Source organism: Pseudophryne corroboree, unplaced genomic scaffold (assembly GCF_028390025.1).
Source record: "Pseudophryne corroboree isolate aPseCor3 unplaced genomic scaffold, aPseCor3.hap2 scaffold_581, whole genome shotgun sequence".
Classification (NCBI taxonomy): Eukaryota; Metazoa; Chordata; class Amphibia; order Anura; family Myobatrachidae; genus Pseudophryne; species Pseudophryne corroboree.
This window is the reverse complement of record NW_026970180.1, coordinates 153,452-223,618: the sequence shown is the minus strand read 5'-3', so window position 1 is coordinate 223,618 and position 70,167 is coordinate 153,452. Positions and strand designations below refer to the sequence as shown.

At 42.2% G+C, this 70,167-nt stretch overlaps 6 non-coding genes across 6 annotated transcripts; all 6 read left to right on the top strand.

Moving 5' to 3' along the window:
* The first annotated feature begins 18,949 nt into the window (after positions 1 to 18,949).
* On the top strand, positions 18,950 to 19,023 carry TRNAS-ACU (transfer RNA serine (anticodon ACU)). The gene has a single exon. It is a non-coding gene; the product is annotated as a tRNA-Ser (tRNA).
* Positions 19,024 to 20,117: 1,094 nt separating this feature from the next.
* Positions 20,118 to 20,191, top strand: TRNAS-ACU (transfer RNA serine (anticodon ACU)). Its single transcript has one exon. It is a non-coding gene; the product is annotated as a tRNA-Ser (tRNA).
* Positions 20,192 to 23,602: 3,411 nt separating this feature from the next.
* On the top strand, positions 23,603 to 23,676 carry TRNAS-ACU (transfer RNA serine (anticodon ACU)). Its single transcript has one exon. It is a non-coding gene; the product is annotated as a tRNA-Ser (tRNA).
* Positions 23,677 to 32,954: 9,278 nt separating this feature from the next.
* Positions 32,955 to 33,028, top strand: TRNAS-ACU (transfer RNA serine (anticodon ACU)). The gene has a single exon. It is a non-coding gene; the product is annotated as a tRNA-Ser (tRNA).
* A 6,938-nt stretch (positions 33,029 to 39,966) lies between these two features.
* Positions 39,967 to 40,040, top strand: TRNAS-ACU (transfer RNA serine (anticodon ACU)). Its single transcript has one exon. It is a non-coding gene; the product is annotated as a tRNA-Ser (tRNA).
* Positions 40,041 to 42,299: 2,259 nt separating this feature from the next.
* TRNAS-ACU (transfer RNA serine (anticodon ACU)) lies at positions 42,300 to 42,373 on the top strand. Its single transcript has one exon. It is a non-coding gene; the product is annotated as a tRNA-Ser (tRNA).
* The last annotated feature ends 27,794 nt before the right edge of the window (positions 42,374 to 70,167 follow it).

The window sequence follows — 70,167 nt, the reverse complement described above, 5'->3', positions numbered from 1 at the left end:
ATTATCAATACTGAGAACAGATTGGTGGAAATGATCAGCTGACAGAATCCAAGATGGCTGCGCCCATGCAGACACTTGGAGGGAAGTTTGGTTTGTAATCCATGTGGTAATGAAAACAGTAATGGAGGCGCCGGCCACCGGAGACAGGAGGCGCCAGGCTGACAGATGCACATCCAACCACGCGGACACAGCGGAGGCCGCGGCTGACGTAATCGCCACTCAGACACTCTGCATGCAGAAGTTCAGGGACGGCGGCGGAGGCCGCGGGAGACGCCATGCCAGGTGTAATATGGCGTTTACTGTGACAGCGTCCCAGAGTGACAGGAGAGGATACAGGAATGTACACATCAGGATAACAGATGGGATCCGGTCCTGGAGCGCTGAGCCAGCCTTAGGAGGCATCTGATGGGTAAGAAATGGCGTCCAGATACCCGGATCGTGACAGCACCCCCCCCTTTAGGAGTGGCCCCAGGACACTTCTTTGGCTTTTGAGGAAACTTGGAATGGAATCTCCGGACCAAGGCAGGAGCATGGACATCAGAAGCATTGGTCCATGAACGTTCCTCAGGACCATAACCCTTCCAGTCAATAAGATATTGTAGTTGACCGTAACGGTGACGTGAGTCCAGGATCTTGGCCACTTCATACTCAACGCCTCGTTGAGTTTGGACTTTCGGAGTTGGAGGAAGTGAGGAATGAAACCGATTCAAGATCAGCGGTTTCAACAGGGAAACATGGAATGTCCTGGGTATTTTTAAGAAGGGAGGCAACTGGAGTCTGTAAGCAACAGGATTGATGACTTGTTCAATCTTGAAAGGACCGATATAGCGAGGTGCAAACTTCATACTGGGAACTCTTAACCTCAAATTCTTCGTGGATAACCATACCCGATCACCCACCTTGAGAGCAGGAACTGCTCGACGCTTCTTATCCGCAAACTTCTTGTACCTGAACGATGCCTTGAGCAGAGCTGATCGTACGCTCTTCCAGATATTGGCAAACTGATGCAAGGTGATATCCACTGCGGGAACAGAAGTTGCTGGAAGCGGTTGGAACTCAGGGACTTTAGGGTGGAATCCAAAGTTAGTGAAGAATGGTGTTGAAGCAGATGAAGAATGATACTGGTTGTTATGACAGAACTCGGCCCAGGGAAGTAATTGAACCCAGTCATCTTGAGAGGAGGACACATAGATGCGGAGGAAGGCCTCCAAGTCCTGATTCACCCTCTCGGTTTGACCATTGGTCTGAGGATGGTAAGCCGTGGAAAACTTTAGCTTGACTTGGAGGACTTGACATAAACTTCGCCAAAATTTGGCTGTGAATTGAACTCCTCGATCTGAGATAATTTCTTCAGGAAGACCGTGGAGTCGGAAGATCTCTTGTATGAATACTTGAGCCAACTTGGAAGCTGACGGAAGACCGGTGAGAGGAATGAAGTGTGCCATCTTGGTGAACCGGTCAACTACCACCCAGATGGTATTGAACTTGTTGCACATGGGTAAGTCTGTAATGAAATCCATCGACAAGTGGGTCCATGGTCGACGGGGAACGGATAGTGGAACCAGTTGCCCCGCAGGCGACTGGCGGGATACTTTATGTTGGGCACACTTTGGGCAAGATGCAATAAACTCCAAGACGTCCTTTTTCAGAGTTGGCCACCAATAGGACCTAGAGATAAACTCCAGGGTTTTTTGGATACCTGTATGTCCGGCAAAACGGGAAGCATGGGCCCAATGCATGAGCTTCTTCCTTAGCATCGGCTTCACAAAACTTTTCCCTGATGGGGGCGTAGAGTCCATCCCTACCGTGGAGAATGCCAACGGATTTATAATAGGATGCTTGTCTGAAGACTCTGACTCATTTTCTTTCTCCCATGAGCGGGAAAGGGCATCGGCCTTGCGATTCTGAGAGCCCGGACAGAACTGGAGTTTAAAGTCGAACCTGGAAAAGAAAAGTGCCCATCTGGCCTGACGAGGGTTGAGACATTGTGCGCCCTTCAGGTATAAAAGGTTCTTGTGGTCTGTAAGTATGGTGATTGAATGAGAAGCTCCCTCCAACAGATACCTCCACTCTTCTAGAGCGAGCTTGATGGCTAGCAACTCCTGGTCGCCAATGGCATAGTTGCGCTCAGCTGGGGAGAACTTCCGGGAGAAGAAACTGCAAGGGTGTAAATGGCCATCTTTAGCCCTCTGAGATAACACCGCTCCTACTCCAACGGAGGAGGCATCCACCTCTAAGATGAAAGGAGAGTCGATGTCAGGCTGTTTCAGAACAGGCGCAGAGATGAACCTTTGTTTTAAAAGATGAAATGCTTGCATGGCTTCTTCAGACCACTTGGACGGGTTAGCACCCTTCTTAGTGAAAGCAGTAATAGGCGCCACAATGGTGGAAAAGTCTCGTATAAACTTTCGGTAATAGTTGGCGAACCCTAAGAACCTCTGGACCCCTTTGAGGGTTAAGGGTACCGGCCAATTTTGGATTGCTTGTAGTTTCTCAGGATCCATCTCTAGTCCGGAACCGGACACAATGTACCCTAGAAACGGAATGGACTTGACTTCAAAGACGCATTTTTCTAATTTGCAATAGAGATGATTGACACGGAGACGGGACAGAACCTCTTTAACCCAAAAACGATGTTCCTCTAAATCGTTGGCAAAAATGAGGATATCGTCTAGATAGACCACGACATGACGGTATAGAATGTCTCTGAAGATCTCATTGACAAAATGCTGGAAGACAGCTGGAGCATTGCTCAATCCGAAGGGCATGACGAGGTACTCATAATGTCCGTCACGGGTGTTAAAGGCGGTCTTCCACTCGTCACCCTCACGGATCCGGATGAGATTGTATGCACCTCGCAAGTCCAGCTTTGTAAAGATGGTAGCTCCGCTAACTCTGTCAAAGAGCTCAGTAATCAGGGGTAAAGGATAACGGTTCTTGATGGTAATGTCGTTCAAACCTCTGTAGTCGATGCACGGCCGCAGACCACCATCTTTCTTTTTTACAAAAAAGAAGCCTGCGCCGGCTGGAGAAGAAGAAGGTCGAATGAACCCCTTTGCTAGGTTCTCTTTAATATATTCCTCCATAGAATGCGTCTCAGGCAGAGACAACGGATAAGTTCGGCCTCGAGGTGGAACCTTCCCTGGAACGAGATCAATCGGACAGTCCCATTCTCTATGAGGAGGAAGGATATCAGCAGAAGCTTTACTGAACACATCCGTGAAATCTTGATATGGAGGAGGTGGAACATCAGACGACCTGGGGGAGGAAGAACAGACAGGCAATACTTTAAACAAACATGTCTCAGCACAGGAGGAACCCCATGCCAGGATTTGCGTAGTCGTCCAATCAATTGTAGGATTGTGAAGACGGAGCCATGGAAGGCCCAGGACCACAGGATGTGTGGCTCTTGGAATCACTAAAAAAGAAATAAGTTCGGAATGAAGAACTCCCACTCTCAGACGAACTGGTAGAGTCCTTAAAGAAATAACTGCATCAAAAATTTTGCTGCCATCCACGGCAGTTAAAGAAATGGATGAAGGAAGTCTCTCGGTGGGTAGGGACCACCGTTTAACATAGGCTTCGGTAATAAAGTTCCCAGCTGCACCGGAATCAAGGAGGGCAATGACGTTCCGATAACGTTGAGCAACTTGAAGCGAGACTGGGAGATTACAATCTTGAGGAGATGGAGAGGAGATCATTACTCCTAGCCGGCCCTCTCCTTGGCGAGCTAGGATTTGGAGTTTCCCGGACATTTGGGACAGGCATTAATGGTGTGAGACGGAGCTGCACAATAGAGACAGAGAAACTCGGAGAGACGTCTTCGGCGCTCAGCAGGAGTTAAACGGGAACGGCCAAGTTGCATGGGCTCATCTTTAGATGGTGACAGGTGACGAGGAGGAGGAGCAGAAGATTTTGGAGCAGATGATCTTCCACGCTCAGTTGCTCTCTCTCTGAAACGTAAATCAACTTTCGTGCAGAGTGAGATTAGCTCATCTAACTTAGAAGGTAAGTCTCTGGTAGCTAACTCATCTTTAATACGCTCAGATAAGCCATGCCAGAATGCATCATACAGGGCCTCGTCGTTCCATGCCAGTTCGGATGCCAGGATCTGGAACTGTATCAGATATTGTCCTACAGTACGTGACCCCTGGCGTAAACGGAGAATCTCGGATGAAGCTGAGGTTACCCGGCCTGGCTCGTCGAAGATGCGCCTGAATGTTGACACGAAGGCAGTGTAGGAAGATAGCAGGGTGTCGGACCTCTCCCATAACGGTGATGCCCAATCAAGGGCTGAGCCACTGAGAAGAGAAATAATGTAGGCAATTTTTGTACGGTCACTGGGAAAATTGCCAGGTTGTAGCTCAAACTGAATCTCACACTGGTTGAGAAATCCCCTGCAAAATCTTGGAGATCCGTCAAATTTTGCTGGCGTTGGAAGATGAAGACGTGGAGCAGAAATGGGTAAGGTGGGTGGGGTTATAGCTGGAGTCACTGTGGTTGACGCACCAGACGCGCCTGATCCACGGAGAGTTGTCTGAATCCCATCCAGCCGAGTAGAGAGATCCTGGAGACAGCGGATGATGTGGCCCTGTGCAGCCTCCTGATGTTCTAGTCGGGCTGCCAGTTCTTGCATCGGCCTGGCCGCTTGATCCTGGTCTCCGGCTGGATTCATTAGGTCAGTGCTTACTGTCACAACTGAGGGCCTGAGCTGACGGGAGGCAGCCTCAGTTGTAGGGGCTGAGATGTACCGGAACCTGGGAGGTTGTATCAGACCCCTGGACATGTAAGTAACATGAATAATAACTGCCCGAAGGCGTGACCACGACAACTTGGATAAAAGTCAATGATGTTTATTATGACAACTCCGCAACACAGCAGCAGTAAAAGAAAACGTAAAAGTCAGCAAATAATAAATACAGTTCCTGGGTACTACAGGATGGCAGGAGCCACAGGGCACTGGTAGTGTGAGATAGTTCTTATGATCTTCTAGATGGAAAGTCCTTACCAGGCCCGACTGTAGCAATGGAGATAACCCAGGATTGTGCCAGCTGGTGTTCCAGGAAAAGCTGGGTTGCTGAAGGTAAAACAGCTGCTGTGGATACTGGCTGGAACCAGACTGTTGTTAGCACGGAGTGGATACTGGCTGGAACCAGTTAAATAATAAATGAACTTGGGAGCGATGAAATATGAACTGAAATGTAGAACTTGAGAGCGGAGAAATAATAATACCGGTGGAGAGTGGTAAAGTGTAGAAAGGACACCGGCCCTTTAAGGGAAGCTGTACTCTGCATGGAAGCTGAGCTGGAAGCAGGTAATGTTGTAGCTGGAAACAGATGAATCCACAATGGATTGGAGAGTCAGGCTACACCGCAGGTGGAATGCTGGTGCGGGTCTCTATGGTGGAAGTCTTGAGACAGGAGCTGGAACCTGGAAGACAATCACAGGAGAGAGACAAACAGGAACTAGGTTTGACAACCAAAGCACTGACGTCTTCCTTGCTCAGGCACAGTGTATTTATACCTGCAGCAAGGAAGGGATTGGCTAGGCAATTATGCAGATTATCAATACTGAGAACAGATTGGTGGAAATGATCAGCTGACAGAATCCAAGAAGGCTGCGCCCATGCAGACACTTGGAGGGAAGTTTGGTTTGTAATCCATGTGGTAATGAAAACAGTAATGGAGGCGCCGGCCACCGGAGACAGGAGGCGCCAGGCTGACAGATGCACATCCAACCACGCGGACACAGCGGAGGCCGCGGCTGACGTAATCGCCACTCAGACACTCTGCATGCAGAAGTTCAGGGACGGCGGCGGAGGCCGCGGGAGACGCCATGCCAGGTGTAATATGGCGTTTACTGTGACAGCGTCCCAGAGTGACAGGAGAGGATACAGGAATGTACACATCAGGATAACAGATGGGATCCGGTCCTGGAGCGCTGAGCCAGCCTTAGGAGGCATCTGATGGGTAAGAAATGGCGTCCAGATACCCGGATCGTGACAACATGTATCTGCTCAGCCACAATGCTGATTATTTCTTCACAAAGTACAAGGTGAGCTCCAAACAGAATTCTCTAGCTTAGAATTATGCCAAACCTAGAAGTCGGGCCCCCCACCCTGGGATCCCCCAGAGGGAGGCCTGCACCGTCATGCGGCAGGCTTGTCCGTTTTGGAAGCAGGCTGATGGGCAGCCCAGGCTTGCTTCAGTCTGGGCTTGGCAGGTCTGGAAGCATGAGCTTGCTTTGGGTATGCCTGACCTTGGGTACGCTTTACCTTGAGGATGAAAGGGCCAAGGGAAAGTACTTTTAGCCTTCTGCGTGGTAGGAGTCATACTAGGTAGGCAAGCTGTTTTAGCAGTAGCCAGATCAGCTACAATCTTATTGAGGTCTTCTCCAAAGAGAGTGTCTCCCTTGAAAGGAAGCACCTCCAGGGTTTTCTTGGAATCCATATCCACCGACCAGGATCTCAACCAGCTGTATAAAGTATTACCTTGGAACTGGCTCTCCACTCCCCATTATCTGGTTATCATGGCTTCCTCCGCCAGTGTCCAGACTCGCTTGCTGAAGCTCTGCCACTTCTTCCTAGCAGCAGGCTCCTGGATCACTGGGCAGCAGAGGTGCTTTGGAGCCGGAAGGGGGCGGAGCAATCAGGCAGGCAGTTGCAGTGCTGCCCAGCTATCTGTGGTGTGAGAAGAAGCAGGGGCACCCCACCGCTGGCAGTGCTGCAGCTAGCGGTGGTGGCAGCGGCGAGGCTGCTGGGCTGGGTCTTGAAAAAGGTGGAAAGAAGGGTGTTACGGCATGGAATGTACAAACTGCGAGACCCTGCTGGTAGCGCCTTTGTCTATTTAGTAGGAAGGGCACGTAACAGCCGGAGGGCAATGGAGGAAGCCCCTTTAGGGCTGGAGCCCGGCGGCAACTGACTCCGTTGTCTCTGGCAGTTCCACCCCTGGACTAGAGGAATGGTCAAGAACATGGCAACATTTAATGCCAAAAAATGCAAAATCATACACGTCTCAAAAATACAAAGGCTAACTATAATATTAAGGGCATTATAATGGCAAGAGGAAAGCTATCTAAGTATTACTATTTCAGGTAGCAATGTAACAAAGCAATAGGAAAGGCAAGTCAGATGCTTGTTTGCATAGGTAAAGAACCAGTAGCAGAAAAAAGTAATACAGGTTGAGTATCCCATATCCAAATATTCCGAAATACGGAATATTCCGAAATACGGACTTTTTTGAGTGAGACTGAGATAGTGAAACCTTTGTTTTTTGATGGCTCAGTGTACACAAACTTTGTTTAATACTCAAAGTTATTAAAAATATTGTATTAAATGAACTTCAGACTGTGTGTATAAGGGCCCTCATTCCGAGTTGTTCGCTCGGTATTTTTCATCGCATCGCAGTGAAAATCCGCTTAGTACGCATGCGCAATGTTCGCACTGCGACTGCGCCAAGTAACTTTACTATGAAGAAAGTAATTTTACTCACGGCTTTTTCTTCGCTCCGGCGATCGTAATGTGATTGACAGGAAATGGGTGTTACTGGGCGGAAACACGGCGTTTCAGGGGCGTGTGGCTGAAAACGCTACCGTTTCCGGAAAAAACGCAGGAGTGGCCGGGGAAACGGTGGGAGTGCCTGGGCGAACGCTGGGTGTGTTTGTGACGTCAACCAGGAACGACAAGCACTGAAATGATCGCACAGGCAGAGTAAGTCTGGAGCTACTCTGAAACTGCTAAGTAGTTAGTAATCGCAATATTGCGAATACATCGGTCGCAATTTTAAGAAGCTAAGATTCACTCCCAGTAGGCGGCGGCTTAGCGTGAGCAACTCTGCTAAATTCGCCTTGCGACCGATCAACTCGGAATGAGGGCCAAGGTGTATATGACACATAAATGAATTCTGTGAATGTACACACACTTTGTTTAATGCACAAAGTTATAAAAAATATTGGCTAAAATGACCTTCAGGCTGTGTGTATATGGTATATATGAAACATAAATGCATTCTGTGCTTAGATTTAGGTCCCATCACCATAATATCTCGTTATGGTATGCAATTATTCCAAAATACAGAAAAATACGATATCCAAAATTCCTCTGGTCCCAAGCATTTTGGATAAGGGATACTCAACCTGTAATGCCACTGTATAGGTCCTTGGTACAGCCACATTTAGAATCCTGTGTTCAGTTCCAGAAGCCATATCTCAAGCGCCTTGAGTCCTGTTGGAGAAAGAGCACTATATAAATAAATAGTATCAAAATTTGTTTCACGGCACCCCTAGGCCAAAGTTTTTTTTATTGAGAAATTCAGAAAAAAATATAAAATTAAGTAAATTGTGTTTATAGCATGTCATCCTCAGGTTCAGTTATGTTGTGAGGGAATGGTTTTGCCAATTTAATAAAGTATAAATAATTTTAATTGGTCCTGGACCACCAAACTATGCTACCAGTGCAAGAACCCCAGTTTGGAAACTACTGCCATAAAATAAACCTTTTTTGTTTTTTTTAAACTACATGTAATACACCTTAGATCTCAGTTCCTAAAAGGTTTTAAACCCTTGCATACAGTAAACTACACATATTTAAAAATCCTACACCGGGCACAAGTGCTCACGGGCCAATTTCATGGCAGTCTCGGATAGGAGGGCATTGTGGATTCACCAAGGGAATGCTGATGCTGACTCCAAGAAGCCTCTTCAAGATCGCAGGAGCAGAGTCCTCTGCTACTGCCAAATCCACTGCATGACGCTGGGGCTCTCTTGCAGGAGCCCACACCAGTGGGGGGCACCAGGGGCGGAACTACTGGCAGGGCAGGCAGTGCATTGCACTGGGGCCCCGCCGCACTCAAGGGCCCACAGCCGCCGGCATTACAATGAGTCACAATGACTCATTGTATCATGCCGCAGCCGCACACCAGCGCTCCCGTCGGGTCTGCGTCCTGCGACTCCCGCCGCCCGCCCGTCGTAACGAACAGATCAGGCCAGGGCACTACGGGCAGCAGCCGCAGCACCAGACACGCTGCCGCCTCTGTAACACAGGAAGAGGGAGGAGGGTCGCTTGGAGATGAGAGGAGCAGCGGCACGGGGGGGAGGAGGAGGAGGAGGGAGGTGAAGGAAGGAGCCGCAGCAGCGCTTTGTTACTGGTGGAGGCGCTGCTGCTGCTGCCCCTCTGCTTCACTATAGGCTGTCTTCCGAGAACAGCCTATAGTGAAGCAGAGGGGCAGCAGCAGCAGCACCTCCACCAATAACACAGCGCTGCTGCGGCTCCCTCCTCTACCTCCCTCCTCCTCCTTCTCTACTGCCCGGGAATCGTCAAGCTGCACGAGGAGCCTGAGCCAGCGGAGAGGGTAAGTATAATTCTTCTTTCTTTCTTTCTTTCTTTCTTTCTTTCTTTCTTTCTTTCTTTCTTTCTTTCTTTCTTTCTTTCTTTCTTTCTTTCTTTCTTTCTTTCTTCTCTTTCTTTCTTGGGACTGCCTGCCGCTATGTGTAAAAAGGGGGAATCTGCCTGCCGCTATGTGTAAAAAGGGGGAATCTGCCTGCCGCTATGTGTAAAAAGGGGGAATCTGCCTGCCGCTATGTGTAAAAAGGGGGAATCTGCCTGCAGCTATGTGTAAAAGGGGGGAATCTGCCTGCAGCTATGTGTTAAAAGGGGGAATCTGCCTGCAGCTATGTGTAAAAAGGGGGACTGCCTGCCGCAATGTGTAAAAAGGGGGAATCTGCCTGCCGCTATGTGTAAAAAGGGGGAATCTGCCTGCAGCTATGTGTAAAAAGGGGGACTGCCTGCCGCAATGTGTAAAAAGGGGGAATCTGCCTGCCGCAATGTGTAAAAAGGGGGAAGCTGCTTGCCGCAATGTGTAAAAAGGGGGAATCTGCTTGCCGCAATGTGTAACAAGGGGGAATCTGCCTGCCATAATGTGTAACAAGGGGGATGCTGTCTGCCGTAATGTGTAACAAGGGCACGCTGTCTGCCAAAATGTGTAACAAGGGCAAGCTGTCTGCTGTAATGTGTAACAAGGGCAAGCTGTCTGCTGTAATGTGTAAAAAGTGTACGATGTCTGCCATTATGTGTAACAAGGGCAGGCTGACTGCTGTTATGTGAAAAAAGTGTACGCTGTCTGCCGCTATGTTTAACAAGGGCAGGCTGTCTGCCGTTATGTGTAAAAAGTGTACGCTGTCTGCCGCTATGTTTAACAAGGGCAGGCTGTCTGCCGTTATGTGAAAAAAATGTACGCTGTCTGCCGCTATGTGTAACAAGGGCACGCTGTCTGCCGTTGTGTAAAAAAGGGGGATGCTGTCTGCCGTAATGTGTAAAAAGGGGACGCTGTCTGCTGTAATGTGTAAAAAGAGGACACTGTCTGCTGTAATGTGTAAAAAGAGGAATCTGTCCGCCGTAAGGTGTAAAAGGGTCTCTACCTGGTGTAGTGGTGCTACTGTGGGGCGTAATTTGAATAATGGAGACTACTGTGCACCGTTTTATGAATTGGTATTATTTTGTGGCCACACCCCTTAACCACGAAGCCACGCCACTATGTTTTTTTGCACGCGCCTACGGCGCGCACTGCCCCTGTTTTGCATGCAGGGGTGGGGCTCCAATGCCGTTTCTTGCACACACTGCTAAAATGTCTAGTTACGGCACTGTTGCTAGGTATCCACTTCCCTGAGCAGGCCCCCCTCACCAGATCCTCTCCTGGGGCTAGGGGGTGGACTTGGATGGGATGGGATGGGGGGGGGGCCCAAGCCATTTTGTCGCACATGGGCCCACTGCTCGCTAGTTCCGCCACTGGGGGGCACGTCTAAAACTCTTCAGTCAGTTCTGGATTCATTCGGACCTCGACTCGTGGGTTTTACAAATAGTGTCCCAAGGGTACAAACTGGGGTTTCAAGAAGTTCCCCCTCACCGATTGTTCAAATCAGCCTTAGTCAGCAGGGAGAAGGTTTTTATTCAAGCCTCTTCGTGGTCCCGAAGCCGGACGGCTCAGTCAGACCAATCTTAAATCTGAAATCCCTTAATTTCTACCTAAAGAAATTCAATTTCAAGATGGAATCTCTCAGGGTAGTGATCTCCAGTCCGGGGGATAAAGGAGATTTCATGGTTTTGGTAGACATAAAGGATGCCTACTTACATGTTCCCATTTAGCCACTGCATCAAGCTACCTGAGGTTTGCAATTCAGGATTGTCATTACCAATTTCAGACGTTGCCGTTTGGTCTGTCCACGGCTCCGAGGATTTTCACCAGGGTGATGGCGGAAATGATGGTTCTCCTTCGCAAGCAAGGAGTCACAATTATCCCGTACTTGGATGATCTCCTGATAAAGGCGAGATCCAGGTACCAGTTGGTGCAAAACATCTACTCTCCCTGACAGTTCTTTAACAACATGGTTGGCTCCTAAACTTGCCAAAATCGCAGTTGGTCCTAATGACGCGGTTGTTGTTTTTGGGAGTGATACTGGACACAGAAGAGGTTTTCTTCTAGTGGAATGGCTCTGGAGATCCAGAGTCTGGTCAAACAAATTCTGAAACCAGCAAGAGTGTTAATCCATCAATGCATTCGGTTGCTGGGGAAGATGGTTGCGGCCTACGAGGCCATTCAGTTTGGCAGGCTCCATGCCAGAGTGTTCCAGTGGGACCTGTTGGACAAGTGGTCCGGATCCCACCTACACATGCACCGGAGGATAATCCTGTCTTCCAAGACCAGAATCTCACTCCATTGGTGGCTGCACAGTTCTCACCACCTAGAGGGGCGATGGTTTGGGATCCAGGACGGGATCCTAGGGACCACGGATGCAACCCTCCGAGGCTGGGGAGCAGTCACACAGGGGGAAAACATCCAAGGAAGATGGTCAAGTCAGGAAAGTTGTCTCCACATAAATGTTCTGGAGTTAAGGGCCATTTAATAACTGCAGACACAGTACGCACTGGGACGGGTGCCCAGCATCCGTCTACGGACTAAGAGAAAAGGATTTACCAGTAGGTATTAAAATCCTATTTTCTCTAAAGTCCTAGAGGATGCTGGGGACTCCGTAAGGACCATGGGGATAGACGGGCTCCGCAGGAGACATGGGCACTTTAAGAAAGACTTTAGTTCTGGGTGTGCACTGGCTCCTCCCTCTATGCCCCTCCTCCAGATCTCAGTTTGATACTGTGCCCAGTGGAGACTGGGTGCTTTTCAGGAGCTCTCCTGAGCTTTCTGACAGAAAGTATTTTGTTAGGTTTTTAATTTTCAGGGAGCACTGCTGGCAACAGACTCCCTCATCGAGGGACTGAGGGGAGAGAAGCAGCCCTACTCTCTGAGTTGCAAGGTCCTGCTTCTTAGGCTACTGGACACCATTAGCTCCAGAGGGATTGGTACGCAGGATCTCACCCTCGCCGTCCGTCCCAGAGCCGCGCCTCCGTCCCCCTCGCAGAGCCGGAAGATAGAAGCCGGGTGAGTATGAGAAGAAAAGAAGACTTCAGAGGCGGCAGAAGACTTCATGATCTTCACTGAGGAAACGCACAGCACTGCAGCTGTGTGCCTTTGCTCCCATACACCTCACATACTCCGGTCACTGTAAGGGTGCAGGGCGCAGGGGGGGCGCCCTGGGCAGCAATATAAACCTCTTTCGCAAAAATATAACATATATACAGCTGGGCACTGTATATATGTATGAGCCCCCACCAATTTTACAGTTTAAGCGGGACAGAAGCCCGCCTCCGAGGGGGCGGGGCTTCTCCCTCAGCACTCACCAGCGCCATTTTTTCTCCACAGCACCGCTGAGAGGAAGCTCCCCGGACTCTACCCTGCTTATACCACGTTAGACAAGAGGGTTTAAAAGAGGGGGGGGGCACATAATTCGCAAATTACATACAGCAGCACTACTGGGCAAACATTAAGTTACTGTTTTATTCCTGGGTTATATAGCGCTGGGGTGTGTGCTGGCATACTCCCTCTCTGTCTCTCCAAAGGGCCTTGTGGGGAAACTGTCTTCAGAAAAAGCATTCCCTGTGTGTGTGGTGTGTCGGTACACGTGTGTCGACATGTCTGAGGAAGAAGGCTATATTAGAGAGGAGCGGGAGCAAATGAATGTGGTGTCTCCGCCGACAGCTGATTGGATGGATATGTGGAATGTTTTAAATGCTAGTGTAAACTCATTGCACAAAAGATTAGACAAGGCAGAAGCTTTGGGACAGTCAGGGTCTCAACCCATGCCTGATCCTATGTTGCAGGGACTGTCAGGGTCTCATAAGCGCCCACTATACCAGTTTGTTGACACAGATACCGACACGGATTCTGACTCCAGTGTCGATTACGATGATGCAAAGTTACAGCCAAAATTGGCAAAATCCATTCGATTTATGATTATGGCAATAAAAGATGTTTTGCACATCACAGAGTAACCCCCTGTCGCTGACAAGAGGGTACATATGTACAAGGGAAAGAAGCCTGAGGTAACCTTTCCCCCCTCACACGAGCTGAACGAGTTATGTGAAAAAGCTTGGAAATCTCCAGATAAAAGACTGCAGATTTCCAAAAGGATTCTTATGGCGTATCCTTTCCCATCAACGGATAGGTTACGATGGGAATCCTCCTGTGGATAACACGCTTATCCAAGAAGGTAGCCCTCCCGTCCCAGGATACGGCTACCCTCAAAGAGTGTGCTGACCGCAAACAGGAGATTACCCTAATGTGAAAACAAGGTGATATCTAATTAGCACACAGGTAAGGAATTAAGAAAATCTTTATTTAAGGGTGAAGATGTTTCTCACAAAATCGTTGCCCCAATGCATCATTGAAATTCAAGCTGGAAAGATGATTTTAATATATCACTTGTACATTTTGTATTGCTCTTCTGGTGACAATGTAGTTTGTTTTTGTCAATTACCATTTTAATAATAGGGTAAAGAAAATTAAGTGGATTTTTTAAAGAAAACAATACTGTCAATATACTATTAAAACAAATTAAAATGGTAAAAGTTATTGTACTTTAAGTAAAAATAAAAGAGCTAAAATATCAATCCCAGTTTTGGATTACTTTAATTAACAAAAAAAAATGCATATAGCATAGGATAGTTTCAATCTGCCTACCGCTGGGTTATGGGCCCCGCATGCTTCCATTGCAGTACTCTGCTGCACATGTAAGTGCAAGAGATCCTGAAGCACTCACTCATCATGGGAAAGTACCAATGTGTTTCTTCGTTGGTTGATGGAAGAAACATCTTACAAAAACTCTCCAGATTATTGACTTTTTAAAGTTTTTCTAGGAAACGTTTTAGATGAATGCTTATTAGCCTTTGTCAGTATGGACTTTTGCAAAGTGTCTCTGTGGCGCAATCAGTTAGTGTGCACGGCTATTAACCAAAAGGTTGGTGGTTCAATCCCACCCAGGGACGTAATTGACCTTGTTATCAGATTTTGGTGATCTTTAAGTAGACAAGTCAAAATTTCAAACCCCCTGTTCTGGTGTAGGGTACCTGGCCTTCTCTGATGTAATCAGAGTTAGATTTGATTCAGTGATTTTATAAAAACAGCTAGGAAGCACAATTTAGCAAGTGGGTTGCAGAGAAAAAGAAATATGCTGGCAAAAAAAAATCCAATTGAGTGATTAAACAGCTCTTAATTTTCTGGCTTTATTTTTATGCTAACAAATTTGTTCTCTGAAAAGTGTCCACAAAGCCAAGTCTCTGATTAACACCTTTGTAAGGATGGTTTTTAACCTATTACTAAATTAAACTTGCTTAATTGGAAAGGCAGCAAGATGCATCCTCATTTCAATGTCTACTGAAATAATACAGGTTGACACCAGGAAACATTAACGCCACTGCATCCTTGCTGCTTTCTCATGTGGAAGTCTGTTTAATGTGAAAACAAGGTGATATCTAATTAGCACACAGGTAAGGAATTAAGAAAATCTTTATTTAAGGGTGAAAATGTTTCTCACAAAATCGTTGCCCCAATGCATCATTGAAATTCAAGCTGGAAAGATGATTTTAATATATCACTTGTACATTTTGTATTGCTCTTCTGGTGACAATGTAGTTTGTTTTTGTCAATTACCATTTTAATAATAGGGTAAAGAAAATTAAGTGGATTTTTAAAAGAAAACAATACTTTCAATATACTATTAAAACAAATTAAAATGGTAAAAGTTATTGTACTTTAATGAAAAATAAAAGAGTAAAAATATCAATCCCAGTTTTGGATTTCTTTAATTAACAAAAATAAAGCATATAGCAGAGGATATTTTTAATCTGCCTACCTCTGGGTTATGGGCCCAGCATGCTTCCATTGCAGTACTCTGCTGCACATGTAAGTGCAAGAGATCCTGAAGCACTCACTCATCATGGGAAAGTACCAATGTGTTTCTTCGTTGGTGGATGGAAGAAACATCTTACAAAAACTCTCCAGATTATTGACTTTTTAAAGTTTTTCTAGGAAACGTTTTAGATGAATGCTTATTAGCCTTTGTCAGTATGTACTTTTGCAAAGTGTCTCTGTGGCGCAATCAGTTAGTGTGTACGGCTATAAACCAAAAGGTTGGTGGTTCAATCCCACCCAGGGACGTAATTGACATTGTTATCAGATTTTGGTGATCTTTAAGTAGACAAGTCAAAATTTCAAACCCCCTCTTATGGTGTAGGGTACCTGGCCTTCTCTGATGTAATCAGAGTTAGATTTGATTCAGTGATTTTATAAAAACAGCTAGGAAGCACAATTTAGCAGTGGGTTGCAGAGAAAAAGAAATATGCTGGCAAAAAAATCCAATTGAGTGATTAAACAGCTCTTAATTTTCTGGCTTTATTTTTATGCTAACAAATATGTTCTCTGAAAAGTGTCCACAAAGCCAAGTCTCTGATTAACACCTTTGTAGGGATGGTTTTTCACCTATTACTAAATTAAATTTGCTTCATTGGAAAGGCAGCAAGATGCATCCTCATTTCAATGTCTACTGAAAAAATACGGGTTGACACCAGGAAACATTAACGCCACTGCATCCTTGCTGCTTTCTCATGTGGAAGTCTGTTTAATGTGAAAACAAGGTGATATCTAATTAGCACACAGGTAAGGAATTAAGAAAATCTTTATTTAAGGGTGAAGATGTTTCTCACAAAATCGTTGCCCCAATGCATCATTGAAATTCAAGCTGGAAAGATGATTTTAATATATCACTTGTACATTTTGTATTGCTCTTCTGGTGACAATGTAGTTTGTTTTTGTCAATTACCCTTTTAATAATAGGGTAAAGAAAATTAAGTGGATTTTTTAAAGAAAACTATACTGTCAATATACTATTAAAACAAATTAAAATGGTAAAAGTTATTGTACTTTAAGTAAAAATAAAAGAGCAAAAATATCAATACCAGTTTTGATTACTTAAGTTAACAAAAAAAATGCATATAGCAAAGGATAGTTTCAATCTGCCTACCTCTGGGTTATGGGCCCAGCATGCTTCCATTGCAGTACTCTGCTGCACATGTAAGTGCAAGAGATCCTGAAGCACTCACTCATCATGGGAAAGTACCAATGTGTTTCTTCGTTGGTTGATGGAAGAAACATTTTAAAAAAACTCTCCAGATTATTGACTTTTTAAAGTTTTTCTAGGAAACGTTCTAGATGTATGCTTATTAGCCTTTGTCAGTATGTACTTTTTGTGAAGTGTCTCTGTGGCGCAATCGGTTAGTGTGTCCGGCTACTAACCAAAAGGGACGTAATTGACCTTGTTATCAGATTTTGGTGATCTTTAAGTAGACAAGTCAAAATTTCAAACCCCCTGTTATGGTGTAGGGTACCTGGCCTTTTCTGATGTAATCAGAGTTAGATTTGATTCAGTGATTTTATAAAAACAGATAGGAAGCACAATTTAGCAGTGGGTTGCAGAGAAAAAGAAATATGCTGGCAAAAAAAATCCAATTGAGTGATTAAACAGCTCTTCATTTTCTGGCTTTATTTTTATGCTAACAAATTTGTTCTCTGAAAAGTGTCCACAAAGCCAAGTCTCTGATTAACACCTTTGTAGGGATGGTTTTTCACCTATTACTAAATTAAACTTGCCTCATTGGAAAGGCAGCAAGATGCATCCTCATTTCAATTTCTACTGAAATAATACAGGTTGACACCAGGAAACATTAACGCCACTGCATCCTTGCTGCTTTCTCATGTGGAAGTCTGTTTAATGTGAAAACAAGGTGACATCTAATTAGCACACAGGTAAGGAATTAAGAAAATCTTTATTTAAGGGTGAAAATGTTTCTCACAAAATCGTTGCCCCAATGCATCATTGAAATTCAAGCTGGAAAGATGACTTTAATATATCACTTGTACATTTTGTATTGCTCTTCTGGTGACAATGTAGTTTGTTTTTGTCAATTACCCTTTTAATAATAGGGTAAAGAAAATTAAGTGGATTTTTTAAAGAAAACTATACTGTCAATATACTATTAAAACAAATTAAAATGGTAAAAGTTATTGTACTTTAAGTAAAAATAAAAGAGCCAAAATATCAATCCCAGTTTTGGATTACTTTAATTAACAAAAAAAAATGCATATAGCAGAGGATAGTTTCAATCTTCCTACCGCTGGGTTATGGGCCCAGCATGCTTTCATTGCTGTACTCTGCTGCACATGTAAGTGCAAGAGATCCTGAAGCACTCACTCATCATGGGAAAGTACCAATGTGTTTCTTCGTTGGTTGATGGAAGAAACATCTTACAAAAACTCTCCAGATTATTGACTTTTTAAAGTTTTTCTAGGAAACGTTTTAGATGAATGCTTATTAGCCTTTGTCAGTATGGTCTTTTGCAAAGTGTCTCTGTGGCGCAATCAGTTAGTGTGCACGGCTATTAACCAAAAGGTTGGTGGTTCAATCCCACCCAGGGACGTAATTGACCTTGTTATCAGATTTTGGTGATCTTTAAGTAGACAAGTCAAAATTTCAAATCCCCTCTTATGGTGTAGGGTACCTGGCCTTCTCTGATGTAATCAGAGTTAGATTTGATTCAGTGATTTTATAAAAACAGCTAGGAAACACAATTTAGCAGTGGGTTGCAGAGAAAAAGAAATATGCTGGCAAAAAAATCCAATTGAGTGATTAAACAGCTCTTCATTTTCTGGCTTTATTTTTATGCTAACAAATTTGTTCTCTGAAAAGTGTCCACAAAGCCAAGTCTCTGATGAACACCTTTGTAAGGATGGTTTTTCACCTATTACTAAATTAAACTTGCTTCATTGGAAAGGCAGCAAGATGCATCCTCATTTCAATGTCTACTGAAATAATACAGGTTGACACCAGGAAACATTAACGCCACTGCATCCTTGCTGCTTTCTCATGTGAAAGTCTGTTTGATGTGAAAACAAGGTGATATCTAATTAGCACACAGGTAAGGAATTAAGAAAATCTTTATTTAAGGGTGAAGATGTTTCTCACAAAATCGTTGCCCCAATGCATCATTGAAATTCAAGCTGGAAAGATGATTTTAATATATCACTTGTACATTTTGTATTGCTCTTCTGGTGACAATGTATTTTGTTTTTGTCAATTACCATTTTAATAATAGGGTAAAGAAAATTAAGTGGATTTTTGAAAGAAAACAATACTGTCAATATACTATTAAAACAAATTAAAATGGTAAAAGTTATTGTACTTTAAGTAAACATAAAATAGCTAACATATCAATCCCAGTTTTGGATTACTTTAATTAACAAAAAAAATGCATATAGCAGAGGATAGTTTCAATCTGCCTACCTCTGGGTAATGGGCCCAGCATGCTTCCATTGCAGTACTCTGCTGCACATGTAAGTGCAAGAGATCCTGAAGCACTTACTCATCATGTGAAAGTACCAATGTGTTTCTTCGTTGGTTGATTTAAGAAAATTCTTACAAAAACTCTCCAGATTATTGACTTTTTAAAGTTTTTCTAGGAAACGTTCTAGATGAATGCTTATTAGCCTTTGTCAGTATGTACTTTTTGCAAAGTGTCTCTGTGGCGCAATCGGTTAGTGTGTCTGGCTACTAACCAAAAGGTTGGTGGTTCAATCCCACTCAGGGACATAATTGACCTTGTGATCAGGTTTTGGTGATATTTAAGTAGACAAGTCAAAATTTCAAACCCCCTCTTATGGTGTAGGGTACCTGGCCTTCTCTGATGTAATCAGAGTTAGATTTGATTCAGTGATTTTATAAAAAACAGCTAGGAAGCACAATTTAGCAATGGGTTGCAGAGAAAAAAAATATGCTGCCAGAAAAATCCAATTGAGTGATTAAACAGCTCTTCATTTTCTGCCTTTATTTTTATGCTAACAAATTTGTTCTCTGAAAAGTGTCCACAAAGCCAAGTCTCTGATTAACACCTTTGTAGGGATGGTTTTTCACCTATTACTAAATTAAACTTGCTTCATTGGAAAGGCAGCAAGATGCATCCTCATTTCAATGTCTACTGAAATAATACAGGTTGACACCAGGAAACATTAACGCCACTGCATCCTTGCTGCTTTCTCATGTAGAAGTCTGTTTAATGTGAAAACAAGGTGATATCTAATTAGCACACAGGTAAGGAATTAGGAAAATCTTTATTTAAGGGTGAAGATGTTTCTCACAAAATCGTTGCCCCAATGCATCATTGAAATTCAAGCTGGAAAGATGATTTTAATATATCACTTGTACATTTTGTATTGCTCTTCTGGTGACAATGTAGTTTGTTTTTGTCAATTACCCTTTTAATAATAAGGTAAAGAAAATTAAGTGGATTTTTTAAAGAAAACTATACTGTCAATATACTATTAAAACAAATTAAAATGGTAAAAGTTATTGTACTTTAAGTAAAAATAAAAGAGCAAAAATATCAATCCCAGTTTTGATTACTTAAATTAAAAAAAAAAATGCATAGAGCAAAGGATAGTTTCAATCTGCCTACCTCTGGGTTATGGGCCCAGCATGCTTCCATTGCAGTACTCTGCTGCACATGTAAGTGCAAGAGATCCTGAAGCACTCAGTCATCATGGGAAAGTACCAATGTGTTTCTTCGTTGGTTGATGGAAGAAACATCTTACAAAAACTCTCCAGATTATTGACTTTTTAAAGTTTTTCTAGGAAACGTTCTAGATGTATGCTTATTAGCCTTTGTCAGTATGTACTTTTTACAAAGTGTCTCTGTGGCGCAATCGGTTAGTGTGTCTGGCTACTAACCAAAAAGTTGGTGGTTCAATCCCACCCAGGGACGTAATTGACCTTGTTATCAGATTTTGGTGATCTTTAAGTAGACAATTCAAAATTTCAAACCCCCTGTTATGGTGTAGGGTACCTGGCCTTCTCTGATGTAATCAGAGTTAGATTTGATTCATTGATTTTATAAAAACAGCTAGGAAGCACAATTTAGCAGTGGGTTGCAGAGAAAAAGAAATATGCTGGCAAAAAATCCAATTGAGTGATTAAACAGCTCTTCATTTTCTGGCTTTGTTTTTATGCTAACAAATTTGTTCTCTGAAAAGTGTCCACAAAGCCAAGTCTCTGATTAACACCTTTGTAGGGATGGTTTTTCACCTATTACTAAATTAAACTTGCTTCATTGGAAAGGCAGCAAGATGCATCCTCATTTCAATTTCTACTGAAATAATACAGGTTGACACCAGGAAACATTAACGCCACTGCATCCTTGCTGCTTTCTCATGTGGAAGTCTGTTTAATGTGAAAACAAGGTGATATCTAATTAGCACACAGGTAAGGAATTAAGAAAATCTTTAAGGGTGAAGATGTTTCTCACAAAATCGTTGCCCCAATGCATCGTTGAAATTCAAGCTGGAAAGATGATTTTAATATATCACTTGTACATTTTGTATTGCTCTTCTGGTGACAATGTAGTTTGTTTTTGTCAATTACCATTTTAATAAAAGGGTAAAGAAAATTAAGCGGATTTTTGAAAGAAAACAATACTGTCAATATACTATTAAAACAAATTAAAATGGTAAAAGTTATTGTACTTTAAGTAAAAATAAAAGAGCCAAAATATCAATCCCAGTTTTGGATTACTTTAATTAACAAAAAAAAATGCATATAGCAGAGGATAGTTTCAATCTGCCTACCGCTGGGTTATGGGCCCAGCATGCTTCCATTGCTGTACTCTGCTGCACATGTAAGTGCAAGAGATCCTGAAGCACTTACTCATCATGTGAAAGTACCAATGTGTTTCTTCGTTGGTTGATTTAAGAAAATTCTTACAAAAACTCTCCAGATTATTGACTTTTTAAAGTTTTTCTAGGAAACGTTCTAGATGAATGCTTATTAGCCTTTGTCAGTATGTACTTTTTGTAAAGTGTCTCTGTGGCGCAATCGGTTAGTGTGTCTGTCTACTAACCAAAAGGTTGGTGGTTCAATCCCACTCAGGGACATAATTGACCTTGTGATCAGGTTTTGGTGATATTTAAGTAGACAAGTCAAAATTTCAAACCCCCTCTTATGGTGTAGGGTACCTGGCCTTCTCTGATGTAATCAGAGTTAGATTTGATTCAGTGATTTTATAAAAAACAGCTAGGAAGCACAATTTAGCAATGGGTTGCAGAGAAAAAAAATATGCTGCCAGAAAAATCCAATTGAGTGATTAAACAGCTCTTCATTTTCTGCCTTTATTTTTATGCTAACAAATTTGTTCTCTAAAAAGTGTCCACAAAGCCAAGTCTCTGATTAACACCTTTGTAGGAATGGTTTTTCACCTATAACTAAATTAAACTTGCTTCATTGGAAAGGCAGCAAGATGCATCCTCATTTCAATGTCTACTGAAATAATACAGGTTGACACCAGGAAACATTAACGCCACTGCATCCTTGCTGCTTTCTCATGTAGAAGTCTGTTTAATGTGAAAACAAGGTGATATCTAATTAGCACACAGGTAAGGAATTAAGAAAATCTGAATTTAAGGGTGAAGATGTTTCTCACAAAATCGTTGCCCCAATGCATCATTGAAATTCAAGCTGGTAAGATGATTTTAATATATCACTTGTACATTTTGTATTGCTCTTCTGGTGACAATGTAGTTTTTTTTTGTCAATTACCCTTTTAATAATAGGGTAAAGAAAATTAAGTGGATTTTTTAAAGAAAACTATACTGTCAATATACTATTAAAACAAATTAAAATGGTAAAAGTTATTGTACTTTAAGTAAAAATAAAAGAGCAAAAATATCAATCCCAGTTTTGATTACTTAAATTAACAAAAAAAAATGCATATAGCAAAGGATAGTTTCAATCTGCCTACCTCTGGGTTATGGGCCCAGCATGCATCCATTGCAGTACTCTGCTGCACATGTAAGTGCAAGAGATCCTGAAGCACTCACTCATCATGGGAAAGTACCAATGTGTTTCTTCGTTGGTTAATGGAAGAAACATCTTACAAAAACTCTCCAGATTATTGACTTTTTAAAGTTTTTCTAGGAAACGTTCTAGATGTATGCTTATTAGCCTTTGTCAGTATGTACTTTTTGCAAAGTGTCTCTGTGGCGCAATCAGTTAGTGTGTCCAGCTATTAACCAAAAGGTTGGTGGTTCAATCCCACCCAGGGATGTAATTGACCTTGTTATCAGATTTTGGTGATCTTTAAGTAGACAAGTCAAAATTTCAAACCCCCTGTTATGGTGTAGGGTACCTGGCCTTCTCTGATGTAATCAGAGTTAGATTTGATTCATTGATTTTATAAAAACAGCTAGGAAGCACAATTTAGCAGTGGGTTGCAGAGAAAAAGAAATATGCTGGCAAAAAAATCAAATTGAGTGATTAAACAGCTCTTCATTTTCTGGCTTTATTTTTATGCTAACAAATTTGTTCTCTGAAAAGTGTCCACAAAGCCAAGTCTCTGATTACCACCTTTGTAGGGATGGTTTTTCACCTATTACTAAACTAAATTTGCTTCATTGGAAAGGCAGCAAGATGCATCCTCATTTCAATGTCTACTGAAATAATACGGGTTGACACCAGGAAACATTAACGCCACTGCATCCTTGCTGCGTTCTCATGTGGAAGTCTGTTTAATGTGAAAACAAGGTGATATCTAATTAGCACACAGGTAAGGAATTAAGAAAATCTTTATTTAAGGGTGAAGATGTTTCTCACAAAATCGTTGCCCCAATGCATCATTGAAATTTTAATATATCACTTGTACATTTTGTATTGCTCTTCTGGTGACAATGTAGTTTGTTTTTGTCAATTACCCTTTTAATAATAGGGTAAAGAAAATTAAGTGGATTTTTGAAAGAAAACTATACTTTCAATACACTATTAAAACAAATTAAAATGGTAAAAGTTATTGTACTTTAATGAAAAATAAAAGAGCAAAAATATCAATCCCAGTTTTGGATTACTTTAATTAACAAAAAAAATGCATATAGCAGAGGATAGTTTTAATCTGCCTACCTCTGCGTTATGGGCTCCGCATGCTTCCATTGCAGTACTTTGCTGCACATGTAAGTGCAAGAGATCCTGAAGCACTCACTCATCATGGGAAAGTACCAATGTGTTTCTTCGTTGGTTGATGGAAGAAACATCTTACAAAAACTCTCCAGATTATTGACTTTTTAAAGTTTTTCTAGGAAACGTTCTAGATGTATGCTTATTAGCCTTTGTCAGTATGTACTTTTTACAAAGTGTCTCTGTGGCGCAATCGGTTAGTGTGTCTGGCTACTAACCAAAAGGTTGGTGGTTCAATCCCACCCAGGGACGTAATTGACCTTGTTATCAGATTTTGGTGATCTTTAAGTAGACAATTCAAAATTTCAAACCCCCTGTTATGGTGTAGGGTACCTGGCCTTCTCTGATGTAATCAGAGTTAGATTTGATTCAGTGATTTTATAAAAACAGATAGGAAGCACAATTTAGCAGTGGGTTGCAGAGAAAAAGAAATATGCTGGCAAAAAAAATCCAATTGAGTGATTAAACAGCTCTTCATTTTCTGGCTTTATTTTTATGCTAACAAATTTGTTCTCTGAAAAGTGTCCACAAAGCCAAGTCTCTGATTAACACCTTTGTAGGGATGGTTTTTCACCTATTACTAAATTAAACTTGCTTCATTGGAAAGGCAGCAAGATGCATCCTCAATTCAATTTCTACTGAAATAATACAGGTTGACACCAGGAAACATTAACGCCACTGCATCCTTGCTGCTTTCTCATGTGGAAGTCTGTTTAATGTGAAAACAAGGTGATATCTAATTAGCACACAGGTAAGGAATTAAGAAAATCTTTAAGGGTGAAGATGTTTCTCACAAAATCGTTGCCCCAATGCATCATTGAAATTCAAGCTGGAAAGATGATTTTAATATATCACTTGTACATTTTGTATTGCTCTTCTGGTGACAATGTAGTTTGTTTTTGTCAATTACCATTTTAATAAAAGGGTAAAGAAAATTAAGTGGATTTTTGAAAGAAAACAATACTGTCAATATACTATTAAAACAAATTAAAATGGTAAAAGTTATTGTACTTTAAGTAAAAATAAAAGAGCCAAAATATCAATCCCAGTTTTGGCTTACTTTAATTAACAAAAAAAAATGCATATAGCAGAGGATAGTTTCAATCTGCCTACCGCTGGGTTATGGGCCCAGCATGCTTCCATTGCTGTACTCTGCTGCACATGTAAGTGCAAGAGATCCTGAAGCACTCACTCATCATGGGAAAGTACCAATGTGTTTCTTCGTTGGTTGATGGAAGAAACATCTTACAAAAACTCTCCAGATTATTGACTTTTTAAAGTTTTTCTAGGAAACGTTTTAGATGAATGCTTATTAGCCTTTGTCAGTATGGACTTTCGCAAAGTGTCTCTGTGGCGCAATCAGTTAGTGTGCACGGCTATTAACCAGAAGGTTGGTGGTTCAATCCCACCCAGGGACGTAATTGACCTTGTTATCAGATTTTGGTGATCTTTAAGTAGACAAGTCAAAATTTCAAATCCCCCTCTTATGGTGTAGGGTACCTGGCCTTCTCTGATGTAATCAGAGTTAGATTTGATTCAGTGATTTTATAAAAACAGCTAGGAAGCACAATTTAGCAGTGGGTTGCAGAGAAAAAGAAATATGCTGGCAAAAAAATCCAATTGAGTGATTAAGCAGCTCTTCATTTTCTGGCTTTATTTTTATGCTAACAAATTTGTTCTCTGAAAAGTGTCCACAAAGCCAAGTCTCTGATTAACACCTTTGTAAGGATGGTTTTTCACCTATTACTAAATTAAACTTGCTTCATTGGAAAGGCAGCAAGATGCATCCTCATTTCAATGTCTACTGAAATAATACAGGTTGACACCAGGAAACATTAACGCCACTGCATCCTTGCTGCTTTCTCATGTGGAAGTCTGTTTAATGTGAAAACAAGGTGATATCTAATTAGCACACAGGTAAGGAATTAAGAAAATCTTTATTTAAGGGTGAAGATGTTTCTCACAAAATCGTTGCCCCAATGCATCATTGAAATTCAAGCTGGAAAGATGATTTTAATATATCACTTGTACATTTTGTATTGCTCTTCTGGTGACAATGTAGTTTGTTTTTGTCAATTACCCTTTTAATAATAGGGTAAAGAAAATTAAGTGGATTTTTTAAAGAAAACTATACTGTCAATATACTATTCAAACAAATTAAAATGGTAAAAGTTATTGTACTTCATGTAAAAATAAAAGAGCAAAAATATCAATCCCAGTTTTGATTACTTAAATTAACAAAAAAAATGCATATAGCAAAGGATAGTTTCAATCTGCCTACCTCTGGGTTATGGGCCCAGCATGCTTCCATTGCAGTACTCTGCTGCACATGTAAGTGCAAGAGATCCTGAAGCACTCACTCATCATGGGAAAGTACCAATGTGTTTCTTCGTTGGTTGATGGAAGAAACATTTTACAAAAACTCTACAGATTATTGACTTTTTAAAGTTTTTCTAGGAAACGTTCTAGATGCATGCTTATTAGCCTTTGTCAGTATGTACTTTTAGCGAAGTGTCTCTGTGGCGCAATCGGTTAGTGTGTCCGGCTACTAACCAAAAGGTTGGTGGTTCAATCCCACCCAGGGACGTAATTGACCTTGTTATCAGATTTTGGTGATTTTTAAGTAGACAAGTCAAAATTTCAAACCCCCTGTTATGGTGTAGGGTACCTGGCCTTTTCTGATGTAATCAGAGTTAGATTTGATTCAGTGATTTAATAAAAACAGCTAGGAAGCACAATTTAGCAGTGGGTTGCAGAGAAAAAGAAATATGCTGGCAAAAAAAATCCAATTGAGTGATTAAACAGCTCTTCATTTTCTGGCTTTATTTTTATGCTAACAAATTTGTTCTCTGAAAAGTGTCCACAAAGCCAAGTCTCTGATTAACACCTTTGTAGGGATGGTTTTTCACCTATTACTAAATTAAACTTGCTTCATTGGAAAGGCAGCAAGATGCATCCTCATTTCAATGTCTACTGAAATAATACAGGTTGACACAAGGAAACATTAACGCCACTGCATCCTTGCTGCTTTCTCATGTAGAAGTCTGTTTAATGTGAAAACAAGGTGATATCTAATTAGCACACAGGTAAGGAATTAAGAAAATCTTTATTTAAGGGTGAAGATGTTTCTCACAAAATCGTTGCCCCAATGCATCATTGAAATTCAAGCTGGAAAGATGATTTTAATATATCACTTGTACATTTTGTATTGCTCTTCTGGTGACAATGTAGTTTGTTTTTGTCAATTACCCTTTTAATAATAGGGTAAAGAAAATTAAGTGGATTTTTTAAAGAAAACTATACTGTCAATATACTATTAAAACAAATTAAAATGGTAAAAGTTATTGTACTTTAAGTAAAAATAAAAGAGCCAAAATATCAATCCCAGTTTTGGATTACTTTAATTAACAAAAAAAAAATGCATATAGCAAAGGATAGTTTCAATCTGCCTACCGCTGGGTTATGGGCCCAGCATGCTTCCATTGCTGTACTCTGCTGCACATGTAAGTGCAAGAGATCCTGAAGCACTCACTCATCATGGGAAAGTACCAATGTGTTTCTTCGTTGGTTGATGGAAGAAACATCTTACAAAAACTCTCCAGATTATTGACTTTTTAAAGTTTTTCTAGGAAACGTTTTAGATGAATGCTTGTTAGCCTTTGTCAGTATGGACTTTCGCAAAGTGTCTCTGTGGCGCAATCAGTTAGTGTGCACGGCTATTAACCAAAAGGTTGGTGGTTCAATCCCACCCAGGGACGTAATTGACCTTGTTATCAGATTTTGGTGATCTTTAAGTAGACAAGTCAAAATTTCAAACCCCCTGTTCTGGTGTAGGGTACCTGGCCTTCTCTGATGTAATCAGAGTTAGATTTGATTCAGTGATTTTATAAAAACAGCTAGGAAGCACAATTTAGCAGTGGGTTGCAGAGAAAAAGAAATATGCTGGCAAAAAAAAATCCAATTGAGTGATTAAACAGCTCTTAATTTTCTGGCTTTATTTTTATGCTAACAAATTTGTTCTCTGAAAAGTGTCCACAAAGCCAAGTCTCTGATTAACACCTTTGTAAGGATGGTTTTTAACCTATTACTAAATTAAACTTGCTTCATTGGAAAGGCAGCAAGATGCATCCTCATTTCAATGTCTACTGAAATAATACAGGTTGACACCAGGAAACATTAACGCCACTGCATCCTTGCTGCTTTCTCATGTGGAAGTCTGTTTAATGTGAAAACAAGGTGATATCTAATTAGCACACAGGTAAGGAATTAAGAAAATCTTTATTTAAGGGTGAAAATGTTTCTCACAAAATCGTTGCCCCAATGCATCATTGAAATTCAAGCTGGAAAGATGATTTTAATATATCACTTGTACATTTTGTATTGCTCTTCTGGTGACAATGTAGTTTGTTTTTGTCAATAACCATTTTAATAATAGGGTAAAGAAAATTAAGTGGATTTTTGAAAGAAAACAATACTATCAATATACTATTAAAACAAATTAAAATGGTAGAAGTTATTGTACTGTAAGTAAAAATAAAAGAGCCAACATATCAATCCCAGTTTTGGATTACTTTAATTAACAAAAAAAAATGCATATAGCAGAGGATAGTTTCAATCTGCCTACCTCTGGGTTATGTGCCCAGCATGCTTCCATTGCTGTACTCTGCTGCACATGTAAGTGCAATAGATCCTGAAGCACTCACTCATCATGTGAAAGTACCAATGTGTTTCTTCGTTGGTTGATGGAAGAAACATCTTACAAAAACTCTCCAGATTATTGACTTTTTAAAGTTTTTCTAGGAAACGTTTTAGATGAATGCTTATTAGCCTTTGTCAGTATGTACTTTTGCAAAGTGTCTCTGTGGCGCAATCAGTTAGTGTGTGTGGCTATTATCCAAAAGGTTGGTGGTTCAATCCCACCCAGGGACGTAATTGACCTTGTTATCAGATTTTGGTGATCTTTAAGTAGACAAGTCAAAATTTCAAACCCCCTCTTATGGTGTAGGGTACCTGGCCTTCTCTGATGTAATCAGAGTTAGATTTGATTTAGTGATTTTATAAAAACAGCTAGGAAGCACAATTTAGCAGTGGGTTGCAGAGAAAAAGAAATATGCTGGCAAAAAAATCCAATTGAGTGATTAAACAGCTCTTCATTTTCTGGCTTTATTTTTATGCTAACAAATTTGTTCTCTGAAAAGTGTCCACAAAGCCAAGTCTCTGATTAACACCTTTGTAAGGATGGTTTTTCACCTATTACTAAATTAAACTTGCTTCATTGGAAAGGCAGCAAGATGCATCCTCATTTCAATGTCTACTGAAATAATACAGGTTGACACCAGGAAACATTAACGCCACTGCATCCTTGCTGCTTTCTCATGTGGAAGTCTGTTTAATGTGAAAACAAGGTGATATCTAATTAGCACACAGGTAAGGAATTAAGAAAATCTTTATTTAAGGGTGAAAATGTTTCTCACAAAATCGTTGCCCCAATGCATCATTGAAATTCAAGCTGGAAAGATGATTTTAATATATCACTTGTACATTTTGTATTGCTCTTCTGGTGACAATGTAGTTTGTTTTTGTCAATTACCATTTTAATAATAGGGTAAAGAAAATTAAGTGGATTTTTAAAAGAAAACAATACTTTCAATATACTATTAAAACAAATTAAAATGGTAAAAGTTATTGTACTTTAATGAAAAATAAAAGAGCAAAAATATCAATCCCAGTTTTGGATTACTTTAATTAACAAAAAAAATGCATATAGCAGAGGATAGTTTTAATCTGCCTACCTCTGCGTTATGGGCCCCGCATGCTTCCATTGCAGTACTTTGCTGCACATGTAAGTGCAAGAGATCCTGAAGCACTCACTCATCATGGGAAAGTACCAATGTGTTTCTTCGTTGGTTAATGGAAGAAACATCTTACAAAAACTCTCCAGATTATTGACTTTTTAAAGTTTTTCTAGGAAACGTTTTAGATGAATGCTTATTAGCCTTTGTCAGTATGTACTTTTGCAAAGTGTCTCTGTGGTGCAATCAGTTAGTGTGTACGGCTACTAACCAAAAGGTTGGTGGTTCAATCCCACCCAGGGACGTAATTGACCTTGTTATCAGATTTTGGTGATCTTTAAGTAGACAAGTCAAAATTTCAAACCCCCTCTTATGGTGTAGGGTACCTGGCCTTCTCTGATGTAATCAGAGTTAGATTTGATTCAGTGATTTTATAAAAACAGCTAGGAAGCACAATTTAGCAGTGGGTTGCAGAGAAAAAGAAATATGCTGGCAAAAAATCCAATTGAGTGATTAAACAGCTCTTCATTTTCTGGCTTTATTTTTATGCTAACAAATTTGTTCTCTGAAAAGTGTCCACAAAGCCAAGTCTCTGATTAACACCTTTGTAGGGATGGTTTTTCACCTATTACTAAACTAAATTTGCTTCATTGGAAAGGCAGCAAGATGCATCCTCATTTCAATGTCTACTGAAATAATACGGGTTGACACCAGGAAACATTAACGCCACTGCATCCTTGCTGCGTTCTCATGTGGAAGTCTGTTTAATGTGAAAACAAGGTGATATCTAATTAGCACACAGGTAAGGAATTAAGAAAATCTTTATTTAAGGGTGAAAATGTTTCTCACAAAATCGTTGCCCCAATGCATCATTGAAATTCAAGCTGGAAAGATGATTTTAATATATCACTTGTACATTTTGTATTGCTCTTCTGGTGACAATGTAGTTTGTTTTTGTCAATTACCCTTTTAATAATAGGGTAAAGAAAATTAAGTGGATTTTTTAAAGAAAACTATACTGTCAATATACTATTAAAACAAATTAAAATGGAAAAAGTTATTGTACTTTAAGTAAAAATAAAAGAGCAAAAATATCAATCCCAGTTTTGATTACTTAAATTAACAAAAAAAATGCATATAGCAAAGGATAGTTTCAATCTGCCTACCTCTGGGTTAGGGGCCCAGCATGCTTCCATTGCAGTACTCAGCTGCACATGTAAGTGCAAGAGATCCTGAAGCACTCACTCATCATGGGAAAGTACCAATGTGTTTCTTCATTGGTTGATGGAAGAAACATCTTACAAAAACTCTCCAGATTATTGACTTTTTAAAATTTTTCTAGGAAACGTTCTAGATGTATGCTTATTAGACTTTGTAAGTAGGTGATTTTTGCAAAGTGTCTCTGTGGCGCAATCGGTTAGTGTGTCCGGCTACTAACCAAAAGGTTGGTGGTTCAATCCCAACCAGGGACGTAACTGACCTTGTTATCAGATTTTGGTGATCTTTACGTAGACAAGTCAAAATTTCAAACCCCCTGTTATGGTGTAGGGTACCTGGCCTTCTCTGATGTAATCAGAGTTAGATTTGATTCAGTGATTTTATAAAAACAGCTAGGAAGCACAATTTAGCAGTGGGTTGCAGAGAAAAAGAAATATGCTGGCAAAAAAAATCTAATTGAGTGATTAAACAGCTCTTCATTTTCTGGCTTTATTTTTATGCTAACAAATTTGTTCTTTGAAAAGTGTCCACAAAGCCAAGTCTCTGATTAACACCTTTGTAGGGATGGTTTTTCACCTATTACTAAATTAAACTTGCTTCATTGGAAAGGCAGCAAGATGCATCCTCATTTCAATGTCTACTGAAATAATACAGGTTGACACCAGGAAACATTAACGCCACTGTATCCTTGCTGCTTTCTCATGTGGAAGTCTGTTTAATGTGAAAACAAGGTGATATCTAATTAGCACACAGGTAAGGAATTAAGAAAATCTTTATTTAAGGGTGAAGATGTTTCTCACAAAATCGTTGCCCCAATGCATCATTGAAATTCAAGCTGGAAAGATGATTTTAATATATCACTTGTACATTTTGTATTGCTCTTCTGGTGACAATGTAGTTTGTTTTTGTCAATTACCCTTTTAATAATAGGGTAAAGAAAATTAAGTGGATTTTTGAAAGAAAACTATACTGTCAATATACTATTAAAACAAATTAAAATGGTAAAAGTTATTGTACTTTAAGTAAAAATAAAAGAGCCAAAATATCAATCCCAGTTTTGGATTACTTTAATTAACAAAAAAAAATGCATATAGCAGAGGATAGTTTCAATCTGCCTACCGCTGGGTTATGGGCCCAGCATGCTTCCATTGCTGTACTCTGCTGCACATGTAAGTGCAAGAGATCCTGAAGCACTCACTCATCATGGGAAAGTACCAATGTGTTTCTTCGTTGGTTGATGGAAGAAACATCTTACAAAAACTCTCCAGATTATTGACTTTTTAAAGTTTTTCTAGGAAACGTTTTAGATGAATGCTTATTAGCCTTTGTCAGTATGTACTTTTGCAAAGTGTCTTTGTGGCGCAATCAGTTAGTGTGCACGGCTGTTAACCAAAAGGTTGGTGGTACAATCCCACCCAGGGACGTAATTGACCTTGTTATCAGATTTTGGTGATCTTTAAGTAGACAAGTCAAAATTTCAAATCCCCCTCTTATGGTGTAGGGTACCTGGCCTTCTCTGATGTAATCAGAGTTAGATTTGATTCAGTGATTTTATAAAAACAGCTAGGAAGCACAATTTAGCAGTGGGTTGCAGAGAAAAAGAAATATGCTGGCAAAAAAATCCAATTGAGTGATTAAACAGCTCTTCATTTTCTGGCTTTATTTTTATGCTAACAAATTTGTTCTCTGAAAAGTGTCCACAAAGCCAAGTCTCTGATTAACACCTTTGTAAGGATGGTTTTTCACCTATTACTAAATTAAACTTGCTTCATTGGAAAGGCAGCAAGATGCATCCTCATTTCAATGTCTACTGAAATAATACAGGTTGACACCAGGAAACATTAACGCCACTGCATCCTTGCTGCTTTCTCATGTGGAAGTCTGTTTAATGTGAAAACAAGGTGATATCTAATTAGCACACAGGTAAGGAATTAAGAAAATCTTTATTTAAGGGTGAAAATGTTTCTCACAAAATCGTTGCCCCAATGCATCATTGAAATTCAAGCTGGAAAGATGATTTTAATATATCACTTGTACATTTTGTATTGCTCTTCTGGTGACAATGTAGTTTGTTTTTGTCAATTACCATTTTAATAATAGGGTAAAGAAAATTAATTTATTTTTAAAAGAAAACAATACTTTCAATATGCTATTAAAACAAATTAAAATGGTAAAAGTTATTGTACTTTAAGTAAAAATAAAAGAGCAAAAATATCAATCCCAGTTTTGATTACTTAAATTAACAAAAAAAAAATGCATATAGCAAAGGATAGTTTCAATCTGCCTACCTCTGGGTTATGGGCCCAGCATGCTTCCATTGCAGTACTCTGCTGCACATGTAAGTGCAAGAGATCCTGAAGCTCTCACTCATCATGGGAAAGTACCAATGTGTTTCTTCGTTGGTTGATGGAAGAAACATCTTACAAAAACTCTCCAGATTATTGACTTTTTAAAGTTTTTCTAGGAAACGTTCTAGATGTATGCTTATTAGCCTTTGTCAGTATGTACTTTTTGCAAAGTGTCTCTGTGGCGCAATCGGTTAGTGTGTCTGGCTACTAACCAAAAGGTTGGTGGTTCAATCCCACCCAGGGATGTAATTGACCTTGTTATCAGATTTTGGTGATCTTTAAGTAGACAAGTCAAAATTTCAAACCCCCTGTTATGGTGTAGGGTACCTGGCCTTCTCTGATGTAATCAGAGTTAGATTTGATTCATTGATTTTATAAAAACAGCTAGGAAGCACAATTTAGCAGTGGGTTGCAGAGAAAAAGAAATATGCTGGCAAAAAAAATCCAATTGAGTGATTAAACAGCTCTTCATTTTCTGGCTTTATTTTTATGCTAACAAATTTGTTCTCTGAAAAGTGTCCACAAAGCCAAGTCTCTGATTAACACCTTTGTAGGGATGGTTTTTCACCTATTACTAAATTAAACTTGCTTCATTGGAAAGGCAGCAAGATGCATCCGCATTTCAATGTCTACTGAAATAATACAGGTTGACACCAGGAAACATTAACGCCACTGCATCCTTGCTGCTTTCTCATGTGGAAGTCTGTTTAATGTGAAAACAAGGTGATATCTAATTAGCACACAGGTAAGGAATTAAGAAAATCTTTATTTAAGGGTGAAAATGTTTCTTACAAAATCGTTGCCCCAATGCATCATTGAAATTCAAGCTGGAAAGATGATTTTAATATATCACTTGTACATTTTGTATTGCTCTTCTGGTGACAATGTAGTTTGTTTTTGTCAATTACCATTTTATTAATAGGGTAAAGAAAATTAATGGATTTTTAAAAGAAAACAATACTTTCAATATGCTATTAAAACAAATTAAAATGGTAAAAGTTATTGTACTTTAAGTAAAAATAAAAGAGCAAAAATATCAATCCCAGTTTTGGATTACTTTAATTAACAAAAAAAATGCATATAGCAGAGGATAGTTTTAATCTGCCTACCTCTGGGTTATGGGCCCAGCATGCTTCCATTGCAGTACTCTGCTGCACATGTAAGTGCAAGAGATCCTGAAGCACTCACTCATCATGGGAAAGTACCAATGTGTTTCTTCATTGGTGGATGGAAGAAACATCTTACAAAAACTCTCCAGATTATTGACTTTTTAAAGTTTTTCTAGGAAACGTTTTAGATGAATGCTTATTAGCCTTTGTCAGTATGTACTTTTGCAAAGTGTCTCTGTGGCGCAATCAGTTAGTGTGGACGGCTATAAACCAAAAGGTTGGTGGTTCAATCACACCCAGGGACGTAATTGACCTTGTTCTCAGATTTTGGTGATCTTTAAGTAGACAAGTCAAAATTTCAAATCCCCTCTTATGGTGTAGGGTACCTGGCCTTCTCTGATGTAATCAGAGTTAGATTTGATTCAGTGATTTTATAAAAACAGCTAGGAAGCACAATTTAGCAGTGGGTTGCAGAGAAAAAGAAATATGCTGGCAAAAAAATCCAATTGAGTGATTAAACAGCTATTCATTTTCTGGCTTTATTTTTATGCTAACAAATTTGTTCTCTGAAAAGTGTCCACAAAGCCAAGTCTCTGATGAACACCTTTGTAAGGATGGTTTTTCACCTATTACTAAATTAAACTTGCTTCATTGGAAAGGCAGCAAGATGCATCCTCATTTCAATGTCTACTGAAATAATACAGGTTGACACCAGGAAACATTAACGCCAATGCATCCTTGCTGCTTTCTCATGTGGAAGTCTGTTTAATGTGAAAACAAGGTGATATCTAATTAGCACACAGGTAAGGAATTAAGAAAATCTTTTTTTAAGGGTGAAAATGTTTCTCACAAAATCGTTGCCCCAATGCATCATTGAAATTCAAGCTGGAAAGATGATTTTAATATATCACTTGTACATTTTGTATTGCTCTTCTGGTGACAATGTAGTTTGTTTTTGTCAATTACCATTTTAATAATAGGGTAAAGAAAATTAAGTGGATTTTTAAAAGAAAACAATACTTTCAATATACTATTAAAACAAATTAAAATGGTAAAAGTTATTGTACTTTAATGAAAAATAAAAGAGCAAAAATATCAATCCCAGTTTTGGATTACTTTAATTAACAAAAAAAATGCATATAGCAGAGGATAGTTTTAATCTGCCTACCTCTGCGTTATGGGCCCCGCATGCTTCCATTGCAGTACTTTGCTGCACATGTAAGTGCAAGAGATCCTGAAGCACTCACTCATCATGGGAAAGTACCAATGTGTTTCTTCGTTGGTTAATGGAAGAAACATCTTACAAAAACTCTCCAGATTATTGACTTTTTAAAGTTTTTCTAGGAAACGTTTTAGATGAATGCTTATTAGCCTTTGTCAGTATGTACTTTTGCAAAGTGTCTCTGTGGTGCAATCAGTTAGTGTGTACGGCTACTAACCAAAAGGTTGGTGGTTCAATCCCACCCAGGGACGTAATTGACCTTGTTATCAGATTTTGGTGATCTTTAAGTAGACAAGTCAAAATTTCAAACCCCCTCTTATGGTGTAGGGTACCTGGCCTTCTCTGATGTAATCAGAGTTAGATTTGATTCAGTGATTTTATAAAAACAGCTAGGAAGCACAATTTAGCAGTGGGTTGCAGAGAAAAAGAAATATGCTGGCAAAAAAATCCAATTGAGTGATTAAACAGCTCTTCATTTTCTGGCTTTATTTTTATGCTAACAAATTTGTTCTCTGAAAAGTGTCCACAAAGCCAAGTCTCTGATTAACACCTTTGTAGGGATGGTTTTTCACCTATTACTAAACTAAATTTGCTTCATTGGAAAGGCAGCAAGATGCATCCTCATTTCAATGTCTACTGAAATAATACGGGTTGACACCAGGAAACATTAACGCCACTGCATCCTTGCTGCGTTCTCATGTGGAAGTCTGTTTAATGTGAAAACAAGGTGATATCTAATTAGCACACAGGTAAGGAATTAAGAAAATCTTTATTTAAGGGTGAAAATGTTTCTCACAAAATCGTTGCCCCAATGCATCATTGAAATTCAAGCTGGAAAGATGATTTTAATATATCACTTGTACATTTTGTATTGCTCTTCTGGTGACAATGTAGTTTGTTTTTGTCAATTACCCTTTTAATAATAGGGTAAAGAAAATTAAGTGGATTTTTTAAAGAAAACTATACTGTCAATATACTATTAAAACAAATTAAAATGGAAAAAGTTATTGTACTTTAAGTAAAAATAAAAGAGCAAAAATATCAATCCCAGTTTTGATTACTTAAATTAACAAAAAAAATGCATATAGCAAAGGATAGTTTCAATCTGCCTACCTCTGGGTTAGGGGCCCAGCATGCTTCCATTGCAGTACTCAGCTGCACATGTAAGTGCAAGAGATCCTGAAGCACTCACTCATCATGGGAAAGTACCAATGTGTTTCTTCATTGGTTGATGGAAGAAACATCTTACAAAAACTCTCCAGATTATTGACTTTTTAAAATTTTTCTAGGAAACGTTCTAGATGTATGCTTATTAGACTTTGTAAGTAGGTGATTTTTGCAAAGTGTCTCTGTGGCGCAATCGGTTAGTGTGTCCGGCTACTAACCAAAAGGTTGGTGGTTCAATCCCAACCAGGGACGTAACTGACCTTGTTATCAGATTTTGGTGATCTTTACGTAGACAAGTCAAAATTTCAAACCCCCTGTTATGGTGTAGGGTACCTGGCCTTCTCTGATGTAATCAGAGTTAGATTTGATTCAGTGATTTTATAAAAACAGCTAGGAAGCACAATTTAGCAGTGGGTTGCAGAGAAAAAGAAATATGCTGGCAAAAAAAATCTAATTGAGTGATTAAACAGCTCTTCATTTTCTGGCTTTATTTTTATGCTAACAAATTTGTTCTTTGAAAAGTGTCCACAAAGCCAAGTCTCTGATTAACACCTTTGTAGGGATGGTTTTTCACCTATTACTAAATTAAACTTGCTTCATTGGAAAGGCAGCAAGATGCATCCTCATTTCAATGCCTACTGAAATAATACAGGTTGACACCAGGAAACATTAACGCCACTGTATCCTTGCTGCTTTCTCATGTGGAAGTCTGTTTAATGTGAAAACAAGGTGATATCTAATTAGCACACAGGTAAGGAATTAAGAAAATCTTTATTTAAGGGTGAAGATGTTTCTCACAAAATCGTTGCCCCAATGCATCATTGAAATTCAAGCTGGAAAGATGATTTTAATATATCACTTGTACATTTTGTATTGCTCTTCTGGTGACAATGTAGTTTGTTTTTGTCAATTACCCTTTTAATAATAGGGTAAAGAAAATTAAGTGGATTTTTGAAAGAAAACTATACTGTCAATATACTATTAAAACAAATTAAAATGGTAAAAGTTATTGTACTTTAAGTAAAAATAAAAGAGCCAAAATATCAATCCCAGTTTTGGATTACTTTAATTAACAAAAAAAAAATGCATATAGCAGAGGATAGTTTCAATCTGCCTACCGCTGGGTTATGGGCCCAGCATGCTTCCATTGCTGTACTCTGCTGCACATGTAAGTGCAAGAGATCCTGAAGCACTCACTCATCATGGGAAAGTACCAATGTGTTTCTTCGTTGGTTGATGGAAGAAACATCTTACAAAAACTCTCCAGATTATTGACTTTTTAAAGTTTTTCTAGGAAACGTTTTAGATGAATGCTTATTAGCCTTTGTCAGTATGTACTTTTGCAAAGTGTCTTTGTGGCGAAATCAGTTAGTGTGCACGGCTGTTAACCAAAAGGTTGGTGGTACAATCCCACCCAGGGACGTAATTGACCTTGTTATCAGATTTTGGTGATCTTTAAGTAGACAAGTCAAAATTTCAAATCCCCCTCTTATGGTGTAGGGTACCTGGCCTTCTCTGATGTAATCAGAGTTAGATTTGATTCAGTGATTTTATAAAAACAGCTAGGAAGCACAATTTATCAGTGGGTTGCAGAGAAAAAGAAATATGCTGGCAAAAAAATCCAATTGAGTGATTAAACAGCTCTTCATTTTCTGGCTTTATTTTTATGCTAACAAATTTGTTCTCTGAAAAGTGTCCACAAAGCCAAGTCTCTGATTAACACCTTTGTAAGGATGGTTTTTCACCTATTACTAAATTAAACTTGCTTCATTGGAAAGGCAGCAAGATGCATCCTCATTTCAATGTCTACTGAAATAATACAGGTTGACACCAGGAAACATTAACGCCACTGCATCCTTGCTGCTTTCTCATGTGGAAGTCTGTTTAATGTGAAAACAAGGTGATATCTAATTAGCACACAGGTAAGGAATTAAGAAAATCTTTATTTAAGGGTGAAAATGTTTCTTACAAAATCGTTGCCCCAATGCATCATTGAAATTCAAGCTGGAAAGATGATTTTAATATATCACTTGTACATTTTGTATTGCTCTTCTGGTGACAATGTAGTTTGTTTTTGTCAATTACCATTTTAATAATAGGGTAAAGAAAATTAATTTATTTTTAAAAGAAAACAATACTTTCAATATGCTATTAAAACAAATTAAAATGGTAAAAGTTATTGTACTTTAATGAAAAATAAAAGAGCATAAATATCAATCCCAGTTTTGGATTACTTTAATTAACAAAAAAAATGCATATAGCAGAGGATAGTTTTAATCTGCCTACCTCTGGGTTATGCACCCAGCATGCTTCCATTGCAGTACTCTGCTGCACATGTAAGTGCAAGAGATCCTGAAGCACTCACTCATCATGGGAAAGTACCAATGTGTTTCTTCATTGGTGGATGGAAGAAACATCTTACAAAAACTCTCCAGATTATTGACTTTTTAAAGTTTTTCTAGGAAACGTTTTAGATGAATGCTTATTAGCCTTTGTCAGTATGTACTTTTGCAAAGTGTCTCTGTGGCGCAATCAGTTAGTGTGTACGGCTATAAACCAAAAGGTTGGTGGTTCAATCCCACCCAGGGACGTAATTGACCTTGTTCTCAGATTTTGGTGATCTTTAAGTAGACAAGTCAAAATTTCAAACCCCCTCTTATGGTGTAGGGTACCTGGCCTTCTCTGATGTAATCAGAGTTAGATTTGATTCAGTGATTTTATAAAAAACAGCTAGGAAGCACAATTTAGCAATGGGTTGCAGAGAAAAAAATATGCTGGTTTAAAAAATCCAATTGAGTGATTAAACAGCTCTTCATTTTCTGCCTTTATTTTTATGCTAACAAATTTGTTCTCTAAAAAGTGTCCACAAAGCCAAGTCTCTGATTAACACCTTTGTAGGGATGGTTTTTCACCTATAACTAAATTAAACTTGCTTCATTGGAAAGGCAGCAAGATGCATCCTCATTTCAATGTCTACTGAAATAATACAGGTTGACACCAGGAAACATTAACGCCACTGCATCCTTGCTGCTTTCTCATGTAGAAGTCTGTTTAATGTGAAAACAAGGTGACATCTAATTAGCACACAGGTAAGGAATTAAGAAAATCTTTATTTAAGGGTGAAGATGTTTCTCACAAAATCGTTGCCCCAATGCATCATTGAAATTCAAGCTGGAAAGATGATTTTAATATATCACTTGTACATTTTGTATTGCTCTTCTGGTGACAATGTAGTTTGTTTTTGTCAATTACCCTTTTAATAATAGGGTAAAGAAAATTAAGTGGATTTTTGAAAGAAAACTATACTGTCAATATACTATTAAAACAAATTAAAATGGTAAAAGTTATTGTACTTTAAGTAAAAATAAAAGAGCAAAAATATCAATCCCAGTTTTGATTACTTAAATTAACAAAAAAAAATGCATATAGCAAAGGATAGTTTCAATCTGCCTACCTCTGGGTTATGGGCCCAGCATGCTTCCATTGCAGTACTCTGCTGCACATGTAAGTGCAAGAGATCCTGAAGCTCTCACTCATCATGGGAAAGTACCAATGTGTTTCTTCGTTGGTTGATGGAAGAAACATCTTACAAAAACTCTCCAGATTATTGACTTTTTAAAGTTTTTCTAGGAAACGTTCTAGATGTATGCTTATTAGCCTTTGTCAGTATGTACTTTTTGCAAAGTGTCTCTGTGGCGCAATCGGTTAGTGTGTCTGGCTACTAACCAAAAGGTTGGTGGTTCAATCCCACCCAGGGATGTAATTGACCTTGTTATCAGATTTTGGTGATCTTTAAGTAGACAAGTCAAAATTTCAAACCCCCTGTTATGGTGTAGGGTACCTGGCCTTCTCTGATGTAATCAGAGTTAGATTTGATTCATTGATTTTATAAAAACAGCTAGGAAGCACAATTTAGCAGTGGGTTGCAGAGAAAAAGAAATATGCTGGCAAAAAAAATCCAATTGAGTGATTAAACAGCTCTTCATTTTCTGGCTTTATTTTTATGCTAACAAATTTGTTCTCTGAAAAGTGTCCACAAAGCCAAGTCTCTGATTAACACCTTTGTAGGGATGGTTTTTCACCTATTACTAAATTAAACTTGCTTCATTGGAAAGGCAGCAAGATGCATCCGCATTTCAATGTCTACTGAAATAATACAGGTTGACACCAGGAAACATTAACGCCACTGCATCCTTGCTGCTTTCTCATGTGGAAGTCTGTTTAATGTGAAAACAAGGTGATATCTAATTAGCACACAGGTAAGGAATTAAGAAAATCTTTATTTAAGGGTGAAAATGTTTCTTACAAAATCGTTGCCCCAATGCATCATTGAAATTCAAGCTGGAAAGATGATTTTAATATATCACTTGTACATTTTGTATTGCTCTTCTGGTGACAATGTAGTTTGTTTTTGTCAATTACCATTTTATTAATAGGGTAAAGAAAATTAATGGATTTTTAAAAGAAAACAATACTTTCAATATGCTATTAAAACAAATTAAAATGGTAAAAGTTATTGTACTTTAAGTAAAAATAAAAGAGCAAAAATATCAATCCCAGTTTTGGATTACTTTAATTAACAAAAAAAATGCATATAGCAGAGGATAGTTTTAATCTGCCTACCTCTGGGTTATGGGCCCAGCATGCTTCCATTGCAGTACTCTGCTGCACATGTAAGTGCAAGAGATCCTGAAGCACTCACTCATCATGGGAAAGTACCAATGTGTTTCTTCGTTGGTGGATGGAAGAAACATCTTACAAAAACTCTCCAGATTATTGACTTTTTAAAGTTTTTCTAGGAAACGTTTTAGATGAATGCTTATTAGCCTTTGTCAGTATGTACTTTTGCAAAGTGTCTCTGTGGCGCAATCAGTTAGTGTGTACGGCTATAAACCAAAAGGTTGGTGGTTCAATCACACCCAGGGACGTAATTGACCTTGTTCTCAGATTTTGGTGATCTTTAAGTAGACAAGTCAAAATTTCAAATCCCCTCTTATGGTGTAGGGTACCTGGCCTTCTCTGATGTAATCAGAGTTAGATTTGATTCAGTGATTTTATAAAAACAGCTAGGAAGCACAATTTAACAGTGGGTTGCAGAGAAAAAGAAATATGCTGGCAAAAAAATCCAATTGAGTGATTAAACAGCTCTTCACTTTCTGGCTTTATTTTTATGCTAACAAATTTGTTCTCTGAAAAGTGTCCACAAAGCCAAGTCTCTGATGAACACCTTTGTAAGGATGGTTTTTCACCTATTACTAAATTAAACTTGCTTCATTGGAAAGGCAGCAAGATGCATCCTCATTTCAATGTCTACTGAAATAATACAGGTTGACACCAGGAAACATTAACGCCAATGCATCCTTGCTGCTTTCTCATGTGGAAGTCTGTTTAATGTGAAAACAAGGTGATATCTAATTAGCACACAGGTAAGGAATTAAGAAAATCTTTTTTTAAGGGTGAAGATGTTTCTCACAAAATCGTTGCCCCAATGCATCATTGAAATTCAAGCTGGAAAGATGATTTTAATATATCACTTGTACATTTTGTATTGCTCTTCTGGTGACAATGTAGTTTGTTTTTGTCAATTACCATTTTAATAATAGGGTAAAGAAAATTAAGTGGATTTTTGAAAGAAAACAATACTGTCAATATACTATTAAAACAAATTAAAATGGTAAAAGTCATTGTACTTTAAGTAAACATAAAATAGCTAACATATCAATCCCAGTTTTGGATTACTTTAACAAAAAAAATGCATATAGCAGAGGATAGTTTCAATCTGCCTACCTCTGGGTAATGGGCCCAGCATGCTTCCATTGCAGTACTCTGCTGCACATGTAAGTGCAAGAGATCCTGAAGCACTCACTCATCATGGGAAAGTACCAATGTGTTTCTTCGTTGGTTGATTTAAGAAAATTCTTACAAAAACTCTCCAGATAATTGACTTTTTAAAGTTTTTCTAGGAAACGTTCTAGATGAATGCTTATTAGCCTTTGTCAGTATGTACATTTTGCAAAGTGTCTCTGTGGCTCAATCGGTTAGTGTGTCTGGCTACTAACCAAAAGGTTGGTGGTTCAATCCCACCCAGGGACGTAATTGACCTTGTTATCAGATTTTGGTGATCTTTAAGTAGACAAGTCAAAATTTCAAACCCCCTGTTATGGTGTAGGGTACCTGGCCTTCTCTGATGTAATCAGAGTTAGATTTGATTCATTGATTTTATAAAAACAGCTAGGAAGCACAATTTAGCAGTGGGTTGCAGAGAAAAAGAAATATGCTGGCAAAAAAAATCCAATTGAGTGATTAAACAGCTCTTCATTTTCTGGCTTTATTTTTATGCTAACAAATTTGTTCTCTGAAAAGTGTCCACAAAGCCAAGTCTCTGATTAACACCTTTGTAGGGATGGTTTTTCACCTATTACTAAATTAAACTTGCTTCATTGGAAAGGCAGCAAGATGCCTCCTCATTTCAATGTCTACTGAAATAATACAGGTTGACACCAGGAAACATTAACGCCACTGCATCCTTGCTGCTTTCTCATGTAGAAGTCTGTTTAATGTGAAAACAAGGTGATATCTAATTAGCACACAGGTAAGGAATTAAGAAAATCTATATTTAAGGGTGAAGATGTTTCTCACAAAATCGTTGCCCCAATGCATCATTGAAATTCAAGCTGGAAAGATGATTTTAATATATCACTTGTACATTTTGTATTGCTCTTCTGGTGACAATGTAGTTTGTTTTTGTCAATTACCCTTTTAATAATAGGGTAAAGAAAATTAAGTGGATTTTTTAAAGAAAACTATACTGTCAATATACTATTAAAACAAATTAAAATGGTAAAAGTTATTGTACTTTAAGTAAAAATAAATGAGCAAAAATATCAATCCCAGTTTTGATTACTTTAATTAACAAAAAAAATGCATATAGCAGAGGATAGTTTCAATCTGCCTACCTCTGGGTAATGGGCCCAGCATGCTTCTATTGCAGTACTCTGCTGCACATGTAAGTGCAAGAGATCCTGAAGCACTCACTCATCATGGGAAAGTACCAATGTGTTTCTTCATTGGTTGATGGAAGAAACATCTTACAAAAACTCTCCAGATTATTGACTTTTTAAAGTTTTTCTAGGAAACGTTCTAGATAAATGCTTATTAGCCTTTGTCAGTATGTACTTTTTGCAAAGTGTCTCTGTGGCGCAATCGGTTAGTGTGTTCGGCTATTAACCAAAAGGTTGGTGGTTCAATCCCACCCAGGGACGTAATTGACCTTGTTATCAGATTTTGGTGATCTTTAAGTAGACAACTCAAAATTTCAAACCCCCTGTTATGGTGTAGGGTACCTGGCCTTCTCTGATGTAATCAGAGTTAGATTTGATTCAGTGATTTTATAAAAACAGCTAGGAAGCACAATTTAGCAGTGGGTTGCAGAGAAAAATAAATATGCTGGCAAAAAAATCCAATTGAGTGATTAAACAGCTCTTCATTTTCTGGCTTTACTTTTATGCTAACAAAGTTGTTCTCTGAAAAGTGTCCACAAAGCCAAGTCTCTGATTAACACCTTTGTAGGGATGGTTTTTCACCTATTACTAAATTAAACTTGCTTCATTGGAAAGGCAGCAAGAAACACTAGACTAATTGGAGGTGCGCCCTAAAGCAAATTACAATGTTAGGATTAGGGGGTTCGGAAAGACCTCTAGTGTATACTGTCACGATCCGGGTATCTGGACGCCATAACTTACCTTTCAGATGCCTCCTAAGGCTGGCTCAGCGCTCCAGGACCGGATCCCATCTGTTATTCTGATGTCCCCATTCCTGCCTCCTCTCCTGTCACTCTGAGACGCTGTCACAGCGGCGCCATGTTACATCTTGAATGGCATCTCCCGCGGCCTCCGCCGCCGTCCCCGAGTTTCTGCATGCAGGATGTCAGAGTGGCGCTTATGTCAGCCGCGGCCTCCGCTGTTGCCCGCGTGGTTCAAATGTGCACTCATCAGTCTGGCGTCTCCTGTTTACTGTGGCCGGCGCCGCCATTGCTGTTAAAGTTCCCACATGGATTATCAAACCAATCTTCCCTCCAAGTGTCTGCATGGGCGCAGCCATGTTGGATTCTGTCACCTGTTCATTTCCACCAATCCGCTGTTTCCATTGTAATCTGCATAATTGCCTAGCCAATCCCTTCCTTGCTGCAGGTATAAGTATTCTGTGCCTGAGCAAGGAAGGCGTCAGTGATTTGGTTGTCAAACCTAGTTCCAGTTTGTCTCTCTCCCGTGGTTGTTTTCCAGGTTCCAGTTACCATCTCCAAACCTCCACTAAAGAGACCCGCTCTAGTCTACCACCTGCGGTGCAGCCTGACTCTCCAGTCCTCTGGGACTCATCTGTTTCCAGTTACAGATTTACCTGCTTCCAGCCTAGCTTCCAGCAGAGATCAGCTCTTCTTAAAGTGCCTGTATCATTTCCGCAGATTACCACTCACCACCGGCACTATTATTTCACCGCTCTCAAACTCCATATATCAATCATATTTCATCGCTCTCAAGCTTCATTTATTATTTGGCTGGTTCCATCCAGCAATCCACTCCGTGCTTACATCAGTCTGGTTTCAGCCAGTACCCACAGCAGCCATTTTATCCACAGCAGCCCAGCTTTTCCTGGAACACCAGCTAGTATGATCCTGGGCTATCTCCATTGCTACAGTCGGGCCTGGTAAGGACTTTCCAACTAGAAGATAATAAGAACTGTCTCATACTACCAGAGCCCTGTGGTCCTTGTCCTCCTGTAGTACCCAGGAACTGTATTATTTCTCTGCTGATTTTATGTTTCTCTGATATTACTGCTGTGATGCATGGAGTTTGTCAAAATAAACATCATTGACTTTTATCCTGGTTGTCGTGGGCACGCCTTCGGGCAATTCTTCTACATTTAACTTACATGTCCAGGGGTCTGATACAACCTCCCAGGTTCCACTACACCTCAGCCCCTACAACTGAGGCTGCCTCCAGTCAGCTCAGGCCCTCAGTTGTGACATATACACTGTATATACATTTTAAGATAGGAAGGTACAAATTACATATTCACATTGCATCTATGGGCTGGATTCAAATGTCCCTTTCCTCCCTCAATCGTGCCCGTCAGCAGCTATTCTATTCTATATAAGGAGCCACGAGTCGCCGCCATTTTCACTTGTGCATTGGAGATGATAGGGAGAGGACGTGCAGCGTTTTCTCAGTTTCTGTGTTCAGTGTGCTGCAAATATCTGTGCTCAGTGTGCTGAAAATATCTACGTTCTCTGCCTGAAAAATGCTCCATATCTGTGCTGCATTGTATTATATAGTATGAGGACAGGGCAGAATTTTGCTGACCACCAGTATATAATATATAGCAGTACGGTACAGTAGGCCACTGCTCTACCTACCTCTGTGTCATCAAGTATACTATCCATCCATACCTGTGGTGTATTTTAGTAGTTGTGCGCAGTGTATATATAGTAGGAGGACAGGGCAGAATTTTGCTGACCACCAGTATATAATATATAGCAATACGGTACAGTAGGCCACTGCTCTACCTACCTCTGTGTCGTCAAGTATACTATCCATCCATACCTGTGGTGTATTTTAGTAGTTGTGCGCACTATATATAGTAGGAGGACAGTGCAAAATTTTGCTGACCACCAGACTTCTACTTAAGTCCAATGGTGTAGGATGTGCAAAGCTGTTTGGCTGTGCATTTATTGATCTAAGCATGCATTTTTATCAAAGCGTGATAAAATTGACACATAACGCAGCGTTCAATCAGCGTTAATTTATCTTCAGCTGATATCGATTGTGAATTGACGTTTCTTCTCTTCTTGTCACCTACAGGTAATTACAATTGACTACAACCACCAATCTATTCTGCTGCACTATATCTATATATGCAAAGCTAATTCTGCTGGGTAATTACAATTGACTACAACCACCAATCGATTCTGCTGCACTATATCTATATATGCAAAGCTAATTCTGCTGGGTAATGCAAATTAAAACATTATTGCATAGTATGTGATTTTGAAGTACTTTTTTAAAGTTTTGAATGATATAGACCCAGTTTAATCTTTGTGGAATGCCTGGTTGTTGTTTTTAAGGTAATTTATTGCCTGGCATTTGAGGGGGTGGGGTGTGGTTACAGATTTCAATTATTGGTTTCACTTGTAATAGTCTTCTACTTAAGTCCAATGGTGTAGGCTGTGCAAAGCCATTTGGCTGTGCATTTATTGATCTAAGCGTGCATTTTTATAAAAGCGTGATAAAATTGACACATAACAGCAGTGTTCAATTAGCGTTCAATGGAAGTGAAAAAGAAGGAAAACAGAAGCACACCAATCTAACAAAACAAAGAAAACTGAAGAACTAATAACAAATGTGAGTCACTTACTCCTCAGATCACTCACCTCCTGATTGTTGCATCTGATTACATAGCACAGAACTACCTTACTTGGACATTTCATAAACCATCCATTTCACCTACAAATGCCTGTATCTGTATTATTGTAATTTTGTTTTTTAAGCACAGCTGCACCAATGCAATTTTACCTGCAAACACTTAAAACATCTAACATAATTACCATTGCTTCTTAAACCTCTCACAATCCTTTCATTTCTTACACTCCAAATACATTTCTGCACCCACTTTATCTACGCTTTTGACTCATTTCATACTAAATCTACACCCCTTGAGCCTACACTGCTTTTCTCACCTGCATTTCTACAATTCTTCTGCTCGGATTCCCTTACAGTCTCCTCTCCTACTTCCACTTTCCCTCAACCTATTTACCTACTTAACACTATGTGAATGCTTTCTTATACTCCCCACATCACTCAGTGTCTACCTAATAATGTATCTTTATCCTTCCCCCCTAGTCTCCTCCACCTCCTCCTCTGTCTCCCCTCCATCCCTCTGTTTCCTTCCCCCACCTTTCCTGTTACCCCACTTTCATTCACCTCTGCCCCATGGTCCTGCTACCCCACAACTCAGCCCTGCTCCCTCTCTTCCTTCCCTGTCACCTCCCCACACCCCCATCCACATCACACTGACCTCCCTCCCTGCCCACCTCCTGCAGTTTCCCCTCCTATCTCTGGCACCCGTACCATCACTACTCTCTCATCCCTGCCCTCAAAGTTAATCCCACCTCATCGCTACAGCAACCCTGAAAATCTAATTCACATCTCTCCCACAAACTCATACCCCCTATCCTGTGCCCTCTGGAATGCCAGATCCGTTTGTAACAAACTGGTCCCCACTCATGACCTTTTCATTTCCAACTCCCTACACCTACTAGCCATTACTGAAACTTGGATTACGCCCTCTGACACTACTTCTGCTGCTGCTCTCTCTGCTGGGGGCCTTACATTCACACACACACCCCGACCTGGGGGTCGCCATGGGGGTGGTGTTGGGGTCCTTTTACCTTCTAGTTACTCCTACCAACTCATACCACCAGAACCATCCCTTATATTATCTACATTTGAGGTCCACTCCATATGTCTCTTCCAACCAGTCCATCTTAGAGTAGCTGTCATTTACCGCCCCCCTGGCACTGCTTCCAAATTCATCGACAACTTTGCTTCCTGGCTTCCTCACTTCCTCTCTTCTGACATTCCCACCATTATCCTAGGCGATTTCAACATCCCTATTGACATCCCCACACAATCCCCTGCCTCTAAACTCCTTAACCTCACCTCTTCACTTGGTCTCTCCCAGTGGACCTCCTCACCCTCCCATGTGAATGGGAGCTCACTGGATCTGGTCTTCACTCACCGCTGTGATATTTCTGGTTTTTCCAACTCCCCATTTCCCCTCTCTGACCACCACCTGCTCTCCTTCAACCTATCTCTCTCGACTTCCCCATCTCAACCTCCTAAGGCTACCATCACTAAGCGTAACATTGAAGCTATTGCCACCACATTCCTTTCCTCCCTGTTTGACTCACTTCTCTCTCCTATTCTCTCTCTCTCTCATGCCCTGAACAAGCCACTTCCACATACAATGCTTCCCTTACTTCTGCTCTTGACTCTGTTGCTCCACCAACCACTGTTCACCCTCGCAAATTAACACCTCAACCCTGGCACACCAAATGCACCAGATATCTGCAAAAATGCTCACGTACTGCTGAGCGACACTGGAGGAAATCACGCTCTAAGGCAGACTTCCTCCATTTCAAACTTATGCTCTCATCCTTCAGTGCTGCCCTTTCTCTTGCTAAACAGTCATACTTCAAGAACCTCATCTCCTCCCAGTCTTCCAACCCCCGGCGCCTCTTTGCCACTCTCAACTCACTCCTCTGTCCACCTCCACCTCGTCTCCCTTCCTCACTCTCTGCTCTTGACTTTGCCACTTACTTCACATCCAAAATTGACTCCATACGTCAGGACATCACATCACACCAGACTATCAGTAACCAGCCTTCTCCCATCCCTTACCAACCCTCCCCATCCCTCGCACCAACTCTGTCATCTTTCTCCCATGCATCTGGAGAGGAAGTCATGGCCCTCATTCGTTCCTGTCCCCTCACCACCTCCCCACTTGACCCTATCCCCTCCCGCCTCCTCTGCCACATCTCTTCTTCTGCTTGTTCCCATCTTTCCCACCTTCTCAATCTCTCCCTCTCATCAGGCACTGTCCCCTCTGCCCTCAAGCACGCTCTCATCTCTCCTATTCTTAAAAAACCTACCCTTGATCCAAACACTGTCTCCAACTACCGACCCATCTCTCTTCTCCCTTTTGCCTCCAAACTCCTTGAGCGTATTGTCTACAACCGCCTTACTTCCTTTCTTTCCTCACACTCACTGCTTGACCCATTCCAGTCAGGCTTCCGTCCTCTCCACTCTACTGAAACTGCCCTTACAAAAGTATGCAATGACCTCCATGCTGCTAAATCTAAGGGACACTACTCTCTACTTATTCTACTTGATCTCTCTGCTGCTTTTGACACTGTGGACCATCCTCTCCTACTGCAAATCCTTCACTCCATTGGTCTGCGTAACACTGCCCTCTCTTGGTTGTCGTCATACCTTTCTGACCGTTCATTCTCTGTCTCCTCTCATGACTCCACCTCCCCCTCACTTCCACTAACTGTAGGGGTACCCCAAGGTTCTGTCCTTGGTCCTCTTCTCTCTCTATACGTCCTCACTAGGTAAGCTCATTAGTTCTTTTGGTTTCCAATATCATCTCTATGCTGATGACACTCAAATCTATCTTTCCTCTCCAGACCTCTCCCCTACTCTCCTCACTCGTATCTCCAACTGTCTCTCTGCTATCTCTTCCTGGATGTCCCAGCGCTTTCTTAAACTTAACATGTCTAAGACAGAGCTGATCATCTTCCCTCCCTCCCGCATAACCTCACCTCCTACAATCTCATTATCTATTGATGGCACTATTATCTCCTCTACCCCCCAAGTGCGCTGTCTTGGAGTAATCCTTGATTCCTCCCTCTCCTTCAAACCACACATTCAGCACCTCTCACAAACCTGCCGTTTTCATCTAAAAAATATTTCCAGGATCAGACCCTTTCTGACCCAGGATGCTACTAAGACTCTTATCCACTCACTGGTCATCTCCAGACTGGACTACTGTAATCTCCTCCTGACTGGCATTCCTGACAAATACCTCTCTCCACTCCAATCTATCCTCAATGCTGCTGCCCGGCTCATTTTCCTCACCAAATGCACTACGTCCAACTCTCCTCTCTTACTAGTCCTTCACTGGCTCCCCTTCCCTTTCAGAATCCATTTCAAGCTTCTCACACTTGCTTACAAAACCCTCACCCACTCCTCTCCCATCTACATCTCTGATCTTATCTCGCTTTACACTCCCACCCGTCCTCTTCGCTCTGCTAATGCACGTCGACTCTCCTGCCTACGGATTACTTCCTCCCACTCCTACCTCCAAGATTTTTCACGTGCTGCACCACTTCTCTGGAATTCCCTACCTCTCCCCCTCAGACTCTCCACCTCTCTACAAAACTTCAAATGGGCTCTCAAGACCCACTTCTTCACCAAACCCAGCCAAATCTCATCCTAAACCTCTGTTCCACGCTCTCTATGTACCCCATCTGTCTCACCCCTGTCTGTCTACCCCTCCCCTTTAGAATGTAAGCTCTCATGAGCAGGGCCCTCTTCCCTCATGTGCTTACTCTTTTCTTACTTTAATAATCTTCAGCTGCACCAAATCCAGCAGTTTTCTGCCACCTGATACTTATTCCAGTGTCATCTGCTGATGTAGCTATGTTTATTTACCCTGTACTTGTCCTATATTGTCATCAACTGTAAAGGTGTGTACACACGGTAAGATATTTTCTTCCGATTCGGACTATATAGTCAGAATCGGAAGAAAAGATAGTGCAGATCGCAAGGTGACAGTCACCTTGCGATCCCGATCCGATGCCGATGCGCGGCCCCAGCAAGTGGGGGAGGCTTGCTGGGCCTTGTAGTTCCACAACAAAAAAACAATATTCTTTTTTTACACATATGGCTATCAGCCCGGCACCCACCACCCAGGGGTGCTGGGGACAGCCTCGGGCTTCACCCCTGACCCTTGGGTGCCTCGAGGGGAGGAACCTCTTGATTTAAGGGATCCCCACTCCTCCAGGGAACCCCGGCCAGGGGTGACTAGTTGGAGGGGTAATGCCAGGGCCGCAGGGACCTACATAAAAGTGTCCCCTGGCTGTGGCATTATCTCTCTGGCTAGTGGAGCCCGGTGCTGGTTTTAAAAATATGGGGGACCCCTACATCTTTTGTCCCACGTATTTTTGGAACCAGGACCCGTCTAAGAGCCCGGTGCTGGTTGTCTAAATACGGGGAACCTCTGTCCAATTTTTCCCCCAGTATTTAAATAACCAGGACCGGCTCAAAGAGGCTGGTTATATTAAGGAGGGGGGACCTCACACATTTTTTTTTAACCCATTCAGACCCTTCTCCTTTAAGTTAATGGAAGCCCTGGACAACAAAATTGCATTCATGTCCTCCTCCCTCACCCTTCCCAGTCCCAAACACTCATTTTTTTTCTTTAAAAATGTATAATATATCACAAGAACAATGAGCAGGCAGGCAGCGGGCATTGGCGGCATCGGACTGAGATAGAAATTAGTGGTGGAGGGCTGGGTCAGTTGATTGTGGGAGAGTTTGTAAGCCATTGGCGGTGGCAGTGGGTATCGGCTCAGAGGCAGTAGCGGGCATTGGCTAAGGGTCATCGGCAGGATTCGGCGGACATTATGGCTGTAGTGCCTCACTAGCCACTGACCTCACCGCACGCCACTGTGGGACAGATGTAACATGCAGAGAGAGGTAGATTTTGGGAGAAGGAATGTCCTAGCATAACTGTTAATTGCAGTGTAATACTGTAATTCAACTGTGCAGCATTTGTGGCTAAATGTCAAAGAAGCCAGTATTTACCCTGCATGCAAAACAATAAATGTATTTGCACATACCTCCCAACTAACCCAATTTTTGCAGGACAGTCACTTTTTTTGGGAATGTCCAGCTAACCCAAATACCCCCCCCCCCAGTGTCCCATAGTCACATAGCTACAGGGAGTAGCTTGTTGCTCTGCAAATATGCACATTGTGGGTAATTCAGACCTGATCGCTAGGGTGTGTTTTTTGCATCCCTGTGATCAGGTGGTTGCCACCTACAGCGGAAGGGAAAATTTGCTGTGCAGGTGTGTGATCACATGTGCACAAGAGCTGCACAGCTCAGCACTTACTCAGCCATTGAGGTGACGTCACAAATCCTCCCACAAAACGCCGGGTCCCTCCAGTGTTTTTCCGGACACTCCCTAGAAACATTCAGTTGCCACCCACACAAACACCCTCTTCTTGTCAATCTTCTTGTGATCTCCGGACCGTCGCACCTACGCATTGTGGCGCATACGCATGTGCAGTGCAGACCTGATTGCCCGCTGGGTGAAAATAAATTGAAGCGATCTGGTCTGAATAAGCCCCAATGTCTATTCACGGGAGACAGAGGGGCTGGGGCATGGTCAGCAGCTCACAGAGCACCTATAATGACAAAAATGGGAGACATGGCTCATGATCGCGATATACCTGCGAAGGTACGCCCTCTATTGATTGACAGGCAGAGGCATTCGCATTTTCTGCGGGGCACCCGGAGAAAATGTAGGCACATGCACAGGATGGACCCTGCGTATATGCCCCCATCCTCTTCATAGTTTTTGGGGTTGGAACGAGCAGTGTGAAAACATCAATCGATGGGGGTAATTCCAAGTTGATCGCAGCAGGAATTTTGTTAGCAGTTGGGCAAAACCATGTGCACTGCATTTACGAACAGATGATTTTTTATATAAATATTAAAATGTTAGTAAATGTGTGTTTTTTTCAACCTGGAAGCCCAACATCGATTAAGATCGATCTTAAATAGACCCCTGGGTTTTAAGGATAACCATGGTTGAGTCCAATAATTAATTCACATTGACCGAAGTTCTAATTAAGTAGTGATGTGCACCGGAAATTTTTCGGGTTTTGGTTTTGGGTTCGGTTCCGCGGCCGTGTTTTGGGTTCGGACGCGTTTTGGCAAAACCTCACCGAAATTTTTTTGTCGGATTCGGGTGTGTTTTGGATTTGGGTGTTTTTTTCAAAAAACCCTAAAAAACAGCTTAAATCATAGAATTTGATGGTCATTTTGATCCCATAGTATTATTAACCTCAATAACCATAATTTCCACTCATTTTCAGTCTTTTTTGAACACCTCACAATATTATTTTAATTGGTATTTGGTACCGGGGACACAGTACCTCAATCAAGTCTATAGTTGGCTCTGAAATCAGCATTAAACTGGATCCACACTTAGATTATCTGTCCAATTTTTTTTTCTAGTTGAAACAAAATTATGCTAATATGTGGCAGCAAATGACAATTGACCATTTGCTCCCAAACACTGGAAAACATCCAAAAATGGTCATTTAGATAAATTGGTTAAATCCATTTCATTTAGCTAATTTATCCAAACTACCTTTATTGTATCTTTGTGGGTGAATGATGTGTGGGTCAGTGTTGAGGGTGGTGGAGGAGATGGGTAATAGGCACAGCAGGGTGTGGACAGTCAAATAGTGTGCTTAGAGGTGCAGATAAATAGGGATATCTAATAATTCACCCACTATTCTATAGAATTATTAGATATCCCTATTTATCTGCATTACTCACCTAACACTCAGCATTTATCTACATGCTGATGCTATTCATAGCACTTAGCTTGCAAGTATTTTACCCATAAGGAGACACATTAGATGTTCCCTCTCTTTTCATTAAAGACGTCCCCAGCAACCATACTGTACTATACTACAACAGGAATAATTACTGTAGGGGATTATACCATTTGATCTGGAATAAAGGGAAAATATTGTGGAAAGAGTGCTGTAAGTGTATGATATGTAGAACTATTGCCAGGTTCTGACATTTGTCAAGTGAATTACTAATATACATTCAACTAATATTACATAGTGTCCAGTAATTCAGTATCAGACTAATTGATATAGTCAATTTGGATCAATAATAAAGACACAACACAGGTAGCGAACCTTGATATTAATAAATGTATTTCCATTTATTATATATGGTAATTACATTATACAAACTTAATTGTACTTTATTTCGTGTTTAGACAATTTTAACGAATTTCTTAAAAGTTAATTTTTAAATCATCATTTGTGCGCCAGCAAAAGAGACATTCTTTTCTCTTCTCCTTTCCTGCATAACATTACTTGTCTCTGGTAGCACCCCCGAACGTCCTACAATTAATATTTAATATAACTGATGGACATTTATTGGGGCCTCTTCATACAAATATTTAGAATTTAATAGCTGGTGCAGAACACATCCCCTTCCCCCCATTCCCTGTATATCTGGATTCACCAAGGAAATGCTGATACTGACTCCAAGAAGAAAGGGAGTCTCTTCCCTATGAAGGTGAAGCCTTGTTTGGCGACGGCCTAGTTAATTTGATCTCGGCAGCTCCCGCAGGTAAGTCAACCTTCTTGCACTATGTTCCCTCTCAACGGATAAAGACGCATCATTATCTGATGCAGTCATTTCGGCCCAATAGATATGCAAGAAGTTAAGATTCCCCTTTCTTTGCAGGTAGAGGAAGGAGAAGAGGGAAGAGGTCTGTAGCGTCTTCAAGATTGCAGGAGCAGAGATTGTCCTCTGCTTCTGCCAAATCCACTGCATGACGCTAGGGCTTTCTTGCAGGAGCCCGCACCAGTGGGGGCACGTCTAAAACTCTTCAGTCAGTTCTGGATTCATTCGGACCTGGACTCGTGGGTTTTATAAATAGTGTCCCAAGGGTACAAACTGGGGTTTCAAGACGTTCCCTCTCACCGATTGTTCAAATCAGCCTTAGTCAGCAGGGAGAAGGTTTTTATTCAAGCCGCTTCGTGGTCCCGAAGCCGGACTGCTCAGTCAGACCAATCTGAAATCTGAAATCCCTCAATTTCTACCTAAAGAAATTCAATTTCAAGATGGAATCTCTCACGGTAGTGATCTCCAGTCCGGAGGAAGGAGATTTCATGGTTTTGGTAAACTTAAAGGATGCCTACTTACATGTTCCCATTTAGCCACTGCATCAAGCTACCTGAGGTTTGCAATTCAGGATTGTCATTACTAATTTCAGACGTTGCCATTTGGTCTGTCCACGGCTCCGAGGATTTTCACCAGGGTGATGGCGGAAATGATGGTTCTCCTTCGCAAGCAAGGAGTCACAATTATCCCGTACTTGGATGTTCTCCTGATAAAGGCGAGATCCAGGGACCAGTTGGTGCAAAACATTGCACTCTCCCTGACAGTTCTTCAACAACATGGTTGGCTCCTAAACTTGCCAAAATCGCAGTTGGTCCCAATGACGCGGTTGTTGTTTTTCGGAGTGATACTGGACACAGAAGAAGAGGTTTTCCTCCAGTGGAAAGGCTATGGAGATCCAGAGTCTGGTCAAACAAATTCTGAAACCAGCAAGAGTGTTAATCCATCAATGCATTCGGTTGCTGGGGAAAATGGTTTTGGCCTACGAGGCCATTCAGTTTGGCAGGTTCCATGCCAGAGTGTTCCAGTGGGACCAGTTGGACAAGTGGTCCGGATCCCACTTACACATGCACCGGAGGATAATCCTGTCTTCCAAGACCAGAATCTCACTCCATTGGTGGCTGCACAGTTCTCACCTCCTAGAGGGGCGATGGTTCGGGATCCAGGACTGGATCCTAGGGACCACGGATGCAACCCTTTCGAGGTGGGGAGCAGTCACACAGGGGGAAAACGTCCAAGGAAGATGGTCAAGTCAGGAAAGTTGTCTCCACATAAATGTTCTGGAGTTAAGGGCCATTTAATAACAGCAGACACAGTACACACTGGGACGGGTGCCCAGCATCCTCTACGGACTAAGAGAAAAGGATTTACCGGTAGGTATTAAAATTCTAGTTTCTCTAATGTCCTAGAGTATGCTGGGGACTCCGTAAGGACCATGGGGATAGACGGGCTCCGCAGGAGACATGGGCACTTTAAGAAAGACTTTAGTTCTGGGTGTGCACTGGCTCCTCCCTCTATGCCCCTCCTCCATACCTCAGTTTGATACTGTGCCCAGTTGAGACTGGGTGCTTTTCAGGAGCTCTCCTGAGCTTTCTGACAGAAAGTATTTTGTTAGGTTTTTAATTTTCAGGGAGCACTGCTGGCAACAGACTCCCTGCATCGAGGGACTGAGGGGAGAGAAGCAGCCCTACTCTCTGAGTTGCAAGGTCCTGCTTCTTAGGCTACTGGACACCATTAGCTCCAGAGGGATTGGTACGCAGGATCTCACCCTCGCCGTCCGTCCCAGAGCCGCGCCGCCGTCCCCCTCGCAGATTCAGAAGATAGAAGCCGGGTGAGTATGAGAAGAAAAGAAGACTTCAGAGGCGGCAGAAGAGTTCATGATCTTCACTGAGGTAACGCACAGCACTGCAGCTGTGCACCATTGCTCCCATACACCTCACATACTCCGGTCACTGTAAGGGTGCAGGGCGCAGGGGGGGCGCCCTGGGGAGCAATATAAACCTCTTTTTGGCAAAAATATAACATATATACAGCTGGGCACTGTATATGTATGAGCCCCTGCCAATTTTACAGTTTAAGCAGGACAGAAGCCCGCCGCCGAGGGGGCGGGGCTTCTCCCTCAGCACTCAGCAGCGCCATTTTTTCTCCACAGCACCGCTGAGAGGAAGCTGCCCGGACTCTCCCCTGCTTATACCATGGTAGACAAGAGGGTTGAAAAGAGAGGGGGGGCACATAATTCGGCGCAAATGACATACAGCAGCGCTACTGGACAAACATTAAGTTACTGTGTTATTCCTGGGTTATATAGCGCTGGGGTGTGTGCTGGCATACTCTCTCTCTCTGTCTCTCCAATGGGCCTTGTGGGGAAACTGTCTTCAGAAAAAGCATTCCCTGTGTGTGTGTGGTGTGTCGGTACACGTGTGTCGACATGTCTGAGGAAGAAGGCTATATTAGAGAGGAGCGGGAGCAAATGAATGTGGTGTCTCCGCCGACACCTGATTGGATGGATATGTGGAATGTTTTAAATGCTAGTGTAAACTCATTGCACAAAAGATTAGACAAGGCTGAAGCTTTGGGACAGTCAGGGTCTCAACCCATGCCTGATCCTATGTCGCAGGGACTGTCAGGGTCTCATAAGTGCCCACTATCCCAGATTGTTGACACAGATACCGACACGGATTCTGACTCCAGTGTCGATTACGTTGATGCAAAGTTACAGCCAAAATTGGCAAAATCCATTCGATATAGGATTATGGCAATAAAAGATGTTTTGCACATCACAGAGGAACCCCCTGTCCCTGACAAGAGGGTACATATGTACAAGGGAAAGAAGCCTGAGGTAACCTTTCCCCCCTCACACGAGCTGAACGAGTTATGTGAAAAAGCTTGGGAATCTCCAGATAAAAGACTGCAGATTTCCAAAAGGATTCTTATGGCGTATCCTTTCCCATCAACGGATAGGTTACGATGGGAATCCTCCCCTAGGATGGACAAAGCATTAACACTGGAAAATCAAATTTTTTACCTTATGTTCCCTCACAGCATAAGAAAGCTCTGCATTATCAAATGCAGTCCTTTCGGTCACAAAGAAACAAGAAAGTGCAAGGTGCGTCCTTTCTTGCCAGAAGTAGGGGCAGAGGAAAAAAGATGCACAACACAGCTAGCTCCCAGGAACAGAAGTCCTCCCCGGCCTCTACAAAATCCACTGCATGACGCTGGGGCTCCACTGGCGGAGTCCGGCCCATGTGATGTCATGCAGCCGCTCTGACCACGCCTCCTGTTTCTCCGTTGCCGACCCAATATTGAAACCCTGCCCCCGCACCGCTCCATCTCCGACTTGGAAATGGAGTGTTGTTGACCCCCCTCCCCCCCCCTGCACCGATTGACAGGCAGAGGCGATCACATTATCTGCAGGCGGATGCGTATGCTCTTAGCAATTTTTGCAGTTGGATTGCTTATTGCGATTGCAATCCAACCTGAATCAGGCCCTATTACCTATCACAATGCACTGCGGGTAGTACAAAATGGGGTTAATATAGGAGAAAACCCCCCCCTTAACTGTCCCTGGTGGCTAGTGGAGCAGCTGCCCAGTAATCAGTGTCCACGCCAGTGCGCACACAGCCCGCCCCCTACAGCCACGCTGGATCACGGTATAAAGTGGGCACAGAAGCCCCTTACCACCCTTTCATCAGCGGCCTCGTGATCCCGGAGGGCGGTGTGTGTGTGACTGACCTTAGGAAGAAACCGGAGCCTCCGCTGCAGTGACCCAGCAACCGGGGCACTGGAGTATACTGTGCCGCTGGGAGTGATGGAGCTGCAGTAAATATGTCTATTAGACCTAGCCTGCTGCAGCCCTTGTAGATTCTTATTAAAACAGTTCTTCTTTTCTTGTCAAAATTAATAGCTAAGAATAGGATGCCTGAGGCAGCCCCCTGTTAAGTGGCCTGCTACTGAAGGCACCAACTACAAACTGAGCTCCCTGTTCATGGAAGCGAGGTTATAGAGGAGGGGGCGCTGAGTATCTTGTGAACAGTCAAAAGCTTTGAGCTTGTTGGTGCCTCAGATCAAGATCCTACTCTACACCCCAATATGAATCCTTGTATAGTCCAGTGTACCCCACAGAAGAAAAAAAATGTGTCACAACCATTGGCAGCAACATAAGAATAGCTGCTGATGGGCACAATTGAGAAAGGAAGGGGGGGAAACATTTGAATCCAGCACATATATGTAATTCGAATATGTAATTTGTACCTTCCTACTTTAAAATGTAATGGATGAACCTCACCCTGCGAGAACTATCTTCATGATCAAGAGATCTCATATGCAAGATAAGTATGTGTTGGGATAGGGCTGTGGAGGGCGGCTGCTCGGGCACACCCCCGTCAAGTTAAGGAGATTCAACTGAGGAAGCACAAGGGAACTCTCATCTGGGGACAACAACTGCAGGGAGAACACATTTTCAGATGAATGTGGGAGGGCAGAAGGCTGCCTAATACTGAAGCACCCCCAAACAACAAACCAAATGCAACAACTAGTGCAAGCATTCCTGGGGGAAGGCCTGCAGCAGATGGATCCAATAACAGCTCCAGATTTGCTCTACAAGACAAGTAAAAGGTTGTGAGCCCTGCAGCACCACCTGTTCTTTGCATACACACATATAGGACAGCATCTCTTATATGCCCAAGGGTCAATAAAATAGTATCCTTATCTAGGGTATCCATCCCCTCAGATAAGGTATCCGTCCATGCTGCTACAGCACTACACACCCAGGCCGACGCAATTGCCGGTCTGAGTAAGGTACCCGAATGTGTATAAATGGACTTCAGGGTAATCTCCTGTTTGCGGTCAGCAGACTCTTTGAGGGTAGCCGTATCCTGGGACGGGAGGGCTACCTTCTTGGATAAGCGTGTTAATGCTTTGTCCACCCTAGGGGAGGATTCCCATCTTAACCTATCCATTGATGGGAAAGGATACGCCAAAAGAATCCTTTTGGAAATCTGCAGTCTTTTATCTGGAGATTCCCAGGCTTTTTCACATAACTCGTTCAGCTCGTGTGAGGGGGGAAAGGTTACCTCAGGCTTCTTTCCCTTGTACTTATGTACCCTCTTGTCAGGGACAGGGGGTTCCTCTGTGATGTGCAAAACATCTTTTATTGCCATAATCCTATATCGAATGGATTTTGCCAATTTTGGCTGTAACTTTGCATCATCGTAATCGACACTGGAGTCAGAATCCGTGTCAGTATCTGTGTCAACAATCTGGGATAGTGGGCGCTTATGAGACCCTGACAGTCCCTGCGACATAGGATCAGGCATGGGTTGAGACCCTGACTGTCCCGAAGCTTCAGCCTTGTCTAATCTTTTGTGCACTGAGTTTACACTAGCATTTAAAACATTCCACATATCCATCCAATCAGCTGTCGCAGAGACACCACATTCATTTGCTCCCGCTCCTCTCTAATATAGCCTTCTTCCTCAGACATGTCGACACACGTGTACCGACACACCACAAACACAGGGAATGCTTTTTCTGAAAACAGTTTCCCCACAAGGCCCTTTGGAGAGACAGAGAGAGAAAGTATGCCAGCACACACCCCAGCGCTATATAACCCAGGAATAACACAGTAACTTAATGTTTGCCCAGTAGTGCTGCTGTATGTAATTTGCGCCGAATTATGTGCCCCCCCCACTCTTTTCAACCCTCTTGTCTACCGTGGTTTCAGCAGGCGAGAGTCTGGGGAGCTGCCTCAGCGGTGCTGTGGAGAAAAAATGGCGCTGGTGAGTGCTGAGGGAGAAGCCCCGCCCCCTCGGCGGCGGGCTTCTGTCCCGCTTAAACTGTAAAATTGGCGGGGGCTCATACATATATACAGTGCTCAGCTGTATATATGTTATATTTTTGGCAAAAAGAGGTTTATTTATTGCTGCCCAGGGCGCCCTGCACCCTTACAGTGACCAGAGTATGTGAGGTGTATGGGAGCAATGGCGCACAGCTGCAGTGCTGTGCGTTACTTCAGTGAAGATCATGAAGTCTTCTGCCACCGCTGAAGTCTCTTTTCTTCTCATACTCACCCGGCTTCTATCTTCCGGCTCTGCGAGGGGGACGGCGGCGCGGCTCTGGGACGGACGGCGAGGGTGAGATCCTGCGTACCAATCCCGCTGGAGCTAATGGTGTCCAGTAGCCTAAGAAGCAGGACCTTGCAACTCAGAGAGTAGGGCTGCTTCTCTCCCCTCAGTCCCTCGATGCAGGGAGTCTGTTGCCAGCAGTGCTCCCTGAAAATTAAAAACCTAACAAAATACTTTCTGTCAGAAAGCTCAGGAGAGCTCCTGAAAAGCACACAGTTTCCACTGGGCATAGTATCAAACTGAGGTATGGAGGAGGGGCATAGAGGGAGGAGCCACTGCACACCCAGAACTAAAGTCTTTCTTAAAGTGCCCATGTCTCCTGCGGAGCCCGTCTATCCCCATGGTCCTTACGGAGTCCCCAGCATCCTCTAGGACGTTAGTGAAAATAGGATTTTAATACCTACCGGTAAATCCTTTTCTCTTAGTCCGTAGAGGATGCTGGGCACCCGTCCCAGTGCGTACTGTGTCTGCAGTTATTAAATGGCCCTTAACTCCAGAACATTTATGTGGAGACAACTTTCCCGACTTGACCATCTTCCTTGGATGTTTTCCCCCTGTGTGACTGCTCCCCAGCCTCGGAGGGTTGCATCCGTGGTCCCTAGGATCCAGTCCTGGATCTCGAACCATCGCCCCTCTAGGAGGTGAGAACTGTGCAGCCGCCAATGGAGTGATATTCTGGTCTTGGAAGACAGGATTATCCTCCGGTGCATGTGTAGGTGGGATCCGGACCACTTGTCCAACAGGTCCCACTGGAACACTCTAGCATGGAACCTGCCAAACTGAATGGCCTCGTAGGCCGCTCCCATCTTCCCCAGCAACCGAATGCATTGATGGATTAACACTCTTGCTGGTTTCAGAATTTGTTTGACCAGACTCTGGCTCTCCATAGCCTTTCCACTGGAAGAAAACCTCTTCTGTGTCCAGTATCACTCCCAAAAACAACAACCGCGTCATTGGGACCAACTGCGATTTTGGCAAGTTTAGGAGCCAACCATGTTGTTGAATAACTGTCAGGGAGAGTGCAATGTTTTGCAACAACTGGTCCCTGGATCTCGCCTTTATCAAGAGATCATCCAAGTACAGGATAATTGTGACTCCTTGCTTGCGAAGGAGAACCATCATTTCCGCCATCACCCTGGTGAAAATCCTCGGAGCCGTGGACAGACCAAACGGCAACGTCTGAAATTGGTAATGACAATACTGAATTGCAAACCTCAGGTAGCTTGATGCAGTGGCTAAACGGAACATGTAAGTAGGCATCCTTATGTCTACCAAAACCATGAAATCTCCTTCCTCCGGACTGGAGATCCCTACCCTGAGAGATTCCATCTTGAAATTGAATTTCTTTAGGTAGAAATTGAGGGATTTCAGATTTCAGATTGGTCTGACTGAGCCTTCCGGCTTCGGGACCACGAAGAGGCTTGAATAAAAGCCTTCTCCCTGCTGACTAAGGCCGATTTGAACAATCGGTGAGGGGGAACGTCTTGAAACCCCAGTTTGTACCCTTGGGACACTATTTGTAAAACCCACGAGTCCAGGTCCAAATTAATCCAGAACTGACTGAAGTGTTTTAGACGTGCCCCCATTGGTGTGGGCTCCTGCAAGAGAGCCCCAGCGTCATGCAGTGGATTTGGCAGAAGCAGGGGACGATCTCTGCTCCTGCGATCTTGAAGAGGCTACAGCCCTCTTCCCTCTTCTCCTTCCTCTACCTGCAAAGAAAGGGGAATCTTAACTTCTTGCATATCTATTGGGCCAAAATGACTGCGTTAGCTAATGATGCGTCTTCATCCGTTGAGAGGGAACATAGGGCAAGAAGGTTGACTTACCTGCGGGAGCTGCCGAGATCAAATTAACTAGGCCGTCGCCAAACAAGGCTTCACCTTCATAGGGAAGAGACTCCCTTTCTTCTTGGAGTCAGCATCAGCATTCCCTTGGTGAATCCACAATGCCCTCCTATCCGAGACTGCCATGAAATTGGCCTGTGAACTCAAGAGTCCTATATCCCTTGCAGTCGTAAGTATGCTGCAGTGTCCTTGATTTGATCCAACGTAAGGAGCATCCCATGTCTCCAGGATATCTATATCGGATGACAAGGTATTCGACCAATTCTTGAATACTACTACTCACCCATGCGCATGTAATGGCAGGTCTAAGTAATGCACCCGTGGTTACATAACTAGAAATAATGTAGCTTCCTGCATACGATCCGCTGGATTTGTGACAGGGCCCCGTGCAGAACAGGGGGTGATTCCCACTTTATTCTGTCCGTGGCAGGAAATGAATAAACAACCGGAAACCTTTTGGGGATTTGAAACCATCTTGTCGAGCTGGCCCAGACTTTCTCAAACAGAGATGGAGGAACGTTACATCAGCTTTCATTATATATCTATATATACATACATATAGACCCCTTTGTCAGGAACAGCAGGGTCCTCGGTGATGTTAATATGTCCTTAATATCCACAATCATGTACTGAATGCTCCTTGCCAATATTGGATCTAATCAGGAAATATTATGGTCGACATAGGAATCAGTATCCGAGTCAGTATCAGTGTGTAGTAACTGGGCAAAATAACATTTTTGCGGGGCCTGAGGGAAAAGAAGCATAGCCATGAACATCACATCTTTTCTCTACGTCTGTGTCTGGGACACAGATTTATCCAACCTCACTCTGATATTACTGAAACTTTCACCCAGTCAGTTATTGGTGGTGCCAACAGGGCCACCATCATATGTCTGCATTCCTAATATAGTTTCCTCTTGGGAAAAACATTCAGCCACCGACATGTTGACACACATGTACCAAGTACCCACAGACACATCGGCTTATGGGGGATAGACCTACAGTAAATCTGTCAGAGGGACAGATGGGATTTTTCAGCTCACAACCCAGCGTCAAAAGTACACAGTCTGGGAAATAATAAACTCTATAGTGATAGACTTGTTACGCTCTATAGATGTGCTGGTGAGGTGAGGAAGAAGCCCCGCCGCTGTAATGGCACGCTTCTGTCCCGCTCAGAAACAAATAATTAATTACGCTGGTGGGGTAAGGACAGTGCCCAGGCACTAATGTCCCCTTTTGCCAGCCTTTTGTGAGGAATTTATGCTGCCCAGGGTGCCCCCCTTCCCCCCCCCAACGCCCTGCACCCTGCAGTGCCTGTGTTTGTGTGGGAGCATGGCGCACAGCATTCCGCTCGCTGCGTGGTACCTCAGAATGCCATCTGTTCTTCTGCTACTCGCCTGTCTTCTGACTTCTGGCTCTGTAAGGGGGTGACGGCAGGCTACGAGAGTGGGCATCTAGGCGTACCCAGCGATCAGCACCCTCAGGAGCTAATGGTGTCCTGTCAGCCAGAAGTAGAGCCATTGAACTCACTAGAAGTTGGTCATACTTCTCTCCCCTAAGTCCCACGAAGCAGGGAGACTGTTGCCAGCAGCCTCCCTGAAAATAAGAAAAACTAACATAAGTCTTTTCAGAGAAACTCAGTAGAGCTCCCCTGTAGTGCATCCAGTCTCACTGGGCACAATTCTAAAACTGGAGTCTGGAGGAGGGGCATAGAGGGAGGAGACAGTTCACACCCTTTGAAAGTCTTAAAGTGCCCATGTCTCCTGCGGATCCCGTCTATACCCCATGGTTCTTAATGTGATCCCAGCATCCTCTAGGACGTATGAGAAAACAAATAACGCACACACGAGGAAAGAACAAAGGAAGCTATAAGGAGGGGAGGGGAGGGGGGGGGGGGTAAGGTAAGGTAGTAAAGGCATATTGGATAAACTACAACCTTATACATATTCATTAATGTACCAGTAGTTAGAAGTAGAAGAGCTCTAACAGAAACCACAAAGCTTATCTAAAGCCACACCACACTGGATATGCCCAATCTCATTTGATCTTTGAAGCAAAGCAGTATTGGACTTTGTTACTACCAAGCAGTCTCCCATCCATGTATTATCAGATTCTTTAGGTGTTTTTAAACTACCAACACCCTTTTCTTGGTACATTTAATTTTTACACGTATTCTTTTATGTACCAGAAGTTAGAAGTAGAAAAGCTCTAACAGAAACCACCAGCTCATCTACAGCCACAGCACACTGGATTTGCCCAATCTCTCCTGATCATGGAAGCTGAGCAGTGTTGGTCCTGGTTTTAGTACTTGGATGGGAGACCACCAGGAAATACCAGGAGCTGTGTGTATTTTTACAATACCAACACCGTTCTCTTGATGCATTCCATTTTGAAACATTGGGGCAGATCTATTAAGCCTGGTGAACTGATAAAGTGCAAGGTGATAAAGTACCAGCCAGTCAGCTCCTAACTGTCATTTTTCAAACCCAGCCTGTGACATGGCAATTAGGAGCTGATTGGCTGGTACTTTATCACCATGCAAATTATCATTCCACCAGGTTTAATAAATCGGCCGCTTATTCATTTATGTACTAGTAGTTAGAAGTAGAAGAACTCTAACAGAAACCACTAAGCTCATCTACAGCCACACCACACTGTATATGCCCAATATCACCTGATCTTAGGCCTGGTTTGTTCTTGGATGTGAGACCACCTGGGAATACCAGGTGCTGTAGGTAGTTTTATACTACCAACACCGTTCTCTTGATGCATTCTATTTTGAAACTTATTCATTGATGTAGAAGTTAGAAACAGCAAAAATCATCTACAGCCGCATCACACTGGATATGTCCAATCTCATCTGATGTTGGAAGCTAAGCAGTGTTGTGCCTGGTTAGTTTTTGGATTTCAGGTCCTGCCTTCTGGTTTGGCCACGGCACCTCGGAAATTCACCAAGGTCATGGCCGTGATGACGACCCTTCACCATCGGTGGACCAGGGAGGAATCTCTCCTCCCGATAAACATTCTGGAATTGCGGGCAGTGTTCAATTCATTGATACTGGCCCTGCCTCTAGTACAGAACAGGCCTGTTCAAGTACAATCGGACAACGCCACCACGGTAGTGTACACAAATCATCAAGTCGGCACTCGAAACTGCATGGCAAAGCTGGAAGTATAAAAAATCCTCAGTTGGGTAGAACGTCATCTGCCAGCAATATCGGCAGTGTTCATTCCCGGAGTCCTCAACTGGGAAGCGGATTTCCTCAGTCGTCAGGACGTTCACGCTGGAGAGTGGAGAGGCTGCAGCAGAAATATCTGCACTGGTGTCAGTAGGTGACTGAGGCAGGGATGACTGGGAGATAGTGGGTGACTGAAGCATGTATGAGTGGGATATAGTGGGTGACTGAAGCCGGGGTGACTGGGAGATAGTGGGTGACTGATGCAGGGGTGACAGTGATAGTGGGTGACTTAGGCAGGGGTGACAGGGAGATAGTGGGTTACTGAGGGAGGGGTGATAGGTAGGGGTTGGGTAAGTATGGGAAGAAAGTGGGTGACAGGGATAATAAATGAATAAGGCAGGGATGATAGGGAGATAGTGGATGTCTGTGGCAGGGGTGACAGGGACAGTAAGAGACTGAGGCAGGGTTGACAGGGATAGTGGGTGACTGAAGCAGGGGTGATAGAGTGACAGTGGGTGACTGAGGCAGGGGTGACAGGGATAGTGGGTGACTGAGGCAGGGGTCGCAGGTATAGTGGTTGACTGAGGCAGCGGTGACTGGGAGATAGTGGGTAACTGAGGCAGGGGTGACAGGGAAAGTGTGCGACTCAGGCAGGGGTGATAGGGAGATAGTGGGCAGCATATCTCTGCCTCACTGCAGCAGCACATTCCTGCTTCACTGACAGCAGCACATCCCTGCAACGTTGACAGCAACACATCCCTGCAACATTGACGGCAGCACATCCCTGCCTCATTGACGGCAGCACATCCCTGCCTCACTTATAGCAGCACATCCCTGCCTCGCTGACAGCAGCACATCACTGCCTCGCTGACAGCAGCACATCACTGCCTCGCTGACAGCAGCACATCACTGCTTCACTGACAGCAGCACATCACTGCTTCACTGACAGCAGCACATCACTGCCTCACTGGCAACAGCACATCCCTGCTTTACTGACAGCTGTATATAGGGCCTAATTAAGACCTGATCCCTGCTGTGCATATTCACACAACAGGAGATCAGGTCTGAAGTGCGTGTGTGCTGGTGCCGCAGTGCACCGGCACATGCCAGAGATGCGATCAGCATCTCTGCCCAGTGAGCGCCTCTGCCTGATTGACAGGTAGAGGCGGTCACTGGGCAGGAGGAGTCGGGCCAGCGGCGTTGTGCCGCCATTTTGGGGGCACAGTCAGGACAACGCAGACATGACCGGACCGTATGGGGGCGGGGCCGTGACGGCTGTGTAACCCGGACAGCAAAGGGCCTTATTTACTAAAATCTCAGATAAATTTTATGGCATTTATGTGCAGTCTAGTTTGCACAGTTGATAGAGTGTTGATCTTGCACTATCAATGTAAGCCTCACATAGGTTTGATACACATGTAAGTTTGTTTTTATTTTACTACATTGTGGTTTGTGGCTCTATACCATGTAATGCATGTCTTTTAACAGTAGTCAAGTCTTCCAATGTGCTTGTTAGTGAAACCCAATACATAGCTTTATTTTATTTTGTTTCTTCAAATATTACATAGTAACATAGTATCTGAGGTTGAAAAAAGACAATTGTCCATCGAGTTCAACCTATTTGTGGTGTCCTATGCATGATGATTTTACTAAAATTTCTGACTGATGCTGCTGTCAGCCATTGCATTTTATCCCTATTTATAGTAACTATAATGCATGACTATGCACCATACCCCTGGATATCCTTATCCAATAGGAATTTATCTAACCCATTCTTAAAGGTGTTGACAGATTCCGCCATTACAACTCCCTCGGGCAGGGAATTCCAAACACGTATTGTCCTTACCGTGAAAAAGCCTTTACGCTGTATTGTGCGGAATCTCCTCTCCTCTAACCTGAGCGAGTGTCCACGAGTCCTCTGTGTTGATCTAACCAGAAACAGGTCCCGCGCAAGCTCTGTGTATTGTCCCCTTATATATTTGTAGATGTTGATCATATCCCCTCTTAGTCTCCGCTTTTCCAATGTAAACATGCCTAGTCTTTCAAGCCTTTCCTTGTATTCCATCATCTCCATGCCCTTAATTAGTTTGGTCGCCCTCCTCTGTACCTTTTCAAGCTCCAGGATATACTTTTTGTAGTACGGTGCCCAGAACTGTACACAGTATTCAAGGTGTGGCCTCACTAGTGATTTATATAACGGGAGTATAATACTCTCGTCCCTAGCATCAATACCCCGTTTTATGCATGCTAATATCTTATTAGCCTTCTTTGCTGCAGTCCTACTTTGGGTACTACTGCTTAGCTTGCGATCTATGAGGACACCTAAGTCCTTTTCCAGTACAGAATCCCCTAATTTTACCCCATTTAGTAGGTAGGCATATGTCTTATAACTTTTTTTTTCAATATATAAACATTTTTATTATAATATTTTCAATGACACAAGTACATCCAAGTTGCAGATTATGGATTGTGAAGGACAAATCAACCATATAAACAATTTAAGCAATTTAAATTGCATGCAGGTAGTAGAATATCAAACTCCTTGGATGAAAGTTGGTCGTAATAAACTAGGATAGAAAAGAATAAAGTAGAAAATAAGATTTTAAACCTACCGGTAAATCTTTTTCTCGTAGTCCGTAGAGGATGCTGGGGACTCCGTAAGGACCATGGGGATAGACGGGCTCCGCAGGAGACATTGGCACTTTAAGAAAGACTTTAGTTCTGGGTGTGCACTGGCTCCTCCCTCTATGCCCCTCTATGCCACAGTTAGAGAAACTGTGCCCAGAGGAGACTGACAGTATGAGGAAAGGATTTTGTTAATCCAGGGCAAGATTCATACCAGCCACACCAATCACACCGTATAACTTGTGATAAACTACCCAGTTATGAGTACGAAAAAACAACATACTGTAGCATCAGTGCAGGACCGATGCAACTATAACATAACCCTTATTGAAGCAATAACTATATACAAGTATTGCAGAAGTAGTCCGCACTTGGGACGGTCGCCCAGCATCCTCTACGGACTACGAGAAAAAGATTTACCGGTAGGTTTAAAATCTTATTTTCTCTAACGTCCTAGAGGATGCTGGGGACTCCGTAAGGACCATGGGGATTATACCAAAGCTCCAAAACGGGCGGGAGAGTGCGGATGACTCTGCAGCACCGATTGAGCAAACATGAGTTCCTCCTCAGCCAGGGTATCAAACTTATAGTATTTTGAAAAGGTGTTTGAACCTGACCAAGTAGCAGCTCGACACAGCTGTAGTGCCGAGACCCCTCGGGCAGCCGCCCAAGAAGAGCCCACTTTCCTCGTGGAATGGGCCTAGACCGATTTCGGTAACTGCAATCCAGCCATAGAATGCGCTTGCTGAATCGTGTTACAAATCCAGCGAGCAATAGCCTGCTTTGAAGCAGGGGCACCAATCTTGTTGGTTGCATACAGGACAAACAGCGCTTCAGTTTTCCTGACTCTAGCCGTCCTGGCCACGTAAATTTTCAAAGCCCTGACCACATCAAGTAACTCGGAATCCTCCAAGTCACGCGTAGCCAAAGGCACCACAATACCACTTTTGGTAGGAATTGAGGACGGGTCCGCAATTCCGCTCTATCCACATGGTACACCAAATATGGGCTTTTATGTGACAAAGCCGCTAATTCCGACACTCGCCTAGCCGAAGCCAAGGCTAATAACATGACCACCTTCCATGTGAGATATTTTAACTCCACAGTTTTAAGTGGTTCAAACCAGTGTGATTTTAGAAAACTTACCACCACGTTAAGGTCCCAAGGTGCCACCGGAGGCACAAAAGGAGGCTGAATATGCAGCACTCCTTTTACAAAAGTCTGAACTTCTGGAAGAGAAACCACTTCTTTTTGAAAGAAAATGGATAAGGCCGAAATCTGGACCTTAATAGAGCCTAATTTTAGGCCCAAATTCACTCCAGTTTGTAGGAAGTGAAGGAAACGGCCCAGATGGAATTCTTCCGTAGGAGCATTCCTGGCCTCACACCAAGAAACATAATTTCGCCATATACGGTGTAATGTTTTGACGTTACATCCTTCCTAGCCTTTATCAGCGTAGGGATGACCTCAACCGGAATGCCTTTCACTGCTAGGATCCGGCATTCAACCGCCATGCCGTCAAACGCAGCCGCGGTAAGTCTTGGAACAGACAGGGCCCCTGATGCAACAGGTCCTGTCTTAGAGGAAGAGGCCACGGATCTTCTGTGAGCATTTCCTGCAGATCCGGATACCAGGTCCTCCGTGGCCAATCTGGAACAATGAGGATTGTTCTCACTCCTCTTTGTCTTATTATCCTTAACACCTTGGGTATGAGAGGAAGAGGAGGAAATACATAGACCGGCCGGAACACCCACAGTGTCACTAGGGTGTCTACAGCTACTGCCTGAGGGTCTCTTGACCTTGCGCAATACCTCTGTAGCTTTTTGTTGAGCCAGGACGCCATCATGTCTATCTGTGGCAGTTCCCACCGACTTGTAATCTGTGCAAAGACTTCCTGATGAAGTCCCCACTCTCCCGGATGTAGGTCGTGTCTGCTGAGGAAGTCTGCTTCCCAGTTGTCCACTCCCAGAATGAACACGGCTGACAGTGCGCTTGCGTGATTCTCCACCCAGCGAAGAATCCTGGTGGCTTGTGCCATCGCCACTCTGCTCCTTG